Source organism: Diadema antillarum, unplaced genomic scaffold (genome assembly GCF_040938485.1).
Source record: "Diadema antillarum isolate AM-2024a unplaced genomic scaffold, OU_Dant_1.0 seq00001667_RagTag, whole genome shotgun sequence".
NCBI classification, from domain to species: Eukaryota; Metazoa; Echinodermata; class Echinoidea; order Diadematoida; family Diadematidae; genus Diadema; species Diadema antillarum.
This window is the reverse complement of record NW_027272365.1, coordinates 41,252-113,340: the sequence shown is the minus strand read 5'-3', so window position 1 is coordinate 113,340 and position 72,089 is coordinate 41,252. Positions and strand designations below refer to the sequence as shown.

Sequence of the window (72,089 nt, the reverse complement as noted above, 5' to 3'; positions counted from 1 at the left end):
ATCATTTGAGCAGATATTAAACGACATGGGGACAAACACACTCCCTTAAAAGGGCATTGTACCGGGTTTTTTTTAAACTGTTCTTTTAATTCTAAAAGACCCAGCGGTGCAAACAGAATCAAAATTTCATAACGATTTAGTCCGTAATTTCATGTTGAAAATGGAAATTTTTAGGCGAGAATTATGCTAATGAGCTGACGAGCCCGGATGTCGTGATGTCACAGGTGCCAAATGTTTCACTGATTACAAGCCCTCGCATACGCGTGCGTTAAATTGTGCCGAGTAGCAGACGACGCTTAGGCCCAATTGAGCTAGCAGGCGGCACTTGTGTACTGTCCTATCCATGCAGCTGTCTCAAATTTCGCGGAACCAAATCGCACCAAAATTACAGGATATACTTCTTAGCATATTTCAAAATACCGTATTATATTTGAACGAAATCGGTAATCGAGAAGTATCAATATTGACGCCGAATTTCAAGTTGTCACTGAAAAAAAAAACTCACTCTTCGCGAGAGATCTTGGTAAACGCGATATGCACAATCTAGAACTGAAGTTAGCTGACTAGTGCTGTGCGAACGGGGAATTTACGCGGGAACTAAATTAAAAAATGTCATGATTTTAGCTTGACTTTATTTTTCATTCAACTTTATTTTTCATTCAACTTAGCTCAAATGATTTATAAATTGATTTTTTGCTCCCGATTACATGAAAGATTTGTCTCATGATATTAGATGGCTAACTTCAGTCTGTGCGTGCGCAGGCAAGTAGGGCTACTACGCCGCGATCACTCTTGTTTAGTCGTACAGAGCAGATTGTTTTTAGCGACGACAGGAAAGTCGACAACTTCACTTACGCTTCTCAACTTGCGATTTGGTTCCAATTAGCGTGAGCAAGTGGACATGAGTCAAAAAATACTTCTTGTGATTTTGGTGCAATTTGGTTGGGTGAATTTTGAGATATCTACATGGATACGGAAATACTCTAGCACTATGCCTACACCAGCGCTTGGATCGCGAAGCGGTGGCACTGTTTGTATCTACGTGGTCGGGCCACTCTTCCGAGGTATGGGTCCTACTAAAACTAGATCTAAGTTAGTCCTTGGTGTTAATACGACCACCATGAGATTTATGTCGACCACAAAAACATTGAAAATTCGTAAAGCAGATACCTTACCTGCAAAATTCAGCACAGAAACAACGGGGCCTGCAGCACAAGAGCCTCTAGCGGCAACGCTAGACCTTGGAGTCTGAACTTTCGTCTGGACTTTCTTCAAGTTCTGGCAGCAGGGGTATGTATTGCATACTAAACGTTTACGCTGTGCCTATTATTAGAGCTGTGTACGTACAGCTGTCGACGGAGCGGCGAGTAGAATCTTCTCCGTCCTTGACTGCGCACTAGTACTAGTCCTAGTTCTAGTCTAGAGTCTATATGTACTGAGTGCCGTTTTCTTCTAACTAGGCGTAAACCGTGATTGCCGTTGACTATTTTTTTTTTATTTAGATTTTAAGAATCACTCAGTCCTCATCTTCGTTAGATAGTTTGAACTGTGATGTCGAATCATTATCGCTCATCATCAATGCATAGTTAGTGCAACGTTACCTACACACAGTTTTCTATGGGCATATCTGGATTATTCCCCACAAATTTGATCTAAATAAAAAGCTTTTGAAGAGATTCCTTTTAAAAATTAATACATATTGTTTAACATGTTTTTTTCAGCTCCATATTGCAATTTTACTAAATAACAGTTTTTGCAGTACTTCGTGTGAGATTTCATCAGTAAATTGACATGTGTAGAACCTTTCTAGTTCGTTTTGCTAAAGTCGGAGGTTGTCACCTGTGACGTATGCCAAATTGTGTGGATCGTTCCTTGGCTTGCTCGTTTTCATTTTTTTTCAAAAAATCATTACAGGCTTATCCTGGGTTTTAGAATCCTCTCTTTTCAGTTGTAGGCATCAAAAAATGTAGATTAGAATTATCAGACAAGTAGAAAATGTCAGTACAGGTTTCTTTTAAGGAATTAAGTTCTTCTGTGTCTTCCATGTACTCATTCTGGTACCAAGGTCTGCGAATTATCTGCGGTTTGATAGCATGTTGCAGATCAGCTCTTTGAGTCTATTATGTGATTTCATCTCGTAGAGTCTTTTAGGAAGGATGTGTACAGTGGTAGACTGTGTCGTATGCTGCAGAAAAATCAACATAGGGAGCATGAGTGATTTTCCATAGGTCTGATTGGTAGCCATCGGATTTAGGAAAGGGGAATGTAGCTAATAGAGCAAGCAGCTTCAGGGTGATGTTGCCCGTTCCCTCTCCTAGCCTGGCGGTAATGTGTGGTACGATGTTGTCGAAAATGAGGGGCATCCGAATGTTCTCTTCAAAGGTTTCTTGGCAGCGTCGGGCTGTATCAGCCAGACAAGTCTTGGAAGCCCTCTCTCGTCATAGCCGTTGACGCCCTGATGCAATACACCAGGCCAACACCATGGGTTACATTCAGATTCTACTCTCGTTGCCCGCCCATGACTCGGAGAGCTGGCGTGATCTTTGGAGGCACGGCCGTATTCTCCACGAGCCGATACGTTATTAACATTTATATAATTTCAATTTCAAGTTCAATTTCAATTTATTTCCATATTTCTCAACGAAAAAAAAAATACATCAAATATAACAAAATTAAATGAAATACATGGCATCCAGCTGGAGACATACATAAATTTGACTGGCCTCGAGGGAGATACCAGAAGATATTGCCCAAACTGAAAGAATATTGCCCGAGTCGAAGACAAGGGCAATATTCTTTCAGTGCTGGCAATATTTATCTGGCATCTCCCTCAAGGCCAGTCAATATCATAATCATTACCTATCGCCTAGGTAAATTAGGAAAATATGTGAATACGGCTATACACTATGATATAGATCACACCACATTTGACGACCTGTAGATCATCACCAACATGTCGAATATTGCAAAATTGTTCATCAATTTATATCATTCACCTCCAACTTCCAAGATATATGTAGTTGTAACATGCGAACTTCATACATGTGAACATCTTTACATGTTATTTTTGCTTCTGTTTCAATTTGGAGAGTTGTAATAACTGATTGTCACTGTGCAGTTATTGAGCACAAATAATGGACTAGTCATTGTTTGACGTGCAGTGCTGCTGGAAGTGGTCGACCTTGTATGAGTTGATTTATCGGCGTTCTTCTGCGGTGCGTGTAACCGACATACAGCGACGTCCTTGAATGTCTTCGCTTTGTGGTCGACCGGAATGTTTACATGTAGAGTGATTGTCGAGACCCGGATGCTCGTGATAAGCACTAATGTCGCCCGCTGACCTCCACGACCCTGCAAAATACCAACTGCAATTGCTTCGCAAAACTACCTCGTATAGGTAATAATTGGTTATACCCACACTCGTTCGATGTCGCCTTCAAAACCGTCGTTTATTCTAAGGCGGTCCTCATTGGTAATGCGTTGGTATAGCGCAATGGATGATTTTCAGCAAGATTTCTTTTTTTTCATACAGGTTGACCCTAAAGTCAGTTCAGTGCACTATACGTTGCCTGTCATCGTCAAGTTTGTAGAGTGAGTAAACCAATTGCATCACTGCCAAAACTGATGACAGGCTACAAGCGTTTATTCAATAAATTCGTTAACTTCAATACTCAGTCAAATTGTATGAATGTCTCTTTCTAGGAGATGTACTTGCAAGCGTTTCTATTAACTTTTTCCTGACGAATTACCGCTGTTGTTCAGACCTTTTAGGCAAGTTAAGGAACATTTGTGATGCACTACGGGGTTATTGTTTTCATTTTTCTGTAACAAGTATTGCAAAATATCTATGTTTCATGTTATTCGTAATCTGTGACGTATATGTTGTTCAAAGAACAATTGTTATCTGTTTGTATCTCTTGTATGTAACGCTGGTGGAAGGCGCATTTCCACATTCGCATTGTGGACAATAAAACAATTCAATTCAATCCAATTCAATTCAAACTTGGCATAGACCCTCAAGGCTATAAAAACGTCCGTTGAATATGCAAAGAAGTTCAATTTCTTCCCAGATCTGACATGAAGAAGGAGAATATGCTCCTAGATATTTGTCAAATGAGTATAACAACGCGATGGCTCTAGTACTGACCGTTATACTAGCGTTGCCAAATTCCTCCGCATATCGAATGGAGAAATTTTAATGCTGATTGACAAATACTGGGGATCGTAGTGTCAGTTCAATGGGTGCAATTTCCATTCTGATTTTTTTAATTTTAAACTCCCGAAGAATTTCAACTCATTTTTGTCTTGCTTGTGTTTAGTTTGTTCTTTTTCTTCTTACCGCTATCGCATTTCGGTCAAAATTGATTGCCCGAAATATCAATAAGATTAGAAATTGAACCTGAAATCCCATAACAACGAAAGCTTCTAGCAGGGGCAGTCATGCCTCCCCCCCCCCCCCCCCCCCCCCCCAAAAAAAAAAAGAAGAATGCACAGTTGCATTACGAGAAAAATTATGACCTTATACATGCGGAATGAAAATGCATTCATTTTAGAATGTGTTAAAACAAACGGTGCGGTGTGAAGGCGATGATAGCGTCTATACCACTCATGAATACATCAAGGGAATCAGATATAACAATATGATAACTGTTGATGTAACAAGTGAAAGCGACAAAATACAAGCACTTGGACAAAATTCAGTAAGTAGTCGGAAGAGCGCCATCTATGCCACACTCATACAAAATTACACGTGTAGACCTAAACCGTAGTAACTGCATATTTAATTGTAATCAATCGCTTAAAAGATCAATTTCACCCTTTGCATCTTTTTCATTGTCTACTTTTGCACATCTTCTGGTGCACCGTGCGCCATGGGAACTGTGTCGGTACATCTTTTAGTTCTTATTACGCATTATTTTATTCATAGTTGTTTCAGCGAAAAGTTAGTGACTAATATCTTTGTAGATTATGTGTGCATTTTTTATATTTTTGAGTGTTTGTCCTACGGAAAGACGGGAATCTTTTCTCTGGATGTACGCACGACTGTATAATATGAAGAGATGTTTGATTAGTAAGGAAACAAAAATATTAAAAGATATTATTTGTTTATTTATGTTTTTTGATTGTTTAATGAAATCTTATTGCTTAAAAAAAAAATGGAGTTTGGGTAAATAACGCCCACTCAGAAAGAACTAATCAGGGCGGCTATGGACGGACGCGGCCAGCTCCAGCAGGACATGACGGCTGTGATGACGTCATAAAAGATGGAAGACGAGTGGCGCAATTGTTGAAGCACGAGATCGACCGAAGCAGGGCCTTCCTCACTCCTACACATGGACGTATCCCTGTCGTGAGGATGGTGTGCAAGGACCCAGGTAAAGTGGCGGTATACCCATTTCAGGAGAGTAAAGCTATAATATGATTACATGCATTGATTCGGCAAATGAGTAAGTGCAGGTATATAAGAACAACATGTCAGTGAATATTTAGAAAAGCCTGAAAATCCGTTAAAAACTTACTTTGGTTAAAATTTATTTGTTGTTATCTCTGGATAAAATTACCACAACAACATGCGACTCCCCAGTAGGCAACAGTAGAAAGAAAAATATTTTAACCTTTTCATAGATGACTGACGAAATTTAACTGTTATAATTTCCCAGATTAATACGAAGACACTGGCGAGGCTTAAGACGTAATAGAGAAATTACAGCGATCTGTGGGATCTACAATGTTCATATCATTAATTAATTGCAGGTTATAACAAAACAACAAATGTTCATTTTCTCCTTTTTACTTTGAAATGTGCCCTTATTCTGACCAGGAAACGTATTTGATTTTGTAACCTGGTATATACCTTCCTTTTTGTGACACGTTGAAATTTTAGAATACCATACAGTTTATAGATACCTATTAACACCTACAGGAACCAATCACTGAAATATAAGTTGGAACAGAAAGTAGTAAATCAATGACACATATCATGTATGAATATGAAAAGGTAGAAAAATACTACATGCATGTTTAAAACAATATATATATATATATATATATATATATATATATATATAAATTGAAACAAGAAAGGGAAAACTGGCACATTAACCTGTCACATGTCAGGTTAATGTGTGTGTGTGTGGCACACATACACACACTATAGCTTCTGATCACACGAGCAAAGAGAGTTAAGGGTTCGGGACGAACACCGATCTAGTAATCCGGAGGTCTCGGGTTCGAATCCCGATGAAAACCCATTTTCTTTGCTCAAAGTTTTCGCCATATATATATATATATATATATATATATGTATATATATGTAAGATGCTGTATTCATTTAAAGGTAGGGGATACCTTTTACAGACCTCCCAAAATGCAGCAAAACATTAAATATGAACCTCAGGGGACTTGCTTAGGCCACTGCTTAGAAATTTGGAAGTCAACAGTTATCTAAAATTTGAATAATGCACAAAACTCAACTACTCAGTAGTTCTGTGTGTCAGCCACACTTAAGCCTTTTTGTTGCATTCATCTGTATTTGTGATCTATAAACACAAATCTAAAACTACAAGAGCTGATGTAATAACATATAGAGTGTGTGGCAAGAATGTATGTAGAAATGTTTGTAAATGTTGATGAACTTTCTTCACAAAATATACATGATGGACACACATGCAGTACATGGGTCTGCAAAGGTAGCCTAGTAATGTACTGGAATTTACGGTGAGCCCCGAAAACAATTCAATTCAAAATCTAACGGTCAAAAAAATGTACTAAATATTACCTCTCATTTTCAATACTTTATGGGAGTTTCTAAAATGATGCTCTCTTCAACATACCACTGTATTTATACAGCTCTGCATTTAAGGCATGCAAATGGGATTCCCTACCTTTAAATACAACAATTTATGAATAAACACAAGGCATCAATAGATTCATGTAGGTCCTTTGTAATTTATCCTCAGCCTGCCTTTCGTCACCTTGTCCGGAGAATTCGGTTTGCGTGGAAACAGTCTCAAGCTTTCAGTGTATGTATCAATTACTATACTTGCAGGTGCGAATGTTAACTGAAAGGTCAAGTGTACAAGTGGGTGTGGTTGAAACAATGATGTGTAGTGCTCTGCACGTGGAGTAGCAATGTAAAAGCGACATTTTTAGGGCCTAAAGTTATATACAGGTTCTGTAATCGATATTTTCATCACGAATATGGGTACAGTTGTTATCGTCATCATTTAATCACACAGTGTGGAATAAAAGCACCCTCAGTTTAGAGCCTTTTGAAACCAATTCCAACGTTCTATTCAATAATGCTCTAGGTGATAGATCTATGGTTCGAAAGTTAGTGCTCTTATATAATTGCCTTTTTAGTGGATTGTTATAGGGTAGGTTTTAATCTTTGGACATAATGCTGTTTCCACGGTAATACCGCTGAATGCTGTCCATCTGGGACTTTTACACTGAACATGGTGTCCTGACATATAACAAGATTTTCTTAATGACACACACAAAAAAAAAAAATCCTCGTCAAGTTCGTTGGATTCCAGATGATCGAAAGTTATCTTAAATGTTAAGTTGTTATCTATGTAAATAAAATGCCATGCGCTCAAAAATTATTAACTTGAGCACTTAGTTCTGTTCGTGCTATGAAGTCCACGTGTATACTTCGAACCCTCAGCCTTGGACACCGTTCTGTGGGAAATCTTTGTAGTTTGGCAAAGATGATTTTGCATTAAAATTTCAATTCTAAAGATATGTTTTTTACGTGTTTTGTCGATAACGGTGTTATATCACTGAGATTGAATGATACGTCAAGAAGACGTGCAGATTGCAACATATAGTCCATGGGCCAGGCCAGATATTGGTACCATCTGAGGTGGCAATACCTTTTTGGTGTCATTTTGTTTGTCGGGCATAGATATGCTTATCAAGCTATGATAGCATTTCCAAATGAGTAGCTTAGTCATAGTAAATGAATTTTAAACCAATTTGGTTTCGTTGTTATATCCCTGTACTTCTGAATGGAGACCAACCGCTATACAAAGAAGAGCACTGTCTTCTGTATGTTCACAGGTGTTCTGTTGTAAACGCGGTGCGCTTAGTCTTTATTCAAGGCAGCGAAGGGAATATCCAATGGTTATGATGTCCACAGCGCTTAGTCTAATATTCAAGACGGCGAAGGGAAAATCCAAAGCTTATGATACAGTGTATATCCCTTTATCTAAAAACAACAACAACAAAAAAGCAATTTCTCGTGAATTTTAGCGTCTTTTTCAATTATTTATCATTTTCCGGTGAAAACGCTACGCTGAAAACGCTAATACCACGCCAATGTCGCTTTATTTCCATCCAACAATGAAAGATTATGCAAAAACAATGTACCGGTACACTACAGTACATTATAATTAATAATGTTGTAAATGAACAGAGTGATTTTTGTTTAAAACTGATGTATTTGTTGAGAGGGTGGTATAAAACAGTGTAGATAATCCCTTTTATTAGGAACTTTAGATATGATAACGGTACATTGTTCTAGATAAAGACTAAGCGCACCGCGTGACAGTTGTGGACATCATAACCCTTTGGATATTCCCTTCGCTGCCTTGAATAAAGACTAAGCGCACCGCGTTTACAACAGAACACCTGTGGACATACAGAAGGCAGTGCTCGTATTTGTATAGTGGTTAGTTTCGATTCAGAAGTATAGGGATATAAAAACGAGACCAAATTGGTTAAAAATTCATTTATTATGACTAAGCTACTCATTTGGAAATGCTATCATAGCTTGATAAGCGTATTTATGTCCGACAAACAAAATGACACCAAAAAGGTTTTGCCACCTCGGATGGTACCAACAACCCATTTTTCGGCTCTTGGCCCATGGACTAATAGGATCTTTGCCTCGTTAAACGTAATCCTCTCCATGTGTAACTGGTTACATTCCCAAAAGGCGTTCCATCTGAAAACGGTATTGTGCATGCAGAGAAAGACCGTGATGTCCGCCTAATCGGCGGTCGTAACAAACGGGATGGTGCAGTAGAAGTGAAGAGTGGCGCCACTGGTCATGCTGGTTGGTTATCGCTTCCCGCTTTACACTGGGACATATTCCAAGCATCGGTCCTCTGTAGAGAGTTGGGCTATCCAGGCGCCCTTGCTGCCTATTGGCAATTCCACGGTAACTAGGACACAGGTGCCAAAAATTCAAAATGATATTTGTTTCAAACACCATACATTTTCAGACAGTACTTGAGTTGAAGTTTTAAGAATCATTATGTTTTTCAATAAAAGCGGCCATTTTGATTTTCAAAATGGCTGCCAAAATATGCCTATAACTCAATGGTGAAAAGAGTGTATTGTCGCATAACTTACTCTCTGTATATCCACTTTATTAGTACTCTAAGCAACAATCTTTCATATGTATGCAGTTACCAGAGAAGTCTTTTACCACACGATAGAAAAAAAAGCTGGTAGCTTTAAAGAATTTGATAAAAACTGTTAATTACTTTGATAATGATGGATGTAACGTCAGTTACCAAAAACAAGGAATTTTTAAGTTTATTCATCAAAGGAAGTGAGCTGTATGATGTAACTTGGGATTTCTAATGTATGCCCATATGCCTTTATTTTAATACCAGAAATAAGGATACTTGGCATACTGGAGAGTCAAAATGAACACTACAAAATGTGTAACGTCAGTTACCGAAACGTCATACACGAGTATGTAACGTCAGTTACCATGACAGTAATTATAACTGAGGCAATTTTTTTGACTTTTGGCCATTTCAATACATCTGGGAAGCCAACTTACAACAAAGAGCAGCAATCCCTTTCATAGGAAATGATGTCATTACCATGGTATGTCCATGGATATTTTTTTTAAATTTTATTTTATTTCTAAATTCATTTATTCATTCATTTACCATGATTATCTTTTTTTTTTGGGGGGGGGGCTTGAGCTTTCGATTTTTGATTCAGCACAAGTTTAAGGTTAAATCATCTGGAAGTTTAGTTTGCCACATGCAGTATATATGCACTCAAATTAGTACATTCCCAGTCCTACAGGATGATAAAGCTACCAAAGTTTGTAGGCCTAATCAGTGACATGATTGCATGTTAACCACATTTTCTACAAAAAAACAAACAAACAAACAACCTTCTGCACAGCTGTATACCAACAGTTTAACAATCTTCACCAATGTTTGCTTTTGCTGGCATTTTTCTTTTTTTTTCAGGAAGCTTAGCCAAGGTTTCTACCACAAGGCAAATGCACAAACAGATATTTCTTCTCTTGCACTTAAATGTGTGGTGTAGTTAACATGGCTCATCTTGTGTACGTCAGGCATGTACTCATTATTGTTTGAAACTTAACACTGATGTTGCTCAAAGTGAGAGAGGATTCTATAGGGTTTTAAAAAAATTGTTCATACAGTGTTTATTTGTTGATTACTTTATTCTATTCATGCAGGGACATTTTGTAATACAACACATGATAATTATGAACAGGAAGAGTTTTTTATATTGATTTTAGCATTCTTTCGTTGCAAAGTCCGATTTCTTGGTATCTCGAATGGATTTGCAAGTCGTGATATATCAGTGAAAAGGAAAAGAAAAACAGTTAAATTACTTCAAGCTAGGAGTAAAACAATAATGCTCTTTTGACCAAAAAAGCATTTATTTTTCTTCTTCACAGAGAAATATTAAAAGTGCAACACTTTTCATTTAAATCAATTGATGATGGAGATCATCAGGAGTAAAATAAAGAAAAGAAGGAGAAATATATCACAATAGATTTCATACATATTTATGCATATTTATGAGTTGATACATGTTTTTTTTTCCCCATGACCTGGAAGATATTTTGATATTTTTTTTCAAGCACAGAAATATCCATGTTTTGTGTAGTACTACAAGGTATTATGGGTGGAGCACTCTATGTAGATAAAAACTTTCCTGTTCATTAAAAAACAAACAAACAAACAAACAAACAAAAAAGCCCTTAGCCATGTCCATATATTCATACTTGGAACTGCTTAATCTATTAATGGCTCTGTGTAATCATAAATGTTGAATAAAAATTAAATATTCAGACAAATGTCAAGAAATATCCTCTTGTGCATTTACATTATTTTTGCCCAACTGTGCTATTGCATGGGGGGGGGGGTGCCCCCTAAGGGCCCACCCAATATTACTTGTGTCTTCAGATTTTGTTTTAATTTGTTGCTGTAGTTGCCTGGGATTGTCACTGGTACATTGCAGCAGTATAATAACCTGTTAAATAAATTAGTTCTCTGTAAACCCCACGGCAAAGTATGTGTAACGTCAGTTACGTAACGTCAGTTACTGACATGTTTACCTTTAAGTTTTCATAGAACACAAAGAAAATGGACTACTGTTTCATTTCATTGTGTATTTATGACTGATGAACTAAGGTATGACTCCATATCAACCAAATCATTCTGAATGGTCAGAATTATGAAATATCACATAGCTATTCCCAATCATGATTTTGCATGTGTAAACCCTATGGCAAATGTAAGTGTAACGTCAGTTACGTAACGTCAGTTACCGTCATGCCTTCACTGAAATTGGCATGGTGGTAAAAGGAGACAACTAAAGTGCACATTATTTTGCACACCTGTTCCTAAGAACCTAGGTGTATTGCCATATTAAACACATAAAGGCTAAAAGTCAGGGACATGAGATATTTCCATTTACATCTACACCATAATTTCCCATGTCCTTTTTCCGTAACGTCAGTTACCGACACATTTTCACTTGCTATGTGATAAGAAATGCAGTTTGAGAGAAAAACTTTCCACCTATTTCTTCATTCTCATGAACTTATTCATCAATGCTAATTGCAAGCCCAAGGTGCTTTCATTCACAAAACTACAAGGTAAACAATTTCATGAAAATCCTTACGTGTAACGTCAGTTACCGTGGAATTGCCCCTATGCTAAGGAAGGAAGTCAGAATTCTACAACTCACATTTTCGCTGTAGCATCGCTACCGAGTCATTTCCGATGCAATGGTAACGAATCAAGAATGGATGAATGTACCCGAGTCTCATCTTTTGTCGAGGGCTTCGGCGACCAGCTTAGCTCCGATGACGTCCCATGGCTTGCCCATACCTCCTGCTGTACAAGTAGGAATGCCAATATTTTCCCGAATGTCAATTATCGTACACCTAAAATACATGGGTAATTCATAAAAATGTTAAGATTCATGTAGTGTCAGATCACAGCAATGTAATGTATAAGTCAACAAAAATATGCTGAATGTACTTTTGCACTTATGTGTTTGGTAATGAACTTTTGTACTAACCACATAATAGGAGAAAGAGAAACGCAAAGTCTGATATCTTTTAAAATGCTAAATTTCAAACTGAGAGTATTTCATCTCGTTTATTACTTCATTTTTATAATGTCTAAAATAAATAGGCACTACGTCACTATCGACGACATTCATAAACCGGAAAAATAAAAACACTCTACACGTAATTTGATGACAGAGTCATATCATAAAAAGTGGTTGGTGAAAGGGGACGTGCAATCTTTTTCGACACTTCCAAGAGAGAAAAACGATAAGGTTTTCGCTGTGTTGCGTATCGCGAAATCGCACTGTTGAAAGCATTTACTGACAAAAAGGAAAATTACAAACACAGACACACAGCACTTACAATTACACAACACATACAAACACAAAGACAGACAGACAGACACACACACACCCACACACAAACTTTCAACTCTTGTGTAATTACATGTATTTTGAATACCAGACGCTACCCTTTGGCCATCGCCGGGGAAGATAAAACGTACGACCAAGAAGAGCACCATACTCTACCCCGTGGCGTATTGCCACGAGACCCGGAAAAATTGTGTCATATTCATTACCAGGAATGCCTACTGGGATCGCAAGTCAGCATACTGCAATAGACGGAAAATCATAGTAAGCAGACAATGGAACATCCGTATTTCAAGGAGAGAATAATTCATGCATCAAAATGTTTGGCTACGTGTGATGAGTGCATGCGTATTCATTTTGCCAATGTGTAAATGTGATTGTCAGAGAGACAGAGAGAGTGAGAGAGCAAAATGAAGTGAAGACTTACTTTCGAACAAGCTTCTGCCTTATACCAGGAAATCTATTATGATATTAACACAGAAAAAAAATCTCTTGTAGTGTTGTTTGATTGCTGGCACCAAAATCATGGTGTTTCGAAACAAGTTTACATGGAGTGTGTTATGCATATAAAGTGCGAACTTCTATACTAATTTCATTTTTTCGTGGGAAAAAGATGGACGTTTGACGAAAACACTTGTTAGTACTTCATGAAACAGCAGAAGACCTGTAATGCTCGTCACCAGGTCCAAATTCAACACTGCTTTAATTGGCGTTTTACCACATCCCATGTTAATACTGCTTCAGGTAGTATCCATGACACTTGGGTTTTAACTGGTGTTATGCTCTTCTGCTGTGCAGTCATCATAGTGTTGAAATAATACAGTAAAACAAAAAACAAAATAAAAAACTTTACTGACAGGCAGACCAAAGTGATTTTTTTTCTTTGGTTCAGCATTACTTTTTTTTTCCTGCTAAACTGCGATGGATATTATTAAATTTTGTAGATATAGTACACGCTAACACAACAAGTTAACACCCACGCATAATCATAAATCTCTATGTCTCTGTATATTATATGTATACATAATAATATTAATCATAACAGTGCATATATATATATATACATATACATATATATACATATATATTGATATTGATATATCATTGATATTATAATCATCAATTTTATGAATATCATCATTCTTATTTTTGTATAAATAATCGTCATGGTTATATTGTTATTTTAGAAATGTACTTATTGAGCTGCCGTTCTCATTATCTTTCGTATCTCTTTGGTTTTTGTTTTGTTTTTGTTTTGTTTTTGTTTTTTGGTCTACCAACAAAATACAGTTAAATAACTTTTGAAGAAATATTTGATGAACCTCATATATAGCACTTCTCTTTTTACTGCTTTTTGTGCACTGTAGATGGATGCACGCAAGAAGGTGAAGTTCCAAGGGATTATCGTTAGCTCACAGAAGGGGTGCACTAACACCACATTTACACTGTCCTACTCTAGCAACTCGGCCAGAATTCTCCACTCTCTGAAGTCAGCATGTGACCATGACAATACAAAGGTGTGACATTACGTAATGAGCTTATATGTGTATGTGTGACAGTACATCAAAAAACGAACAAAAAGTCGCACCTCTTGATTTTACTTGATGACTCCAAAAAGATGAAACGGGTCAACCAAGGCAATAGCGACTTGTTCATATCTTCTTAAAGAGCTATTCTTTTTTTTTTTAAGTTTGTGATCATAAAATGAATTGGAAAGTGCGTTTTCGGCATTTTTGTACGTCGGTTTTATTTTGTTTTGTTTTTTGGCTCTTTTTTTTTGGGGGGGGGGCTACATTTCTGTAAACAGGTATGTCTTAGAGGCAACTTTTCATTTCTTAAAGACACTTTACACATTCTTCCCTATCGACTCTAACAACTTTTTGAAAGGATAAACCTACTGGTTTGAATGATGGTTTTAGAAAGAATGATGTACCAATAGAGCACTAGGAAGTTTAGCTTAATTTGATATTCCCTTCATTATTGTTGCTGCGGAGATTAAAAACCCTTTTTTATGTCCCATTCATTGCACAGCTAATATGGCTTAAAGATAGACCCCATATACTTAAGAGCCGTTTTCTCAGTGAACGCTTTTTCCAGATTATCGTAATGTGTCTTCTTTTCAATGTCTAGATTAGTTTAGGTTAAGAGAGTCCATTTGAAATGACTTATACACTTGTATATCATTTTAGAATCAGGGTCTGGTCTCTCAGAATCTGCATTTAACTTAAAAACCATGTCTGGCCACCTTTTGTTGGTTTTGTGGTGCAGGGTCATATAAATATATATTATGATCATACATGTATGAAGAAATCAAGTTTGGTGCGGAAAAAGAGAAACAAGACGTTGACTCTCGGTCTGTATGGAACTCTCGCAATATATATATATATATATATATATATATATATATATATACATATATATATATATATATATATATATATATATATATATATAAATGGTATGACCTTTACTTGTCTGAAAGACTCAATTTGATCAGCAAGTTCTCAGTTGCCAAGATAATTGTGCAGAAGGTCATGAGCAAATCTGCTGTATTAGTGTATATTGGCATGTACGCTTGCTTGAGTTCGGCGGCTTCCAATTCTAGGAGAGAAAGGAACTTTATAATATGTAGTTTTATGTATATATATATATATATATATATATATATATATATAGAGAGAGAGAGAGAGAGAGAGAGAGAGAAAAAAAAAATATATGTACATATTATTGTCGCCTAATGCAGATTTTTTTTTTTTGTCGCAAATGTTCCATTTTCAGGTCTTCACAATTTTTGAGGAAAGTGACGACGAAATTTTGTATAGCTTTCCCTACGTCTTGGATCTCCGGTTTCTCTTGATATCCGTGAAACCCACCAACAGCTGTTCTCATATGACGTTTGAACCGTTACCAGGTGAATCAAAATTTGAAGTAAGGTAAACTTGAAAATTTGTTTTCATAATCCCACCAAGAAGACAAAAGAGGACATTGATATCTTAAGAGATAGTACTGCTGTATGATTATCATTTTCCCTTTATTATTTTCCCGCTACTTATTTTTCCATGCTTGTTTGAACTGTCAAAATAGCAAATTGTAGAGAGAAAGAGAGAGAGGATTTGAATATTTGATTTAATTCAATAAACGTACCTGCACATTTATTTTCTATGTAACATTCAGTGGTAACAAAACTTTAACAGATTATATTTACGTACATATTACCCCCTTTCCTGGTTGAAGTGTCGTTTGATCAGACATTTGAGTATATGAATATAAGAACGACACAAGTCCATGGAAGACCATTTCGAGTAAACTAAAAAGAACTTCATATCTTTTTTATTTGTCCGATAATATTCTATTTAACTGTGATGGGAAGGCAACATTGTATATACAAATTAGAACATATATTGCTATGACAATTAACATTTACATTAATTGTGGAGAGGCCATTTTGTGTGGTGGACTTGGGTCGTTCTTTGATTCGTATGGACTTGGGTTGTTCTTTGATTCATATACATGATATTCTGCTATAGAGATGAGAGAAGGATGAGAGAGGGCGCTATTATATGAATGTAAGAATGACCCAAGTCCTTCATTTTTACATTAATATAAGATTTTACTCATTCATTTCAGGTGCTTCCGGGGGTAATTAGGATTTATCATTTATACACAAGATGAGTCCATGCATATGCTACAATTTCCCATGTCAAACTGAATTTGGCCAAAAATTGGACTTGGGTCGTTCTTATATTCAGTTCTTCATTTCTTATGATTATCATGAAATTTATTTCATCCCCATCGTACATGCGAATTAAATATTAATGATGCATTAATAATTTAGCGCATAAAAAATATTTCTACTATAAAGAGGTATTTTTTTTGAAAAATTAAATGCTTCTGATTAGACAGAGTTATACGCTTTGCAAAATGGCAATACTGGAATTAATATGGTTAAATCTTTTTTTATGTATTAGAACGTTCTTTTGATAAAAATTCAACATACAACAAGAATCTAGGAATTCTATGAGTTTCTAAGTGTACCAATTTTCTTTTTTCTGTCAAAAGAAGTTGTGATTTACAACATTTTGCGGAAATGAAACAGAATTGATATGCTCATCCTAACTACAGTTCTTATTGATATACTCTTACTAAGATATTTGGAATTGGAAAAATGTAACATCGTAATAATCGATTGTCTTTAATTTAACGTGAAATAAAAACATCTGGAGAATCATTCGTATGCCATCTGATCATATTCATTCGTAAAGACTTGCTCTTGTTCTTTGTAGACATTCACACTGGCATATGTGATCCTGTATCTCCAAAAAACAAACAAACAAACAAACAAAAATTAAGGGTTGTGACTTTTTTTTTTTTTTGGTTTTGGTTTTGGTTTATGATGCACAGTCACATATAGAGAGTTCTCACGTCACTTTGAAACTTGTTCTGTGTTACATCAACAGTTGAAGACAACCAAGGAAGACAACAAACTTTACTCGGTAAGTGTATTCGGTCCCCTCAGAGATAAACGAAAGCTGTAGACAGTTCGTGGCCTTTGGTTACCTTGGAACATAGTTGTTTCTTGAGCCAAAACAAATTTACATCCAAAGACACACGCTGTATTTACTAATATGGCTTCTGATTTGCGTAATGTACAAAAGTGATTGCATATTTGAAATAAATCCAAGGGATATATATATATATATATTGAAATATACATACATATATACACACACTCAATTCAATTCTTATGAATGTATCATTCTATCATTATCATTTACAAACTTTTAAGAATTCAATTTTCCATTAATAATACTTTTAGTAAAAATCGCAAGAAGACTACATGTACACGTGTACAAAGAAAATTGTTAACAAAAATGGTCTGTAGTGATTAAGATAAACACTCGGTTCAAATGATTATGCAAATCAGGCCTTTGTGATAAAGGAAATTCTCGTTGCAAGCCGTGTTACTCGCAAGCATTGACACAAACTTAGCCCCTTACAATCTCTACTTGTAAAAATCCTTTTCGAAGCAGATAATATAAAAAAAGAAAATGCGTTGTAAATGATACTAGCTGCAATCTTGTCCTCACACTTTCCTTTACTGGTGCTTCTAATGTGCATGTACCCATCTCGTTGCTGTTCCCTCCCATTTTGTTCGGTGCAGAAACAGAGTGCGTCTTTTCCAAAGCCGGTGCACGGTGGTATATACCCTATCACACGCTTTCATATAGTAAGCCGATACCACCCAGTACTACCTGGTGCACTCAAGATTTCAATTTCCAAGTTTCCTTAGCCGGTCAGTACATGATATACGGGTTTCGAATCATGTCCGAGGCTGTGATATCTGCTGCCATCAGCGCCTTCGTCACAGAGGACGTCTACTATGTGACACGTCTTATGCCGGTGAACCCGTCTGGCACAGACGTAAGTACAACAACGGTTGCATTTGTGACAAACAAGTACACTGGCAAGCACAACAACAATTCGAATGAATATCATAGGCCTAAATATGTGACCCTGCATCACAAACCTCCTAATTTTTTTTAAGTCGCCAGACAATGATTTTAAGCTTTAAAACTAGGCATTAAAACAATGTATAGCTCAATCGAAATGGACTCTAGTAGCATAATGTTATCTAAATATTAGAAAGAAAGCACACACTCTGGAAAAATGCGATCATAGAAAAGAGGCTCTGAAAAACAGTGTCTATTCGAGCGCTTAATCTGCACCAAACAGTGCTAGCTGCGCGAGGAATGAAACTAAAAAAATAGAAGACAGTGTGTACATCACCGGAGCATAGCTCCATTGAATGGATTCTCCTAATATATCTAAATATTGGAGAGAAAGCACACACCCTGGAAAAGTGTGAACCGAGAAAACAGGCTCTGAAGGACAGTGTCAATGCAAGCTCTTAATCTTCACCAAACAGTGCTGAGTGTGCGATGAATGGGACCAAAAAAAAAAAAAACAAAAAAAAAAAAACAGGGTGTAAACCACCGGAGCAATAACAATGAAGAGATTCTCAGACTAGGCTGATATAATAAGCTTTGTTACTACATTCTGTTTGAGGTAAAAGACATCATTTACCATTTGCAGATGAAACAAAACACCGGCTGTAGTGCTTCAAAATAGTTTAAAAATATGAGTTTGGCATAGAAACAACCGGAATTGTAAAATTCTAATCAAGATACAAAATGTGAACAATAGATATGATTAAATTATGTGTAGACTAAACCGTCTACAGTTATGGTTTAATGAGAAAAAAACAGTGATTTCTATTTTCGGTTTTATTGCAAAGTTTTATATGATAGAACGTTTTGTGATACAACTGACCTACAAATATGCATCAAAGTGATAACTAAAAAAAAATTAAATCACTGCTCCCAAAGGTAAACTGTATCTTTAATGCCATCTTTCAGAGCAGTAGCCTTATCCCTTCAAAAGTTACTAGACTTGAAAGTGAACAGTATATGCAATTAAGGTTACCAGGCAATGAAAAGGGGCCTCTAAGACACACGCAAAAAAAAAAAGTTGTAGAAAAAAAAAACAGCTGAAAATGCGCTCTCACATTCATTTTATGATCCCAAACTTAAGGATGATATGAACGAAGGGGAGCTCTTTCAGAAAATATGAAAAACCCAATATTGCCTTAGTTGACCGTTTCATCTTTTTGAGTCCTCGTGTGAAATAAGAGGTGCGACTTATTGTTGGTTTTGTGATGCACGGTCTTATTATACAGTGTGAGAAGATTGAACGGCATTCAACGGACGGAGCAAGTTCGGGCATATTCCTAGTTAGTAGCTAGTAACTAGCTAGCTGCGAACCAAACGGTCGGGTCCCGTTTTCGGACACACACACACACACACACACACACACACACACACACACACATTTACGCTTTTTCCAGCCATTAGGGGAAGTACGGAATAAATGCTAGTTTAGAGGACTTTTGATAAAAAGCATAGAAATAGTTTTAATACTTATCTAACACATATATTTTGATCATTATTCTGTATATCGAAATCCTGTTTCGACCCTTTCCAGAATTTTAGACAGTGCCTCGACAAAATATCAGAGAAATAACCCAGCTAACATTTGGACGTTTTATGAACGTTCTTGAAACGATCCAAGTTCGTTATTTGGATGTTTTGTCAAAACGTTTTCAGAACGTCTTTTTGTGGAAGGTTTTCGACGTATTCCAAATGTTTCACATGACGTTATAAAAAATTTTTCTAAACGTTTAAAAGAACAATACAAAACCTTTCACACTTTTTAAGGACATGCAGAAAACTTTTTGGACGTTGTAGACGTCAGAAAACCATTTTAGAATATTCAAAACGTTCTGTCGACGTTCTGCGGTCGTCCAGAAAACCTTTGAAAACCGTCTAGAACGTTCAAAAAACGTTTTAAGAACGTGTAAAAAGTCTTATGACCCTTTCCAGAACGTTTAGACAACCTTTCATATTCGTCTAAACGTCAAGAAAAATTTCTAAGAACGTCTATGTTTATTCTTTGATAGGCCATTAAAAAAGTAAGGTTATGAGATTATGCAGGCACAATCTGGGATATATGTGCCCTAATCCTGATCCTATAAAGAATTCTATCCTAATCTGTTTCTAATGTCCTACTACATATATCTACTATATAGGAATTTGTATCACATTCTTTTATATACCGGAAAAAATGTTGAAATGCATGAAGACATGGTTACTAAAATTAAATCACATATATCTAAATTAGGCCTATTCACAACTGAAAAATATTTCTTCATAGCACAGCTTGAAATTGTGAATAACTGAACAATAACGCAGGTAAAATTTTTAACACAGAAAGTTTGAACCCAGCATAAATACTTCAGATTTCAATGTCTTCTATCTAGTTTTCATATTCTAGATTTTATTATATGAATATTCATACATATGTATGAATATTCATGATAAAGAAACCGATGACGGAGACGTAGCTGGCCAAATGAAAAAAAAAACAAACGTTTTTTTAAATGTTCATTAAAGACAACGTAGACAAAGCAGACGCAATAAAAACGTTTTGTGGATGTTTATAAATGACGAAGAGGTAGCAGACATAATAAAAACGTTTTGTAACGTCCATTGACGTTTTAGAAACGTTTTCAAAAAACCTGTGCTATGCGGTAAATTCTAAGTCCCAACTTTGAACTTTTACGAAGACGCACGGAACCTAAAAAAATTAAGGAAACGTTCTGAAAACGCTACATATTTGCTGGGAAATGCGTTATGAACAGACAGGTCTGCTATGATATCGACGGAACTTTTACGCCGTTGTTCTGTATGCTCAACTTGAAGTCAAAGATGTGTTTAAATTCGATTTACTCACCAATGTAAGAACTCGATGAAACATGCAATGTTGTTTTCTTAGCATACATGCTTTTAAATAGTCTTCCAGTCGTATAATAGCAAAGACAATTTTATTTCCAAATTTTATTTGATGAAATGTATAGTTGATATGTGAAACATTCAGGTGTGAATTTCTTTATTTTTTTCATTCATTTGATATGAAACATCGTTCTGCAGCATCCGTGTTCAGTAAATGATTCACATTCAAAATCAACCTCATGCGAGGTACCCAAAGCAGTCCACCCCTACAGTTACCCAAGGCAAATAAATTTGTTGTTCCAAGTTTACATGCTTTTAAAGAGTTGTTCAGAGGGTAAAATATTTATTTAAAAAAAAAAAAAAAAAACTTGTTTTCATGAAATGTAATGAAATTGATAAGGGAGACCTTTCTCTGAACATCTTATGATAGTGAAGTGCTGAAACAAGGCATTCAAAGGTGTCCACAGTTATGTACCCCACCTCCACGTCCCTGTCCCTCACATGCATCATGCCAGAGCGGACTCAGTTGTTCCAAGAGTACATCATTTTCCTCAGACTTTGTTCTGTTTGAGGTCGCGCTCGCGGGAACACGTAATTTGAAAAGTGTTCCGTACCATGAATTCTTTTTTGCTTTAGATAATGTGTTTTGGATATTTATTTTCTTGCCAAACTACCTCATTACGTTTAGGACATCACCAGGGATCACGAATATGGAATCAAAATTTTGTTGATGAATTTCTACACGTTTCAGACCCTTTCTTTATTTTTCGCGGGCTTGGACAATTCATCGGCCATCTTGGCTTTTGCCAATACAGTAGTCCCACAGCTTTATCTTCTCGTTATTGGGATGTTACCTATGTACCTACACTGCAGTGTTCACACCGCCTCGCAGGCATGGCACCCTAAACTTTGAAAGGTACAACCTTCAAAACCAGACTTGCAGTGATCATGCAGCCTGCAGTAGTAACAGTACCAGTACACGGATTTGAGGTCAGTACTATCCATGTCATTCCTCCTGTTTATCCTGCCATTGTGCATTGAGCCTGGGCAGCCATCTTCGAATTTCCAATAGCATAATAGATCTAGAGCTGTGTAACGTGTTAGAGTCCCACAGACACAGATGCATTCTTTAGGACACAGACAGCATTCAGCGAAACATGTTTAACTCACAGATCTTCGCAGGAGCCTTTCTCCTTCCAATTCTGATAACAAATTTGCTTGTGTCTGAACAATTTTCAACTCCTTTTGCATCAGGAGGAAACCTTGGTGGCAAAACACCCACTTCTGCATTTTCTCTCGTTGGAGATTTTCACTGTCATGGAAGTGTTGCAAATACAAACAGCAAATTTCTTCAAGCTTCATGGGTCACTTCGATACATAGTTTCTCAGTTCCTCATATTAGGTTCAAGCCTGAGCAGAAGAAGAAATCTGTTTACATGTACATAGCCATTCTTCTGATTATCCGATCGCATGATACCGAAACCAATCCAGGACCACGCAAACCAAAATTCCCATGTGGTGTTTGTCAAAAAGCAGTTGGCTGGTCTAACACCAGGACAGCAGTGGCTTGCGATAACTGTGATACCTGGTATCACACTGATTGCATGGGCATGTCATCAGAGTCATATGATCGAGTCAACAAATCCAATGTCACTTGGATATGTAGCAAATGTGATACACCCAACCATAGTCTATTCCTCTTTGATTCATATTTATTTGACTCGGACAACAAATTCAACCTCCTCGATGACTGTAGAAATGATTCAACTCGTATAAATAGCGCGTCAAGTCAAGAGACTTTAGACACAGTGTCAAACCCAGGATCCCCCGTACATCACTCTTCACCAATTAAGAAAAACCTTAGAAGAAAAACCGAACCAAAACCCCTGAAGGTTTTAACAGTAAACCTACAAAGTTTGTGTGCAAAAAGGGAAGCTTTCTGGGAGGCTGTTGAAAGCAGCCAACCAGACATCATCATCGCAAATGAAACATGGCTCAAACCATCAATTCTAAACTCAGAGATAATGCCTCCTGGATTTAACACCCCATTGAGGAAGGATCGCCCTGACGGCTATGGTGGTGTCCTGCTTGCTACAAGAAAGGATCTAACTGATTGTGAAATCAAAGTTGAGTCTACTTGTGAGCTGACAGCCACCAAGATCCAAGTCTGCGGTCAACAACCCTTGATCGTCATATCGTCATACCGGCCTCCCAAGAACGACATGGCTTACGCGCTGGAAATGTGTCAAGCTATCAGAGATGTCATCATCAGCAACCCATCTGCTGTAGCTTGGGTCAGTGGGGACTTCAACCTCCCAGACATCAACTGGTCGACGGGCTCCATCGAGAGTCATCAGTACACAAACGCAATCAACAAGCACTTCCTGTCCACCTTCTCTGATGCTGGGCTCACACAGATCATTGATTTTCCTACACGAGGGGAGAAGACATTAGATCTATTTCTTACCAACAGGCCATCACTGATCACCAAATGTGTACCTTTGCCAGGTGTTAGTGATCATGATATGGTTCTTATTCTCTCTGATACACGTGCAAAGAGACAAAAACCTGTACGCCACAAGATTTTCTTATGGAAAAAGGTTGACATATGCCGCATGAAGTCAGAAGCTCTCACGTTGAGTGAGGATTTTGTTGAGGAAAACTCTTTCCAGACAGATGTTGATACTTTATGGATGAAATTAGCGAATGGACTCCATCAAATTTTGGACACACTAGTCCCGTCTAAGTTTAGCTCAACACGTTTCAGTCAACCATGGATTAATGCCAACATCAAACGCTTATCCAGAAGGAAGAAGCGAGCCTTAAAACAAGCTCGGAAAACTGGAAGATCAGGAGACTGGACAAGATACAAATCCATGAAGAGTATTATGCAGAGGGAGTGTAGAGTGGCTTACAACACATTTATCAGCGACATGCTCAGTGAAGAAGACGGCAAACCTAAAAGATTCTGGTCTTATATAAAAAGCACTAGGTGTGAAAACTCAGGTATTGCACCTCTGCTGAAGGACGGCTTTCTCCAGAATGACGCTCACATTAAGGCCAACCTACTGAATGAACAGTTCTCTTCAGTGTTTACACAAGAGAATATGTCCAACCTTCCTGACCTGGGTGAAAGCCCTCATGCTGCTGTTCCATTTTTCTCAATCAGTCAAGAAGGGGTCAGGAAACTTCTTGCCAACATCAAACCCCACACAGCCTGTGGACCAGACAATTTACCAGCCCGTCTTTTGAAAGAGACTGCAGATGAACTAGCCCCAGCTCTCTGTCTCCTGTTCAATGCAACTCTCCATCAAGGAAAAGTTCCACAGGACTGGAAAACTGCAAATGTTACCCCTGTCTTCAAGAAGGGAGACAAGCACAAGCCGGACAACTATCGCCCGATCTCCCTTACGTCCATCATCTGTAAGACTGTTGAGCACATCATTCACAGCCAGATCATGCGCCATCTTGACACCCATGGCCTACTTGCAGAATCCCAATTTGGCTTCAGGCGCGGTCACTCGTGTGAGTCGCAGCTACTGATTACCGTTCAAGATCTCGCTGCAGGACTCCGAGATAAACAGCAGATCGATGCTGTCTTACTAGATCTCTCCAAGGCTTTCGATCGTGTCCCACACAAGCGGCTCCTACTCAAACTCCACTTCTACGGAATAAGAGGGCAGCTCCTATCCTGGATCCATGACTTCCTCCAAGGGCGCACCCAACGAGTGACAATCGAAGGGGTCAAGAGTGACACTACTACTGTGTCTTCAGGTGTGCCCCAAGGCCCAGTGTTGGGGCCTTTACTTTTTTTGGTATTTATAAACGACCTTCCTGAGTATGTATCATCATCTATACCCCTTTACGCTGATGATGCCCTTATATATCGATCCATTGAGTCACTTCAGGACACTGAAGCACTACATCAAGATCTAGCAAATGTCCAGGAATGGGAGAAAAGGTGGCTCATGTCATTTAATCCCGACAAGTGTGAAGTGCTACGAATTTCCAATAAGCGTAGGAACATCATCGCATCAAACCCATATTTGATCCATGGGACAGCACTCCCTGTCGTGGATGAAGCCAAGTACCTTGGCGTCACTATCCAACGAAATCTCAGCTGGAAATCTCACATAAACAACATTTGTAAGAGGAGTAACCGCACCCTCGGTTTTCTTCGGCGCAACCTAAGGAGATGCCCCCAGGCCATTAAAGAGCAAGCCTACAAAACTTACATCAGGCCAACCCTAGAGTACTCATCCTCAGTATGGGACCCACATACCAAAGAACTCATATCACAGATAGAGACAGTGCAACGACGTGCCGCCCGCTTTGTGTTGTCTGATTACAGACAGCAAAGTAGTGTTGCCCTAATGCTACAGAAACTACAGTGGCAGTCACTCAATGACCGCCGTGCCCACAACAAGGTAATCATGCTATATAGAATCATGAATGGCCTTGTGGCTATCCCCGCAGCCCCACCCTACATATTCCCAGCTTCAGGAGGAACAAGAGGTCACCATCTACAAATCAGACAACATCATTGCAGAATCCTAGCATACCAGCATAGCTTTTTCCCGAGTGTGGTCTGTCTATGGAATGCTCTCCCAACCGAAGCGGTGTCAGCCCCATCCATTGAGGTCTTCAAGCACCGCCTCTCGTCAGTCACCCTCCGTTAAAACAGCAAGATATTTGGTTTTTACTTGCACTTTTATTTTGTCCTCCTCTTTTAATTTGTGTGTGTGTGTGTGTGTGTGTGTGTGTTCACACTGCATTCTGCACTACACGTGTTCCCGTGACCGCGCACCTCACTGCACTCAGTACGACTATACTCTACTAAGAGGGATGTACTTTAATGGAAGAAGAAGACTTTCACTGAGTGCTTCACAAGTATGTCTGCATTTACTGAATCTGCATAGAACAACATGTTCAATAGCATTAGGCAAAGAAAGGTACCTTATTTCTTCTCCTATCTGCATATTCCTGTAACTTATTAATGCATGAACAAGTTTTGCAACATACAATAATGCACGTTAAAAAAAAGCCAAAATGTTACATGAATTCAGTAGGTACGGAAGATCGTGTTAGCAATATCATTTTCTATTTTTTATTTGTAACTGTCTCTATGTTTCATGAGATGTATATACATGAAAGAAAGTTATTATTCAGAGGGGTGAAGGTTCAGATGCGAGTTTCTCCCCTTTGTCTCCCTCTACAAATTAAATTTGTTAAGATCGCAACTGCTGCTCTGTACAAACATGTCGCAAAAAGGAACCAGTGAGACTCGAACCTGTCATCTACTGCTTTCCGGGCACTTCCACCAGGCTGTCCCTGGTTTCAGATTTATATATATATATATATATATATATATATATATATACATATATATATACATTCGTTTAAAACCCGATCTGTCAGACCAATGAAGATATCATAGTAAGACCTCACTTGCGTACCCTCACTTACATACAATCTGGCATATGTTTTTGTTGTATTTTCATCACCTCCTAATTCGTTGACTACCATTATGGAGCTAGTCTTCTTGGAACTATATATCAACACCAATTATCAATTTGTCCACAATAATGGCAGAAATAATGACAACATAAATTATACAAAATATATTACTGTGCGACACGCATGGCAACTCGCAAGTTTCTTATTTGGAAGAGATTTATTAAAAACTACAGCGGGATGCTAATATACTAACTTTATTTCTGCAGCTCCACCTTGTTACAGTGGCGTATCTAGGGGGGGGGGGGGGCAAGGGGGGCACGTGCCCCGGGCGCCACTCCTTGGGGGCGCAAAAACGAAAAAAAAAACCGAAAAAAAAGAAGAAGAAGAAAAAGAAAAAAAAACGAAGAAGAAGAAGAAAAAAAAAAAACTCGCCCGGAAGGAGGGGGGGGGGGGGAGGGGGGAGGGGGGGAGGGAGAATGGGTGGGGGGGGGGGGGGGCAGAAAACCAAATCAAACAAGAAAAAAACAAAACATGATGATGACGCGGACAAAATAACAATGTTTATTGTGTTCACACAAGAATTCCATGTTCTGTCAGCTGAAATACACAAATTTTCGGCTCACTCGCTGCGTTCGCTCGACAAAATTTATATAAATAAAGAAGGTAAGAACAAAACGTGATGATGACGCGGACAAAATGACAATGTCTTTTGTGTTCACACATGTCAATTTATATTTGTGACACTGCACCTCAAAACAAACAAAAAGTCGCCAGACATGAATTTTTAGTCAAGACCATATTCTAAAAGGGGAGACTTTAAGCTTTAAAATGATGTATAACTCAAATCAAATGGACTCTCCTAACCTATCTAAATATTGGAAAGAAAGCACAAACTCAGGAAAAGTATGAACTGAGAAAAGAGGCTCTGAAGTACAGTGTCTATTCAAGCGCTTAATCTTTACCAAACCGTGCTGGCTGTGCGATGAATGGGACGAAAAAAAAGGAAGTAAAACACCAGAGTAACAACAATGAAGAGATTATCAGATTAAACTGAAATTGAGCTTGCCTCATTAACACATTCTGTCCATATTTAATGCCAACTTTCAAAGCAGTAGCACTATCCTTTCAAAAGTTATTAGAGTTGAAAGTGAAGAGTGTGGACAAGGTTTGTCAGAAATGAAAAAAGGATTCTAAAGACACACCTAATCACACTATTCTACCAAAAATGTTCGAGATAAACTGCTAAAAAAACACACCTTCCTGCCTGTTTTACGATATCAAATTTTAGCATAATGTAAAAGAAGACCCCCTCTTTCAGAAAATATGAAAAAGTCAAGTTCGACTACACTGCAAAAACAGCGGTGTTAGATTTAACACCACTGGTGTTGAATCTAACACCGGCCGAACTTCAATAAAGGACCACACCATCTGGTGTTGAAGTAACACCGTCTCTGGTGTTAAAATATCCAACACCCATGGGTGTTAAAGGGTGTAAAAATATACCAACACCAGCCTCGGTGTTTTTTCAACACTTAAGAGAGTGTTAAGAAGTTGACACCATAATGGTGTTCATTTGACATCCCAACACCGGTTATGGTGTAAGTTCAACACCCGTGGTGTTAAAATATACCAACACCAGCTTTGGTGTTGCTTAGATTATTGATAAGTTGACACCACTTTGGTGTTCTTTTGACACCCTTTAACACCAATGACGGTGTAACTTCAACACTATTTGTTGTTAGAATCTATACCCCAACACCTGTCATGGTGTTATTCTAACACTTCAAAGTGTTATAAGTTTGCATTATTTGGTGTTTATTTGACACCACAGAAGTGTTGATTCAACGCTTCAGAGTGAGAAATAAATTCCAAGTGATGCCAACTTATTAACAATTTGAAGTGTCGATACCTCGACATCATTTCACACTCTCCACATTCAATCGCACAAAATAACACAGTAATGTAAGTAGGTGAAAGACAGTCACGTGCTACTAGGTTGATCAAAATATTTAATAAATTCTGTCTGTCTCAACAAAACACAATAATTCTATTACATGTAATGAAAGCCTCATCTCTACAATATAAGTATCAAAATGGAATACCTTTGACCCTTTCAGTTGGTTCTTTGATTATCTATGCAAATGAGATACATTATGGCTATTGTAGGCTAAAACATCAAATTTAAATACTCACTCTGAATACCTTTGGCCTTCTTGGCACTATCAAGTTGAATTTTCAAATGAAATTGATACTAGTATTATATCTTCTTGGCTCTATCATTCAAATGTTCAAATTGAATTACCTACTCGGCTGTATAATTCAAATATTCAATATAGATCATCCAGTCTGGTTGTAAAATGTTAACATAAAAAAAAATAATACTCTTTCTTTTGATCAATGCTATTGCAAGTGACGATACAAGCATGTGAAATTCGGATCATTTAAATATGCAAATGACACACATAAGGCCTTCTTGGGCCAATATTTTCAACTCGAACTGGATGTAATTGATACCCCCTCCTAAAACTTAGAGAGTTAGCTCAATTCACGATATTCTTGTATGCCTTTTGTTGAAAAAAAAAGTACAATGTAACAAAAGTTCTTACCATAGCAAGATTACTCAACAGTGAGATCAGTGTGCGACTCATTTTAAGATTACACTGGTTACATGAGCGAAACCTCAAGTCAAATGCTAGAAAACTGAGGGAGCTTACCCGATTCACAGTATTTTTTGTTTGATTTTCATTTTAAAAGATGGTTGCCATTACATTAGCACTCTGTGCAATATTTCAGGCCAGATGCTCAGAAACTGAGGGAGATTGCATAATCAACTGTTGTGTAAGTTTTTAATTTGAAAATGTCACTGCCATGATAACACTTTCTTTGACCGATACAAAAGATGACATTTGCACATTAGCGCACTACAGTGGTCACGTGCCAAATTTCAAGTCAAATGCCTAAAACATGAGGGAGTTATGAGTCAATCACAATACAGTGTATCTTCGATTGCTTTGTATTAAAAAAAATAATAAGTTAGCATGGCAACGCATTGTTTAACATTGACGAGAAAAGTGTTTTGCACATCTAGAATTTATCTTGTCACAATATATAGGTGTCATATCTCAAGGTTATTGCTAAAAATTGAGAGAGTAAGCTCAATCCACTTGTAGTTTATACGATTCTCATTACAAAATACCATTAACTTGACAACATACTATTTGACAATGATGAAAAATAAAATTTGCACAGGTACATAATACAGTGGTCACATGTGCCAAATTTAAAGTCAAATGCTCAAAATCTGAGGAAGTTAGCTGAATCCACATCGTACTTGTGGATGATTTGTATGAAGATGCTGTTGCCATGGAAACAGATTTATGACCCCCACAAAAAGTGTCTTGCACGATAACATATCATCATAGTGACCATATGTATCAAATTCAAATTTAAATGCTAAAAAAAAAAGAAACTAAGAGAGCAGCGTGATCCACACAATTTTGTATGATTTGTTTAAAAACTGCAATTGCCATGGCAACAGATTTCTGGACAATCAAATTTCAACAGAATTGATTTAAAACTAAGTAGCTTGATCCACATTCTGTATTTGTAATCTTTATGAAAATTTGATGTTACCATGGTAATGCATTACTCCATACTGACACATGTAAACTAGGACATGTAAAAATTACAAGGTCGTTGTTCAATGTCCCCTGGACTACAGGTAATCACCTCCTCATCAAAAACTGTCGACTAATGAAGAGTACTGCTTCATCAACTGTATATCATCAGTCTCTATCTCGGTTCCTCCATAGAACTGGACTTGGAGTATCTTCACAGTTTCATTGTCACAATGATGATTCTTCAAGTGTCTTCTAAAACCATTGAACGAATCAAATTATGTCCATACACAGGCCCCCTGGGCGCAATTTATTGTTTGTCCATCACTCAGTCCATGTTCGTATGGCAAACAGTGAAAAAAAAAAGCAGTTTCAGTGGGAACTCCTAAAGAATGCATCACTTCATTATCTATTTGAAAGTTTAGATCTCGGTTCACGAACTCTGGGTAATTCCAAATGTCCAAAGGTTGATGAGAGGTTTTGCATACCGTAGACAAAACACATATTTAATGTGCTTTGAACAATGTGTCGAAGGCACTCTGAATGATATCACCAGGGCAGGGTAGTACCAAGTGGTCAACAATGAAGTAATACATGGTACACATGTATGTTATCCTTCTGACGTCCTCTGTCAAGCAAGCTGCATCTTCTGATCTTCAAGCAAGCAAGCTGCATCAAGAGCTGCATCTTCTTCTGCTCTCCCTCTTCAAGTGGTGATTAAAACTAGCATCAGGCTGAAAATGTAAGGAAACAATGAAAAACAAACAGACATTGTATGAATCTATTACAAATAAAAACTAGACAAATTTGACTGTGACCTTTATTTCAATTCCATAATGCAATTTGATAGACTCAGTCATACATAGGCTTAACACATTTTATTCACATTTATGATTATTTTAACAGATTTCAAGCTATCACACACACGGAGGGATGGACTACTCAAAACCATAACAATTCAGGCACCATTTCTTGGCAGAGGATAATAAATGGATCTTATTCCATTTTACTTAAAGATCACTATAATTTCACAATTAAAACTCACTTATACCTATTTTTTCTTAAAGAAGCTTTGAAATCTATCACTTTTTTCTTATTCGTGACTGATCAAAAAGCAACTTCAAAATTTTAGCCTACATATGGGGAAGACAATCTTTAAAGTTCAAGGATCGACTTTTAAGCATTCACGAGTAAAGTTCTCGTCGACATCAGGACATAACCCTGACAAAGGCAAGTGCGCAAAAATATTCACAACATCCAAAAAAAAAAGTTAACCTGTGAAACATTGAAAAGCAAGTGATCTTAATAAATTACATAGTCCAACAACACAAAAAAAAACCCAGAAAATTTCCCTTGACCTCGAATTTCTTTTCTAATACAAAAACAGATCATAGAAAGTAGAAAATGCACAATCAATTAAACTCGTACAAAATCAATTTCATTTTCAGAATACAAAAGTACTCTGAGTTCTAATTGCCTGTCCAAAATGACTCATAAAGGCTTGTTCAGATATGATGAGACAAACTCCGGCAACATTTTAGTGCACAAATCAATGCGATATGAGATGGTAAAAAACAAACAAATAAACAGATCAAAATGCAACAAAACAAAACAAAAACACTGAGGCAAGAGGAATATATTTTGCCACACAGTGGCAAGAAGTTATGGTGCAATCAAACTCAAAAGTAAGTGAAGACACAATGTCATGAGTTTATCTTTATCTATTTTTTTTTTTTTAGTCATGTGCATTCATTAACATAATGAAAGTGGCGTGGTTCGGCGCACCATATCTGAACACTAAAAATGTCAGGGGGTTTGTCGCATCATATTTGAACAAACCTTATAGTCATGTAGACTTACCTTTTGAAATCGGATAAGGTAGTCTATAGCCAAAGCCACAGAAATCTTGCACAATCCTTGCGCCCTGGTTCACAGGTGGAAGCAGATAGAGTACAAGAAGGATTTGCAGTTACTTACATTCTATGCTGTGTTGTAAGAAATGCATGTTATATACAATATATTCTACGACTCATTAAAAAGTATCCAGGTATCAACAGAAATTATCAGTGAATTGCACTGCATAATCAGGGAGCATTAAGTAAAACATATGATCCTTCATGTAGGATGAACCCATGGGTTGTTGTGTGGCTTCTATAAAAAAAAAACAAGAAAAAAAAAACTCTTCTTTATTTCATCAGCATCTCCAAAATAACAAAATTACATTACATATTGATTTGTGACTGTGAACTTTTATATTACAATTGAGTTTGGTGAAATCCATTCATCTGCCTTTGAAAAATCAAAGTCACAAGATATTTCCTGCATTTTTTTTTTTCATAATGAAGGGCATCTGACCCTTGATTATTGACCTCATGACCCTCATCGACTCCAGGGAAACGTTTGATAAAATGTATTGTCAGATGGAAAGATTTCAGCTACTTATAAAAGTTGTCACCAATGACAAGTTTTGTGGAACGCCCCCTGGATTTACATAGCCTTACCAAGTTTCATTCACAGATGATTGTTTTCAACTTGCGGCATGATACACAAGACACGATATTGGATGGATAGACATCTAGAACATAAAAAAGGGGCTTTCAAAACTTATAGTATTGTGCATACCTTGACTGCTACCAGGTCTGGTGGTACACTATTTGATGATTGCTCCAAGTCTCATGAATCCACATCAGATTCAGTTTTCCGCATGTGTTCTCCCAGCAAACTCAACAGCTTGACTGTGGTTTCTGAAGGCTTTCCTCTTGCTAGCTTGACAAGACCTTCCACCAAAAACTGGCCACTGCTCAAAAAAGCTTGGCATCGTTGCCTGGGAGGAGTGAGAAGTACTGTTCAACCTGCAAGTGTAAGGACCATGAACATACATAATTATCAAGTGGCTACAAGTCCGCAAACTGTCAAACTGGTGCGCAAGGTGTGATGCACTGGCTTAGGATTCAAAGTACTGAACATCCACATAACTGCACTAGTGTATTTACTGTATACAAGTGCATGAAACAGATTTATCTTGTGTGCATGAAAGATTTGATCAGAACTGCAGAAAACAAAGGGTTTTGTTCAGGTGGCTTCAGATTAATTCAGTCGGTGATTCTATTATATATACCTACTTGAGATATGCTCATAATTTCAAGTTCGTTTTAATTAGCCACGGGGGGGGGGGGGGGATTAATATCCTGCTTCCAGGTATTCGTCATCTTTATGCAGTGTACATTTATGCAAATATTATTTGAGGAGAAATGGAAAAATCAAATGCCATTTTGCAATTGATCTACTCTCATTTTCAAGGTTTTTTTAGATAGATAATAAAAGGTCTTTTTGCAATTCTGTCATTTTCAAGATTCTCAAGTGCACTATTGCCAATATCATTAAGTGTGGCAATAACATAAGTATGGGGAAGAGGCATATTCCAGAAGGGATTTTTTTTTTCAAGAGATTATTTCAACAAATACTACCATCAAAGTAGACGTACATGTATATTCCCTCACCTGAATCATGAAAAAAGTGATGATACATGTATGCCATTTTGACTCATTTGTGAAATTTAGGATCAGTTCTCAGACAGAGAACAACTGCCAGTTATTAATGGGGGCTGTGATTCTGTTTCTCGCTACCCTTGAACTCGCACCTTAATACAATTAGATCTAGTGCACTGTCTTAACATGGACACGGTGGAAATACCGGTTTTACATGCATGTGACGTCATCAACTTTATAAGAGCATATTCTTATATAATGTAAATTTGTAAGCGGTTAGCAAACTCATAAACAGTAGTACTCATATTAGAAACTAGTTAGTAGATTCTAACGTAAGATCCACGCGCAAACACTAGCGTCATATATAGGCCCCTACGTTCCTACGTGTAGCTACTGAAAACATCACGTAACCTGTTGTGATAAACAAAAATCGGGTCGGGAGAACCCCCCCACCCAGCCCCTTTAATCGGGTATTTACGCTGTTTTTAGAGCGATATTTGCTACTAGTACCTAGTACTAATTTAAACCTAGTTCAGTTTGGACCTAGAACAGTTACAGTAGGCCCTACAAAAAATATAGTAGGCCTAGGGGCCTACCAGTATACCTACGAACATGTACAAACCTACGAACATGTACACACAAACATTGTTCGAACTTCGTCTTCGTGCACGTCAGTAGCGGGTCGGGTTCATTGGTTACAAATGATTTGCGCGCTAACAAAGATCCGCACCAGAGCCTCAGAGGTAAGAAAACTACATCAATAACAATACAAAATGCCACGGAACCTTTTATATTTAAAATTTGATGATATTTTTAAAATGCAATTATTGGACAAAGGAACCCTCAGCGAAATTCGGACTCAATGCACCACTGCAGCGCGTTGGTGTTATGGCCTATTATGTATGGCAAACACTATAGGCTACTTAGCTGCGCTACATACTATAGTATTATGTGCGTGCAAAGACAAAGTTGTCTATAATATGCGATGAAATCCGTGAAAATCATGCACATCGTTTATGATAGAAAATAACTGGTACAGGAAATAATTACCTTAAAAGATACTTATCCCTGCTGACAGACTTAGCAAAGTCACCATCATAGATTCAATGTCATTTTTAGCCCCAGACGACATCGAAAACCTGTCTATCGCGATGACAGACGTTGACGACTCCGCGCCACAGCAACAAATTTCAGGCATTGGCATGTGTAACCAATGAGATCATCGGACTGCGAACACGTGATCTTCTCTGGTGGACAACTAACACCGATACGGTGTTATTAGTGAAACCCCCCTTTTCATGACAAAACTATAACACCAGTTGGGTGTCATTTTAACACCGAGAATCTAACACCCAATGAATGAGAGAATGTTGGTGTTAAATTAACACCGAAGGGTGTCAAATTGTGTCAATTTAACACCAAATTTAACACCCACAGTTTGACACCCGGTTGGTGTTACACTTTTAACACCGCATTTTTTGCAGTGTAGGTTGACCCATTTCACTTATTTTCAGTCCTCATGCAAAATCAGTGTGTGCGACTTTATGTTCGTTTTGAGGTGCACGGTCACATTTAGCAGGCAAAATGTTTCACGGAGCAGCGGCTGCAATTTCTTTCGTTCTGAAGCGATCGCCAATTGGATCAGAAGAAGGCGCCAACGGTTTCGAACATACGGGGGGGGGGGGCGGGGCGCAAAAAATCAAGCATGATAAGAACAAAAAGTAATGATGACGCGGAAATATACAAATTTCGGCTCACTCGCTCGTACAATTTAGAGTATTTTTTTCAAGTCCACAGTTTGTTGGTATAAATCGTTATCTATAAGGCCGTCACTATATCTTGATCAGAATTATAAGATTCAATAAGCAAAAATGACAAGAATTCAATGTTTTGTATAAAGCTGAAATACAGAAATTTTCGGTTCGCTCGCTGCGCTCGCTCGCCTAAATTTATCAAAAAAAAAGAGAAGAAGATGAGAACAAAATGTGACGATGACGCGGACAAAATGACAATGTCTTTTGTGTTCACACATGTCATTTCATATTCAGCAGGAAATTTAATGTTACACGGAGCAGCGGCTGCAATTTCATTCGTTCTGAAGCGATCGCCAATTGGATCAAGAGAGGACGCCAACGGTTTCGAGCATGGGGGGGGGGCGCAAAAAAAAAACAAATCAAAAAAGATAAGAACAAAACGTAATGATGACGCGGAAATATACAAATTTCGGCTCACTCGCTCGTACTAATTTAGAGTACTAGTATTATAAGCCCTCATCTATAAGGTCGTCCCTATATCTTGATTGGAATTGTAAGATTTAATAAGCAAAAAATGACATGAATTCCATGTTTTGTAAGCTGAAATACAAAAATTTTCGGCTCGCTCGCTGCGCTCGCTCGCCAAAATTTATCAAAATTCATTACATTTAAATCATCCTCAAAAGACCCCTTTTAAGTGCTTGAAAAAGCATATCATGTGGACTTTGTTTAAAGTCCCTACCGGGATGGGGTTGGGGTTGAACACTTTTTCAGAAATTAGGGGCACAATTTTCGCGCTTGCCCCGGGCGCCGTTTTCCCTAGATACGCCACTGCCTTGTTATCATGGGATAAGATCAGTGTCAATTTGCCTTATCTGTCTTGACTTATCTAGATGTAATAATGTTTGAGAAGGAAAAAATGGATTATGATTTTGACAAACTTTTTGTTCATGAAATTATTACATGGTCTCATCCTATTCTTGATTAAAAAAGAAAATGCGTGTGTATTTGTGTTCTATCAACACAGTTTAACATAGCGGACAGCGATCGTCTGACGCGCTACCACACCATACATCCGCCTGTGAAGGCCAGTGGTCTCTCCTTGAAAGTGACGAGTTACAAACCGGTGCCAAAGTACTGGCTGTGTATGAACATTGCAGTGCACGGTCATCCCATCGTCAAACACCTAGGTTTGTTATATAATAATGATGATGATGATGATAATGATAGCAATAGTAGTAGTAGTATAGTAGTAGTAATGATAATGATAATGATAATGATAATGATAATGATAAATATAATGATAAATATAATGAATAATAATTATGATAGTTACAGTAATTATGATATTAATACATGTAATAAGGTTTAATTTACACAGGATAGCCTTTTCAGTGTTGTCACTACTCTAACCAGAGGGCCCTGCTGTTATCATTACCCAAGCGCTGCCAGGTATAGGCAGCTACCCATTTATTCACCCGGGTCGAGCGGGGCATAGCGGGTAAAAGCATTTTGTCCAAGGACGTAAGCTCTGGACGGCATTCGAAGTCGGGTTCTCCGAACGGGAGTCGGGAGTTTTATCTACTATGCCTAGGCGCCCCCACAACCGTCTGGAAAAAAAACGCAGTGCAGAACCCAGTGTAAAATTTTGGCCTTTCAACAGTGTGAGCATAGAGTCCCACACTGACTTCACATGGTCGGACACACTCCTGTGAACGGAAGCCCAAGGTTCGAGGCTGTGTATTCACAGAGTTACCTGCAAACTGTGTGGATAGTGGATACCCTGTGGATACCCTGTGGATACCATGGACACTCAATACGAACACATACCGTGGACGCTGTATTCTTTCAATCAAGAATGATTCTCCGTAGATTCTTCTACGCTCAGATAGTCTGTGTACTGTAGAGCTGAACCTTGTTTTACAGTCTATCCAATGTTTTTTTAATGTATTTACTCTATTTCGAGAGTGCTGAATCCAAATCTGAATGATCGAATTCATGCATTCTTGAGGGTTTAAAGATATTCAAAATTGCAGCCAATTGGCCGCCATATTAAAATCTTAATGTCTGTATTTCTTTATAAGTAGTGAAAATGTCATAAAATATATATTTTTTTTTCAAGGGTAGGGAATCCGAATCTAGATGATTAAAGTCTGACATTCTTGATGATTTTGAGATACTCAAATGGCCGCAAAATAATGTGAAATTCCCATATATTTCTTTTTAAAATGTGAATAAATTGACAATAAATCGATGGTTTTCCCCTTATTCAAGTGTGCTGCATCCGAATCTGGTTGATGAAAGTCTCGCATCAGTGAGGTTTTTGAGATATTCAAGATTGCCGCCAAAATAGATATCCGAATAGATAGATATATCAAAATAGATATCTTGAACATCTCGAAAACCTCGAGGATTCAAGAGTTGCATCAACAAGATTCGAATTCAGCACCTCCGAAATAGGGTCATTGTCATGTTCGTATTACATTTTATTAATTCACCTTTTATAAGGAAATACTTGGGTATGGAAAAAAATCCTCATTGAAACAAAAGTTAAATCAACCAGATTTGTATTCAGCACCCTCAAAATAGGTTAATCAGTTCGATTTATATCACATGTGGGATTCATACGGAAAGACTTAATATCAAAATTTCAATTTTGGCCTGCATTTTGAATATAAGGAAATGCTTTGAATAAATTTGAATTTATATTTAGCATCCTCAAAATAAATTTGAATTTGTATCCTCAAAATAGGGTAATCAGTTCGATTTATTTCAAATGTGGGATATATACCGAAAAACGATTATCAGAATTTCAACTTTGGTCTGCATTTTGAATATCTCAGATCCACAGGGATACAAGAATTGCGGTATCCATAATTGGATTCAGAATTTGCATCATCCATATTATTTTGGATTTCGCACCCTCAAAATATGGTAGAACTATATTTTCATGTCCAATTTTTCACCATTTACTAGGAAATATATTGGAATATCCGTTTATGTGGCCAATTTGGCGACCATTTTGAATATCTCAAAACCCTCAACGATACAAGAGTTGCATCATCCAGATTCCAAGGCAGCATCCTCGAAATAACGGGAAACCATTCAAAAAAAAAAAAAAAAAAAAAAGGTTGGGTAGAGGGTAAAACAAGGTTAGGCCAAAAATTTGACTGGGGCACCCAAACTAAGTTCTATCAGGAAATGAACAATATTAATGTAAACTTTAGATGCACATTGATGTCATACAATAGAATGGAATAAACAGACTGAACGTAGAGGGAAATGATCAATTCTCTGTTTGCATTGTGAAGCAAAATGGAACTATATAGTCTATACACATACCAATATGCTGGTTCGTCGTGATCTTGTAAGAATATGGAGAACATATCGTTTACAACAACGAGGAAAGTTAGCAGACAAATCAGACGATTATCGATATACTTACTAGCACGATAACTCTTTTGTTCCGTGAATGTCGTTGCAATAATCAAAATATCCATTATGCGGTGTGCATTGCAGAAATATTCACATGTGAGGTGGTTTATTGTATCGCCCAGCATGTATGCCGGAGGATACTTTGGATTCAGGAGCGTTACGTCGTCTCCACCGCTGCCTCCGCCGGCGCCGCGTTACATTCTTGTCTGCACTCCAGCGGCCACGATAACGCCTTGACGGATTTCTTTGAAATTTTTGTATGGAGGCCCATATTGCTAATACATGTGTATCTCTACACCTATAACTTCAAATGATGCTGCCCCCGGTGTGCTGTCTTTTATGGGGTAAAATGTCTTATTTTTGTGTGCGCTCTAAAGGCTACATTTGTGAACGGATTTTGTTCGAATTTTGTAAGGTGGTTTATCATGATGTAATCTACAAGCCTATAGCTTTGGATGTGCTGCCCAAGTGTTCCGTCTTTTGTGGTCAAATAAATATCATGTTGTTGGCGGATGGTTTGTGTGCGCTCCAAAGGCTACATCATTTTGTTAACGTATTTTGTTCAAGTTTGGACAGTAAGTCTACCATGATATTCATTACAAGCCTATAGATTGTGGATTTGCTGCTCCTATAGTATTTCATCTTTTATAGGGTCAAAGATAATGTTGGTGGATGGTTTGTGTGCTATCTATAGGCTACATTTGATAACGGATTTTGTATAAAGGTCTACCGTGATAATATATTTTACAAGCCTGTAGATTTTGGATCTGCTGCCCCCAGTGTTCCGTCTTTCGTAGGGTCGAAGGTCACACTGTTCCTGTCCCTCCCAATCCCTCCCATTTCCCGTCACTACATTCCGTCGCTCGCATCTCCCCCCCCCCCCCAATTTTAAACGCAATCGTGCATCAGGACATACCCCATTTATTTTTTGAAAGTGATCAACTTAAAGGAGGTAGTTGACAGTTCATCTTCAGCGACACACATCGAAAATAGATCATGGGCGTACATCATTGCCCTACATCGACATAAATAAGCACTGAATTGATTCGTAGGTTCGAATCCTGCTCGAGTATGTACGCCCATGATTTTTTATGATGGCTACTACTAAAACACTGATCAATTCAGTGCTTATTTATGTCGATGTAGGGCAATTTGTCAATCAGTTGCAATGAAAACATCTCGACGGAAGAATACCGGGTATCATGAATTTGAATAACAAAGCAGTACCCGCTGCATGCTATAAGGATTAGAACCGACACTTGCTGTCGGGCGAGAGCTCGGTGGTCTAGTGGAGGTGACGCCTGTCCGGTGATCAGGAGGTCGTAGGTTCGAATCCTGCTCGAGTATTTACGCCCATGATTTTTTATGATGGCTACTACTAAAACACTGATCAATTCAGTGCTTATTTATGTCGATGTAGGGCAATTTGTCAATCAGTTGCAATGAAAACATCTCGACGGAAGAATATCATGAATTTGAATAACAAAGCAGTACCCGCTGCATGCTATAAGGATTAGAACCAACACTTGCTGTCGGGCGAGAGCTCGGTGTTCTAGTGGAGGTGACGCCTGTCCGGTGATCAGGAGGTCGTAGGTTCGAATCCTGCTCGAGTATGTACGCCCATGATTTTTTTATGATGGCTACTACTAAAACACTGATCAATTCAGTGCTTATTTATGTCGAAGTAGGGCAATTTGTCAATCAGTTGCAATGAAAACATCTCGACGGAAGAATATCATGAATTTGAATAAGAAAGCAGTACCCGCTGCATGCTATAAGGATTAGAACCAACACTTGCTGTCGGGCGAGAGCTCGGTGGTCTAGTGGAGGTGACGCCTGTCCGGTGATCAGGAGGTCGTAGGTTCGAATCCTGCTCGAGTATGTACGCCCATGATTTTTTATGATGGCTACTACTAAAACACTGATCAATTCAGTGCTTATTTATGTCGATGTAGGGCAATTTGTCAATCAGTTGCAATGAAAACATCTCGACGGAAGAATATCATGAATTTAAATAACAAAGCAGTACCCGCTGCATGCTATAAGGATTAGAACCAACACTTGCTGTCGGGCGAGAGCTCGGTGGTCTAGTGGAGGTGACGCCTGTCCGGTGATCAGGAGGTCGTAGGTTCGAATCCTGCTCGAGTATGTACGCCCATGATTTTTTATGATGGCTACTACTAAAACACTGATCAATTCAGTGCTTATTTATGTCGATGTAGGGCAATTTGTCAATCAGTTGCAATGAAAACATCTCGACGGAAGAATATCATGAATTTGAATAAGAAAGCAGTACCCGCTGCATGATATAAGGATTAGAACCAGCACTTGCTGTCGGGCGAGAGCTCGGTGGTCTAGTGGAGGTGACGCCTGTCCGGTGATCAGGAGGTCGTAGGTTCGAATCCTGCTCGAGTATGTACGCCCATGATTTTTTTATGATGGCTACTACTAAAACACTGATCAATTCAGTGCTTATTTATGTCGATGTAGGGCAATTTGTCAATCAGTTGCAATGAAAACATCTCGACGGAAGAATATCATGAATTTGAATAACAAAGCAGTACCCGCTGCATGCTATAAAGATTAGAACCAACACTTGCTGTCGGGCGACAGCTCGGTGGTCTAGTGGAGGTGACGCCTGTCCGGTGATCAGGAGGTCGTAGGTTCGAATCCTGCTCGAGTATGTACGCCCATGATTGTTTATGATGGCTACTACTAAAACCCTGATCAATTCAGTGCTTATTTATGTCGATGTAGGGCAATTTGTCAATCAGTTGCAATGAAAACATCTCGACGGAAGAATATCATGAATTTGAATAAGAAAGCAGTACCCGCTGCATGCTATAAGGATTAGAACCAACACTTGCTGTCGGGCGAGAGCTCGGTGTTCTAGTGGAGGTGACGCCTGTCCGGTGATCAGGAGGTCGTAGGTTCGAATCCTGCTCGAGTATGTACGCCCATGATTTTTTTATGATGGCTACTACTAAAACACTGATCAATTCAGTGCTTATTTATGTCGAAGTAGGGCAATTTGTCAATCAGTTGCAATGAAAACATCTCGACGGAAGAATATCATGAATTTGAATAACAAAGCAGTACCCGCTGCATGCTATAAGGATTAGAACCAACACTTGCTGTCGGGCGAGAGCTCGGTGGTCTAGTGGAGGTGACGCCTGTCCGGTGATCAGGAGGTCGTAGGTTCGAATCCTGCTCGAGTATGTACGCCCATGATTTTTTATGATGGCTACTACTAAAACCCTGATCAATTCAGTGCTTATTTATGTCGATGTAGGGCAATTTGTCAATCAGTTGCAATGAAAACATCTCGACGGAAGAATATCATGAATTTGAATAAAAAAGCAGTACCCGCTGCATGCTATAAGGATTAGAACCAACACTTGCTTGTCGGGCGAGAGCTCGGTGGTCTAGTGGAGGTGACGCCTGTCCGGTGATCAGGAGGTCGTAGGTTCGAATCCTGCTCGAGTATGTACGCCCATGATTTTTTATGATGGCTACTACTAAAACACTGATCAATTCAGTGCTTATTTATGTCGATGTAGGGCAATTTGTCAATCAGTTGCAATGAAAACATCTCGACGGAAGAATATCATGAATTTGAATAACAAAGCAGTACCCGCTGCATGCTATAAGGATTAGAACCAGCACTTTCTGTCGGGCGAGAGCTCGGTGGTCTAGTGGAGGTGACGCCTGTCCGGTGATCAGGAGGTCGTAGGTTCGAATCCTGCTCGAGTATGTACGCCCATGATTTTTTATGATGGCTACTACTAAAACACTGATCAATTCAGTGCTTATTTATGTCGATGTAGGGCAATTTGTCAATCAGTTGCAATGAAAACATCTCGACGGAAGAATATCATGAATTTTAATAACAAAGCAGTACCCGCTGCATGCTATAAAGATTAGAACCAACACTTGCTGTCGGGCGACAGCTCGGTGGTCTAGTGGAGGTGACGCCTGTCCGGTGATCAGGAGGTCGTAGGTTCGAATCCTGCTCGAGTATGTACGCCCATGATTGTTTATGATGGCTACTACTAAAACCCTGATCAATTCAGTGCTTATTTATGTCGATGTAGGGCAATTTGTCAATCAGTTGCAATGAAAACATCTCGACGGAAGAATATCATGAATTTGAATAACAAAGCAGTACCCGCTGCATGCTATAAGGATTAGAACCAACACTTGCTGTCGGGCGAGAGCTCGGTGGTCTAGTGGAGGTGACGCCTGTCCGGTGATCAGGAGGTCGTAGGTTCGAATCCTGCTCGAGTATGTACGCCCATGATTTTTTATGATGGCTACTACTAAAACACTGATCAATTCAGTGCTTATTTATGTCGAAGTAGGGCAATTTGTCAATCAGTTGCAATGAAAACATCTCGACGGAAGAATATCATGAATTTGAATAAGAAAGCAGTACCCGCTGCATGCTATAAGGATTAGAACCAACACTTGCTGTCGGGCGAGAGCTCGGTGGTCTAGTGGAGGTGACGCCTGTCCGGTGATCAGGAGGTCGTAGGTTCGAATCCTGCTCGAGTATGTACGCCCATGATTTTTTATGATGGCTACTACTAAAACCCTGATCAATTCAGTGCTTATTTATGTCGATGTAGGGCAATTTGTCAATCAGTTGCAATGAAAACATCTCGACGGAAGAATATCATGAATTTGAATAAGAAAGCAGTACCCGCTGCATGCTATAAGGATTAGAACCAACACTTGCTGTCGGGCGAGAGCTCGGTGGTCTAGTGGAGGTGACGCCTGTCCGGTGATCAGGAGGTCGTAGGTTCGAATCCTGCTCGAGTATGTACGCCCATGATTTTTTATGATGGCTACTACTAAAACACTGATCAATTCAGTGCTTATTTATGTCGATGTAGGGCAATTTGTCAATCAGTTGCAATGAAAACATCTCGACGGAAGAATATCATGAATTTGAATAACAAAGCAGTACCCGCTGCATGCTATAAGGATTAGAACCAGCACTTTCTGTCGGGCGAGAGCTCGGTGGTCTAGTGGAGGTGACGCCTGTCCGGTGATCAGGAGGTCGTAGGTTCGAATCCTGCTCGAGTATGTACGCCCATGATTTTTTATGATGGCTACTACTAAAACACTGATCAATTCAGTGCTTATTTATGTCGATGTAGGGCAATTTGTCAATCAGTTGCAATGAAAACATCTCGACGGAAGAATATCATGAATTTGAATAACAAAGCAGTACCCGCTGCATGCTATAAAGATTAGAACCAACACTTGCTGTCGGGCGACAGCTCGGTGGTCTAGTGGAGGTGACGCCTGTCCGGTGATCAGGAGGTCGTAGGTTCGAATCCTGCTCGAGTATGTACGCCCATGATTGTTTATGATGGCTACTACTAAAACCCTGATCAATTCAGTGCTTATTTATGTCGATGTAGGGCAATTTGTCAATCAGTTGCAATGAAAACATCTCGACGGAAGAATATCATGAATTTGAATAACAAAGCAGTACCCGCTGCATGCTATAAGGATTAGAACCAACACTTGCTGTCGGGCGAGAGCTCGGTGGTCTAGTGGAGGTGACGCCTGTCCGGTGATCAGGAGGTCGTAGGTTCGAATCCTGCTCGAGTATGTACGCCCATGATTTTTTATGATGGCTACTACTAAAACACTGATCAATTCAGTGCTTATTTATGTCGAAGTAGGGCAACTTGTCAATCAGTTGCAATGAAAACATCTCGACGGGAGAATATCATGAATTTGAATAAGAAAGCAGTACCCGCTGCATGCTATAAGGATTAGAACCAACACTTGCTGTCGGGCGAGAGCTCGGTGGTCTATTGGAGGTGACGCCTGTCCGGTGATCAGGAGGTCGTAGGTTCGAATCCTGCTCGAGTATGTACGCCCATGATTTTTTATGATGGCTACTACTAAAACACTGATCAATTCAGTGCTTATTTATGTCGATGTAGGGCAATTTGTCAATCAGTTGCAATGAAAACATCTCGACGGAAGAATATCATGAATTTGAATAACAAAGCAGTACCCGCTGCATGCTATAAGGATTAGAACCAGCACTTTCTGTCGGGCGAGAGCTCGGTGGTCTAGTGGAGGTGACGCCTGTCCGGTGATCAGGAGGTCGTAGGTTCGAATCCTGCTCGAGTATGTACGCCCATGATTTTTTATGATGGCTACTACTAAAACACTGATCAATTCAGTGCTTATTTATGTCGATGTAGGGCAATTTGTCAATCAGTTGCAATGAAAACATCTCGACGGAAGAATATCATGAATTTGAATAACAAAGCAGTACCCGCTGCATGCTATAAAGATTAGAACCAACACTTGCTGTCGGGCGACAGCTCGGTGGTCTAGTGGAGGTGACGCCTGTCCGGTGATCAGGAGGTCGTAGGTTCGAATCCTGCTCGAGTATGTACGCCCATGATTGTTTATGATGGCTACTACTAAAACCCTGATCAATTCAGTGCTTATTTATGTCGATGTAGGGCAATTTGTCAATCAGTTGCAATGAAAACATCTCGACGGAAGAATATCATGAATTTGAATAACAAAGCAGTACCCGCTGCATGCTATAAGGATTAGAACCAACACTTGCTGTCGGGCGAGAGCTCGGTGGTCTAGTGGAGGTGACGCCTGTCCGGTGATCAGGAGGTCGTAGGTTCGAATCCTGCTCGAGTATGTACGCCCATGATTTTTTATGATGGCTACTACTAAAACACTGATCAATTCAGTGCTTATTTATGTCGAAGTAGGGCAATTTGTCAATCAGTTGCAATGAAAACATCTCGACGGAAGAATATCATGAATTTGAATAAGAAAGCAGTACCCGCTGCATGCTATAAGGATTAGAACCAACACTTGCTGTCGGGCGAGAGCTCGGTGGTCTAGTGGAGGTGACGCCTGTCCGGTGATCAGGAGGTCGTAGGTTCGAATCCTGCTCGAGTATGTACGCCCATGATTTTTTATGATGGCTACTACTAAAACACTGATCAATTCAGTGCTTATTTATGTCGATGTAGGGCAATTTGTCAATCAGTTGCAATGAAAACATCTCGACGGAAGAATATCATGAATTTGAATAACAAAGCAGTACCCGCTGCATGCTATAAGGATTAGAACCAGCACTTGCTGTCGGGCGAGAGCTCGGTGTTCTAGTGGAGGTGACGCCTGTCCGGTGATCAGGAGGTCGTAGGTTCGAATCCTGCTCGAGTATGTACGCCCATGATTTTTTATGATGGCTACTACTAAAACACTGATCAATTCAGTGCTTATTTATGTCGATGTAGGGCAATTTGTCAATCAGTTGCAATGAAAACATCTCGACGGAAGAATATCATGAATTTGAATAAGAAAGCAGTACCCGCTGCATGCTATAAGGATTAGAACCAACACTTGCTGTCGGGCGAGAGCTCGGTGTTCTAGTGGAGGTGACGCCTGTCCGGTGATCAGGAGGTCGTAGGTTCGAATCCTGCTCGAGTATGTACGCCCATGATTTTTTATGATGGCTACTACTAAAACACTGATCAATTCAGTGCTTATTTATGTCGATGTAGGGCAATTTGCCAATCAGTTGCAAATTTCATGTCCTTTATTATCTAATATGACATTGCGTGTACTTTTGTGTAACCATGTGTAGTTTTGACTTTATGAATTTCTCTCTCCTCCTGTGATCCATTTAGATGCAGTTGTGCTAGACATATAAATATGATATTGCATGTTCTGTTTTGTTACCATGTGCAGTTTTGAGTTCATGAGTTTTTCTCTTTACCTGTGATTTATTCAGAACAAGTTGTGCGAGACATTCCCGAATGTAACAAGTATGTCATCAGTCAGTTAGGAATGTCCAGTGGAAAAATAAATGACGACAGCATCAAAGCCTCGTCATCAGCTTACGGCTCAGCCCCTTATTTTGCCCGGCTAAATTATCCAAATGGCTGGAGACCCAGCAGTGCTGATTCGGCGCCATGGCTGCAGGTATGCGGGAGCCCCTCCTCTGGTCAAATGAGAAAGTTACATCATTGTTTATGGGCGTAAATGGATAAACATGGTGACTATTAGCTACTATCCTTTTGTGTTTATATCTAGCAATTATCTCTTACTGGCAAAAAAAAAAGAGACAGTGTGAGATGACAGAGCTCCATACATTCTCATCTCATGCGATTTGCAAGAATGATGATGTGAGATCTTTTTCATAAACACTTGTAAAACGTGAACAACGTAATGAAGTGTTAATTTTGATGTTTGCTGTCCTTGCTCCACTCTTATCAGTCGACTTTAAGATGGACATATAAATGGGATATAGGTGAAATGTGTAATATTTCAAAATGAATTGGACCTATCAGAGTTTAAATGTATGGAGAGGAAAAGCCCTAATACGAATGCTGCATTTAAGGATTCAGTAATGCATATCAGTTCATAACTTAAAGGGATTGTACAGTTTTGGTTGAGACCTAGTTTCGGGTTTCTAACATTTTTTGGTGAAATAAAGAGAAACCTCTTATGAAGTATGAAAGAACATGTAATTCTATGAGGAATTCAACGTTTATTTGATGAAAATTGGTTTTGGAATGGCTGAGATATCCAAAAAAGAACGATTCTAATAAAGTGTTGGACCCACACTTTATTACGATCACTTTGTTTTACTTTGTTTTTGGATGTTTCAGTCATTCCAAACCCGATTTTCATCAAATAAACTTTGAATTCCTCTTAAAATGGTATGTTTTGTACTATATCATAAGTGCTTTCTTGGTATCTCGCAAAAAGTTCAAAGCCCAATTCTCATCACCACCAGTACTGTACCATCCCTTTAAAGTTGATTTAAATTTTGGCTTAGTAAAAGGACAAGTTCGCAGTGTTTCAGTTCGCATATTTTCACAAATAACTGAAAAAACTTGTCGTGGGATCATCCGAGACGATGATCAAAAAGTCAATGTCGTTTGGAAAAGCCCGAGTTCAAAGTGCTTTCAAAGTGTCGTAGATTAGTTAGAATCTTAATTCAACGACGGCAAGTATATTTTTCGTTCTCTTCCTTGAGCAAGCGGATTTTCTAATTGATAGCACTTATGGCTAATTGATAGCACTTATAGCTAACCGTTAGCACTTATGCTCATTCGTGTGAACAATGGTATATAGATATGAGTGAATTTAGGGCAGTACCTTATCTGCAAACTTTTACAATACACTAAATCTGAGTTTGAGATATATCTCTTTTTCCATCTTGCTCAGATCAAGCTTCCTAAGATGGCTGTAGTCTACGGGTTTGTTGCTACAGTCAGATATGTCGCTACGTTGCACGCAGACGCTTCTTTTCACGTCAAATATGCCGAAAATGAAGACGAGGAGTTGAAGTATGCAATGGACCCTTATTTCAATGACATAGCAGTGAGTAAAGCGGCAATGTCATATCCAAAGATCATAAAGGCGAAAAGGATGTTCTTTCCTTAATTAGTATTTCCTCTTTCTTTTTTTTCGTCGTCCTGTTTGGGTATTTAATCAAACAGCCGATATCGATACAGTTTTGTTTTGGTTTGGTTTTTTTCTGCATCATATTGCGGCCTACTTTTTGAAGTTGTGTGTGTGTGTATGTGTGTGTATGTGTGTGTGTGTGTGCGTGTGCGTGCGTGTGTGTGTGTATGTGTAGGATGTGAGGATAGAAGGAGAGATAAATGGATAAGACGGGTACTGAGCGAGCGTTGGGGGAGAGAATTGCAAAGAGAGGGAGAAATTTCTTCGCATTACTGTATTTGTATGAGTCATACAGATTTCGTGCTGAAGGTTTATGTAATTACAGTGGGCCTAATATCTTGAAGATATGTGGTTTGCACCGTATGCATTTAGGACAATTCATGTATAAACATATCGACCATTCCCTCCCCCTCGTCTTTGAATCCATGTTTACTTAAGACAAACTTGTGCATTCATACCTTATCCGCCAATTCAATAAATTCCCGTTGCCTCTATGTAAGATCATTTTTTACAAAATCGAAATTCTTTTTTTTTCCCGGCTCTTAATTTTGGAAATCTCTAGATGTCAGCATACACGTGTAAGATTTAGAAGTTTTACTTTTGACATTAACATTTGTGTGTGTGTGTGTGTGTGTGTGTGTGTGTGTAAACTCCTATATAAAGCAGGCGCTTCACATTTAGGAATGCTATCGATTTAATTCTTAATTTTTCATTCGCTTATCCTCGTTTCTGCTTTTGTGTATATTTGTGCATGCGGTTGTGCGCATGTTTTTTGTGTCTTTGTTTGTTTGTTTGTTTGTGTAATTTCATTTTTTAAGGCAATTTGCCTAAGTTTCATTACTTCAATACATACTTCAATGTTCACGAGGGGGCTGCAAATTTACAAGCCAAGGTTTTCAGCAGTCCCTTCCATTTCCCACAAATTTTCTTTCATACTATACATTCCACGTTATATGAAGAGTTTGTTCGCAAAAACCGATAAGTCCATTTTTGAAGATTTTGAAGCACGGTCTCTGTCATAAAGTACAAAATAATACCTTTTAAATTATATATTGGTCACTACATATAAAGGTACATTTTTGAAGTTATGGTCTAAAGAAGGGAGAATTTTCTTATTACTCTCTGTATTTTTCTTGACCTTTAATCGCAGATATCTCCATTTGGCAAAAAAGGACTCATCGGTTTTTGCGAACAAACTCTTCATATTTTTGTACTACTCTATTATCACGATAAACAAGCATCTTTGATTTTGTATAACTGTGTTTAAGAAAATATCATTTTGTATTGTACTTTGTTTGAAATGAAATTGATGAAATGAAATATGAAATTCCTCACGCGTATATGCAAATCCTTTGACTGCTTTATAACAGCTGTCGCAACACAGAGTACAATCATAACTATTTCACAAAGTATTGATTGTTTGCCATAAAGCAAATAAGATTACAACATTATAGAAATATACATGACGTTGTGTTGTGACATTCTATTTCTGTTACATTTTTAAATGTCTTCCTTTGTCTAACAGAGATTCCCCAAGAGATCATCTGTGGTTAAGATGGAGGAGGACTTTCCAGTTCCCCTAAGAGCGATAATCGTGCGCATACATGTAATACTGGCAAAACATATTCGCTTTAATGTTGAACTGTACGGCGTATATTCGAATTCTCAGAGCTCTTAGAACGTGAAAGGGTCGTCATCATATTATAAGACAATTCTCTATCAGAATCAGGATTGTAACTATTTTTCATCTATTTCATTTTATTTATCTTCTCACTTTTGTTGGATATAGATAGTAATTCGATCATTAGCTCATGTAATAGTGTTAATCTGCTCATTCTTTATTAAGTCATCCTCCTATATAAAAGTTATTCAAATATCTAATCGTAGTTCTTAAATTGTAAACAAATCTACTCGACGCTGATAAAACTGCTGTAACATCTAGCTGTTTATGTTGTAAGATCTATTAAACATTATTGTTACTGTCTGCAAAGGCCTCTCTTTAATGTGTGTTATATACAAATTTGGTGTTCCCTGTTGGAGTGACTTGCTCTCAACAACATTTGATTAGTCTGTTCTGTTCTTGTATGATTTACCACCGTGTGCGAAATGTGTACTAACATAACCCATTTTGAACCATTTGTTAAACAAAAAAAAAAAAGGTTTACTGGGTGTCAGAATTTTCGAGGTATTTGCTCAATAACTACACTCTTGTAGATGTGCTATCTCTTTTGATAATGTAGTAAATCGTCGTGTTCCTATTCTCACGCACGGACATTTAACTAAGATCAATGAATCATTCATATACGTGTATATATATATATATATATATATATATATCATTATTATTATCATTATCATTATCATTATCATTATCATTAAGAATTCATCAGATAAAGTGTTAATTTGAGAGGAACTAATTCGATGTTGTTAATCAGAGTAAATAAATCGCCTTGCATGCAGTCCGTAAAGAATCAGAAGGGTTGTGTCACTCTTTCCTATTGATTTAAAGAGGGACTGTACGTGTACTAGCGAAGATTCGTTGAGCATTTACTACGTATTTGTGTGGAGAACCATGAATCATATTCAAGGACCTCCTCGCCAAATATGAGCGAAATCTTTGCGTCAATTGTTTTACTTCCTGTTATAAGTATTTATGTGTAATTAGTTGTTGATGGAATATTGCATTTTGAAAGAGAATTGCATTTGTAGCATATGTATATGTAATAATTAGGCTCAATTTTTTCGATAGACTGTTTAATGTAAATGATTATTGTATCGCATTGTTTTGTTTCGTTTGTATATTTACATCAACAATTCAGCCTCTGGGCTGCTATGTATTTTACTTTTGATGAAATAGACCAATATCTATCTATCTATCTATCTATCTATCTATCCTGCATGGTATTACGACAGAAATGTGGGATTAGGTACGAAAGGTAATGACAATTATCTTTATCGTTAAAAAAAAATGGAGAATTTGTGCGTTTTGTCTGCAGAAAATAAGAGATATGGGTGAAATATTTTACTATACTACTGACATTCAAAGTTTCAGTCCAACGGGTATGAAACGCGTAATCCTACTCTGAGGGCTGACAACAGAGGGCGTGGGACAAAATGGATTACGGATTTCTTACGATTACGGTTTTTCAATTTCTTTCTATTACATGCTGTGGCGTGTGAATGACATGATAAGTCGTTTATGTTCTTCGCAGTTTCAAAGACTTGCACTCTGCTAACGATGCCTTTGTATGTAATGTCAGATAAGATTTCCATGGGGTTGAAAAGTATAAAACTTACAATTACATAATTATTCCAATAAACGGATGGAGAGTATAATTGGGGAGGTCATTATCTTCTTGGCATTTGAATTGGGATTTGACAGAAGATTCTTTATTTTCCTCCAGTATTTTAGCCTTTATTGATTTCTTGGGCTTCAAGGATATATTAGAGATCATAGGTCTACTTTTGCAACTTAGACCAGGCATCCACTAGGGCGCGGACAAGACGCGGACAAGACCCGGAATGCAAATTTGGTATTCCGCACTCTTTCGGCAACCTGTCCGCACGTTCCTGAACGTGTCCGCTCACTGTCCTAAACATGTCCGGGCGTTTCCGCACCTTCGGGAGAGAGAGAAAATTTCCGCGTCCAAATTTTGATCGGGACCAAAATTTGGACGCGGAAATGAATTTCCTGACACCTTCGGCAACTTGTCCTGACGATGTCCTGAGGACATCCCGCCTTTCCGGAACCCTTCCGCATCTTCCGCACACGCTCCTGAAAGAATCCCGCGGTGTGGGGGAAGCTTTGCGAATGAAAGCGGAAGACACCTGGGGGGTGTTTCATAAAGCTGTTCGTAACTTTACGAACAAGTTACGAGCGACTGGTGATCAGTTTTTATTTGCTATACTTATCAGAATGTTCATAATTCAGCACAAGAACTGATCACCAGTCGCTTGTAAGTCGTTCGTAACTTTACGAACAGCTTTATGAAACACCCCCAGGAATGTTTTAGGACAACGCGGAGCCAATGCGGATCTATATATGCAAGTGTCCGGAACCGATGCGGACATTTTGTGATCCAGACACGAAAGTGTCGACTCGTTCAGCGAGCGTCATGCCAATAAAACGCAAAACGAGCCAGAAGGGAGGTGAGGCCCCAATGCAAATATCCCCATTTTTTTCAGAAATTATTTTTCATCTGAGTGACTTTCATGGTTGCCATTACCTACTATGGTACAATTTCTTTTATGTTGTTTTCTTATTTTATTTGCGAACAAACTAGGTTGTCCCATGTTACAGCCCAGCTGAAAATTCACAAAAGTATGTGAAGATACACTCAGAAAAAAAAAGCATGTAAACACTTTTTCAAGGTAACATTTCTCATAGAATTTTTTGACTTAATGTTAATATATCATATAAACATGAACAAGTGGTTATTCATACGTAAATGCTCTTCTATAATACAATATATTAGAACAAAAGAAAAATTTAACACAATAAAAAAGCATGAATTCAATTGCAAAAATATACCTATGGTCTCATTACAATGTAATGTCTTTGAAGCCCAAAATAACAATGAAAGCTAAATATAATGGAGGAAAATGAAGAATTTTCTGTCGAATCCAAATTCAAGTGAAATGAGAGAAAAAGCAATATTGACATAGGGTTGTGAATTGATTTCTCAAATTAGCAAAACTTTAAATTATATTTGGTTCTCGAATTTCTCTCTTACATAACTTCTTACATAATTTAACTGAATGAATGAAAGAACTGTATTCTATTCATTTAATCATTATTTGTGCCCTTGCTCTCTATGCCATTTGAAGTTTGAGTTGTCAAAAGAAAATAATCAATTTCCCCTTTAGTTTCCCACTTTGATTTTGTTTGAGGTTATAAAGAGATAAAGACAACGAAATCTTATTTTTGCTATTTCATTCATGTCTTTCATTGTGTTAAACTGGTCTTTTTGTTATCATTGTTATCTGAAAGGGCACTTGCAAAAGAAAGGCAATATGTCAATTTTTCCAATGTTTACTTTTGTGCCTTGGAGGACACAAACGAATTTTTTCCATCTGCAGCGGTTTTCTATATCTATGTATCATATTGTCTGGCATTCTGGCTGTTGTAAATTACGCTGTCTGGCGACCCCAGCATTTTGTCAACATCCACGCGAACTTTCTTTGTGCGCCGACACATGACAGGTGCGCACTACATTCTCCGCCTTTGTCATCGCGCCGAGGTACGCGTATTTCACATTCCAACAGTAGTCGGATTTTCATAAACACACCCCTTGTTTTGCTGTCACGGAAACAAGCTACCAATTAGTGGCGAGCTGTGTATCTTCACCAGCCAATTACCACTCTCAAAGCTCCTGTCCGTGACACGTTTTCTCCGACCACGCTGTTTCATTTTCCACGCTTCCTCCCTTCACGATTAGCTTTCATCCAGAGAGCACGTCCTAAATGAGAATGCAAACATCACACGGCCAATGTCTCTGAACACAGATGAAACTTGTGTGGTCATGCCTATTGCGATCAGGACTCGAATCATTGATTAAAAAAAAAGATCGGATCACCTTAATTTGTCTCTAGTTTCATATTATTTCGGGCTGTGCAATACAACCTACAGGGACACTGTTCACCTCTTCTGGTGCCCTAGTGTATTCTACCACTGATACGGTCGTCTACCACTCCTGCCGGTGGCGCCTTCAGCTCCAAGTCCCGTTAGCCACTCGGTGAGTACTAGTAATCATTAGGTATTACATTGTCAGGCCCACACCATAATACAGTGTACCTACACATCCATGCGTAAGGCTTTGTGTTGTATTGACCTACTAGGTTAATAGTCAATTAAAATACCCTTAATAAAATGGTATGTATAAAAACATTGATTTTCATCAAGATATTCTATGAAAATTATGAACTCGTAAAATAATTGTTTAATTTCTTTCTTTCTTTTTTTTCCCTGCTGGGTGTATATATTAAAGTACACTCTAAGCATCAGCAAATCATTTCAGAAATATTTTACCTGAATGATTTTCGTAGTTGTTATTACCTAATAATTTTATCTTCTCTTCAACAACTCTAAGTTCTTGCATGAGCGTCTCATACTGGCCATATTGAAGTCTCCTTTCTACTGTCAACCATGGTTTTACCCACCATCTGTGACGTCTCCTTCTCCTTCCCTTGAGGGCCAGGACAAGTGCTAACTGAGCATCTCTCTCAGCTTGTATCTGAAGCAATATCGCAAGTTGAATTCCGGCTGGTGCGATCTCCATGACGCCTAGCAGTCAAATGAGGAAAATTTAAAGTCGGCGCGAAATTAATACCTTTCCATTTTCCTGGTATTGTCCGCAGTTTGTCCGCATGTCTAACTTATGTTGTCCGGAAGGCATCCTGATTGTCCGCGTTCATTCCTGGTGTAATCCTAGATGTTTCCGCGCTACCCGACTACGATTAGCATATTCCGAGGTATTTCGCGCTCTTCCGGAGTGATTCCTAGGAATGTCCGCAGTCAGTCCGCGGACAGTCCGCGGACATTCCTAGGAATGTCCCAGGACAAGCCGATTCACACACTTATTCCGCGTCTGACGCGGACAGGATGCGAAATGACAGAATTTGCTTCCACAACCCTTCCTGGGCTTGTCCGCGCCCTAGTGGACGTCCGCCCTTAGTAATGTGTTTACTAGTATTGCATTAAATTTGTCTTTTGTTCCTTTGTAGAGAAATATAAAGATGGTCACTCATACGTAAAACTTTCCCTTTTTATTGACCAAACAAGTCAATAACGAATTAAATCACCTTTCATTTGGTATATATTACACTAATTTCTGACCAAATATTCTACGGGTTTTTGTTTTTTGTTTTTTGCTGAGTTTATATATATATATATATATATATATATGATATATTACTTATATCATATGCAATAGAATCCAACCCTGATTTTTTATAATCACTCGCAACAGATGATAATAAACTGTTTGAAACTTTTGATAATTTTCATGTGAAAAGATTACTGAACATGATGATATTGATAATATATTAGTAAAAATGTAATACTGCAAATTTTTAACCCTCTTTCGCATTGTTCAATTCATTAAGCATTCAAGTAACATGAAAATAGCTAAAGTTTTCCCCAACTTCTACATCGGGCAATGGATATGTGATTTACAACAGGGCTTTATCATTGCTTTTTGAAAAAAAAATTGAGAATATTATTTATACAAGAATAACATTTAGATTTCTTAATAACTGTATTTCATATTCTGATTTTCAGTTTTGGTTTGAATAGAAAAAAAGAGATGCCTTACTAACAATATGCATAAAGTAACTACAGCAACTAATATTTATTATCAATTTTTTTTTAATAATCCTGAACCAAAGGCTTTTGCTACAATTGATACCACCAACTCTTATAAAAAATAATGTCAGTACGCTATGAGAGGAAGGGTCTGGGAATGATTGTATACACAGGGCGTATCAAAAAAAAAAAGCCCCACAACATTACACTTTTGAAAAAAAAAATTGTCTAAATTACATTTCTAACTATTTGGAAGATTTTTTTTTTTCATATTTATGGATGCCCAATAGTCTTATCTAATATCAAGTGCAATCAACAAAACAAATTTTTGTTCACGCTTGGCTGAACACTGACGCTCTTTGTCCAGAGTGTGAAAAATGACTTGCGCCAAATTGAAAGAAGATGGGAGTGCTCCCATTCAAACAAATTGCTCTTTTGCTTAAAGCTTTGAAAATGTTATGATAGTCTGAGATTTTTTGTTAGCTACATCATAATTTCAATGATTTCATTTCTAAATCAATTGGTGAGAATTAGAGTGTGTAATTACTTCAAGATCTGTAAAGCACAGTTTTTCACAATACGCGGACACATTGATACCATATTCCAGTTATTCATTAATGCGGTAGTGGTACCAAATTAATCAACATTCAAATCATTCATCCCATTAATCAATCAATTGATTGACCAATTAATCAATCATTCAATCAATCAATCAACCAACCTATCAATATATCAACCGATATATCAGTCAATCATTGAGTCGTTCAATCGATCAGTGAATCAACCCAATAATCAATTAATCACTTTTCAGTCATTGAAATAATCCATCGGCTGAATGAACAAATAAACTAACAAATAAATCAGTTTTTCAAACATTGATCAGCCTTTAATCCATGGGGGGGGGGGGGGAGGTGATATTCCCTATGTCTATCTGCCACTTTTTATAAAACATGCATACAATTGTGACTGACTGACTGACTGGCTGATTGATTGATTGATTGATTGAATGAATAAATGAATGATTGATTGCTTGCTTGATTGATTGATCGATTGATTGTATTGATTGAATGATCTGAGGATGCTTTAATTTTGTACTTTTCTTCTTGACTGAGTGACTGGCATGTGGGTTCGATATGTCTGTGCATGATTTGTGATAACTGTGCTAAAGAGATCTTGATGTTGTTAATCAACCTTCCATAACACAATGAAATTATTTAAAACAAGACAGAAAATCGCCAGAAAATTCCTAAACTAGCATAACATAATCACAACTATGAGGAAAAGAGCAATTTGCTTGAATGAGAACACTTATTTGGACTACTGGCTGTATTTTCCATCTTCTTTCAATTTGGCGCAAGTTATTTTTCATGCTCTGGACAAAGAGCGTCAGTGTTCAGCCAAGCGTGAACAAAAATTTGTTTTGTTGATTGCACTTGATAGATGAGACTATTTGGTATCCACATATATGGAAAAATCTCCAAATATTTTGAAATGTAATTTAGACAAATTTTTCAAAAGTGTAACATTTTTTTTACAAGCCCTGTATATCTTACAGATAAAACACAATCTGTTTTTGAACCGAAATGAAAACATTTCATCCACGCACAAACTTCCATGTGGAGTACAATAAACAAGTCTTTTTCGCTCATCATTAGTCTTCATGTCCATTAATTGCATACTATATTCTTCATGTGAGCTATTCTTTGATTTGTTTGGTGATAATTCTAATAATCCTAACATAATTTTGTTTCAATCAAACCCCATAAACTTTCATGAAATAATGAATGATTCTTATTAGAAGGTTGGTTTTTTTTTTCCCAAGACATTCCATTGCTATAGAGTTTTAATACTCGAGTTACTCTTGACTGCAATCAGCTTGATTTTCGATAACAAATAATGTCATCATTGTCGTACTTGTTCCAATGCAATTTTTATTTCATAGACAAAGATTCCCACGATTTTAATGATTGTGTCCTCACATAGTGTATATTTTCTTGGAATTGTTCAAGGCTTCCGATACCACTATTCACAATGTCCTCCTTTATCAAGCAATATATCAGTGGAAATACCCTGGAGTGGATCAAGAATACACTTTGCAAATACACTCTAAAAATGCGGGGTTAAAAGTGACCCCGAACGGGGTTGAAAATGACCCCGCATACTTGGTCAACTATGCACTAACCCCGTACGGGGTCACTTTAACCCCGCATTGCGGGGTCACCCAAAATGACCCGGCAGCGGGGTTAAAATCTAACCCCGGCGGGGTTAGAATTCAACCCCGTCGCGGGGTCATTTCTGGATGACCCCGCATGATTGCGGGGTCATTTAAAAAATAACCTCGCATGACTTGCGGGGTCATTAATCCGACCTTTTATGGGAAGCCAAAAATGACGAATTATTTTCACAAATGTCAAATTTTCACATCAAATTTGATAAACAGATTTACATGAAGCTTATTTGTTTTTTCTACCCAGAGCAAAATGTAAAGTACATATCAACATGATACGGCATTCCATGATCATTGTAAAGAAAGAAAAGAAAACGAAAGCGTACATTTAGAGTCTAGCAAGCAGTCTTGAAGAATCATCGATCACTGGCGTAATTTGTATGCTTTGTAGTGATCAATACCAAAATATAAGAATCAGCTCTGCAATGATTCCCTCCTGCTTATGCAGATTTTGGAGAAAGTGGGCGTGTGTCAAAAGATGTTATGATTCTAGATATGACTTGTAATTGTAGATAATGATTATGAATAGATAAGTACATCAGTTTTCCTGGGATTAGAATAACGATTTTAACTTAGTGTAAAATGTAAAAATAATTTCAGTTTTATACAAGTAACACAAAAGCACACAAATCACTGCAAAGTATTCGTTTCTCTCCCAATTTATTTAGCACTACAATTCTATCAGAAGAAATTCAACATTTGATCGTGATCATTTCATTTTATTCTTTGTTACAAGCATGCGTTTGTTTACAGTTGGATTTAAAAAATAAAGCTAACCAATTTACAATTGGACGAAAATCAAAGCAAACCGTTCAATAATAGGGTTCTATAGTGCCCGGGGCCAGAGTTGTCTATTTCTATAGCGAGAGACCGCCGATGTGTGATAAAACTAGAGAGTTAGTCTGAAAGTCTGCTAGTCCTTAGACTTTGATTCGAGAATGATAGGGCCAGGACGTCCAATACTAAGTAACTGAAACTCACTTACGTGATTAGGAGAGTTAAGCTGCGTCTGCGATAGGTTTAAAAAGTACATAGATGAGAAGATGATCCGTTCGATATAGCCTACATTTATAGAAATGTTGATTTATTCCATATTCCAAGTTGGTGGCGTTGATCAGAAGGATGATGGCCTGGAAAGGTGCCACGATGTCAGTGAATTCGTTCCAGCTTGGCTCAGTGAAGAGCTCGATCGGCGGCTAGACTAGATTTACATGTTCCTGATTTCCCTGGGCCTACCTGTTTACGACGACGATGATGACAAGATGTGTCCAGCCCTACCTCGACGATGACCTACATGTAATTTAAATTTCAGGCGCAAAGACAAACATCTCAGCAAAGTTCGATCTCGCGACGAAGAAACACCTACAAGAGCACGATGATTAAAATACACCTTCTGTTGCAACAAATCTAGAAGTAGAACTCTCTTTACTTTAGTTGAAGCTGACGATGTCGATGTCGATAAACAGTAACCGGCGGCGGCTCCAACTATACAGTAGCTTCCGTATCTGTACACTTTCGTCTGAAATGAGAACAGTGTATGGTTTACGTAGGTGTAGGATTCAAAATCAGAATAGGAGCCCAATAGTTCCGTAAAAACAAAGTTGAGTTATCTGCACGTTGTAGTAGAGCGGTTAAACCCTCAAAATCATGAGAATTGTGCAAAATTTGACTAAAGTATGAAACGTTCACCAGTGTTAGTACATACCATAAGATTCATTTTAAGATCAGGAGGTAAGTCTGATTTGACCTCTGATGACCTCCAGAGGTTAATGAACTTTAAATATCAGAATATTGATGTTTGGAGGCATTTGTGAATGATAGGCTTAGATCTTGGTTACGCTGCACTAAATATGCATTTGTACTACAAATCTTCTGATTCCACAGGGTATTGACAGGTTTCTACCTTTGACCTCTGATGACGTTTAGAGGTCAATGACCTCAAAATACCATAATATTGATCTGTGATGTTATTAGTTAATGATAAACATGGTTAAGATGTGCAAAACAAGCATATCTGTTTTGCAATGAAACTGTCTTCATATTCCAAAGAGCAAAGACAGGTTTCTAACTCTGACCTCTGGTGACCTTTTAGAGGTCAATGACCTCAAAATATCATAATATTGATCTGTAGTGTCATTAGTTTATGATAAACATGGTTAAGATGTACAAAACAAGCATACCTGTTTAACAAGAAATTGTCTTTGCATTCCAAAGAGCACAGATAGGGCTCTACCTTTGACCTCTGGTGATCTTTAGAGGATGTACAAAACAAACACAATTGTAGCCAGATGGCTACTAGCACATGTTTATAATAAAGAATAAAATAGAATAGAATAGAATAGGATAGAGAGTAAAAGAAAACAGAACACTGCGGTCGTTTTCCTAGACACCCTGTGAGGTCAATATATGCTCAGTCTTTTCTCCTTCTTGGAGTTTACGAAACCGTTTATCTTCCTTCCAGCTATTTCCTTTCTTTTTTTTTCTTTTTTTTGGTCAAAACCACCTCTTCCAAGAAAATTCTATGGTCATAGGAATTTATGAGTTTGATGTTGGCTACTTTCCGCGCTAGTGGTCAGCACTCTCCATCCAAAAGCCCCGCGCCAAATTACGGGGAATGACGTGATGACATGTTTTTGCCCTCTGATCCCCAAACATAAATGACCCTCTGAGCTGGAAGGTGGCCCTCCTGCCAGAATTTATCCCTCTATTTTAGCATTTATTGTTTAGTGGAGTGGGTCAAACAGGAACTCCATAGACAAATTCAGGGGTAATGACCAAGAACAACGATGACGTTGGTTGCCATAGCCTAAGGACACTAATATTCATTTGGTTTATCATTTTGATATCCAAGAAACAATAAAGTCTTTACCAGTGGTTACAGAGAACAAGTGAATGAAGAAACTAAAAGAGAGTGGGCGAGTTAATCAGAATTAGAGATGAATCATAGAAAATTGAGTTTTCACAGAAACGAAAAGAAAAGAGAAGAGAAGTCTCGCTCTACCACGTCTACATATACCACAACGCCTACGGATATCTTTGTTTCACATTGTTTGTGGGGAAAAGAAAAGAAAAAAGAAGTCAAGCTTCATGAGAGATGTTCAGATCCCGCTAGACACCACAACGCCTACGGATGTCTAGGCTGAAGGTGGGTTTGAATGTATTATAGGGCCGATAGAGCACCAACAGTAAGTGCAGATTAATTGGCACGCTATCTTTTGAAGAGAAACAATACTTTGTTTCACACAAGATGAAAAAGCAGAAAAACAACTGATAATCATCCGCTCATGTAAAATCAAGCAGAAGTTTTTCAAAACATTTCAAGAGGCATCTTGGTGAGTTACAGTCTGTTAAACATGCCAATATACACTCTTAGAAAAAAGGTTCTTTTGAGCACCATTAAATGGTTCTCAGCACTGTCACAATAGCGACACCCTTTTTTTTTTTTTTCTTAGAATGTAGTATGTGAATTGATGTCTGTGTGTTTTCTGTGTGTTTCACACGCAGTGCTGGTAAGTTGCTTCACTGGCACCATTCTTAAAGGTACATTTGTACATATCTGCATTGAAAATGTGCATCACAAACTCATTTGAAATTAAATGAATTGAACTAAATTTCATCTCATCAGTCGAACATTCGTACAAAACCTACATATTAGCAATACATAAGCATATCATACATTATCGTTGACACTGGAAAAAAAAAAGCAAGGATAACACACCCATGCACACACAGTTTCACAAGCATGAATACAAACGTGTACATGAAGAGTTTGTTTGCAAAAACCGATAAGTCCATATTTGCCAAATGGAGATATTTGCGATTAAAGGTCAAGAAAAATAAAGAGAATAATAAGAAATGTTTTGTTTCTTTTGACCATAACTTCAAAAATGTACCTTTATATGCAGTGACCAATATATCATTTGAAAGGTATTATTTTGTATTTTATGACAGAGACCGTTCTTCAAAATCTTCAAAAATGGACTTATCGGATTTTGCAAACAAACTTTCACATGTACATGAAATTCACCAATATTTTTTCATGAAACATCACTCAATAACTGAAAACCATAGAAATTTGCTCTTTCACAAATTCGCAGAAATGTATTTATTTACCTTAACTTTTACAATCTAAAGGTGAGGTTTGTATTTGTCATGTTATAATCTGTCAAATATTCTTAACAAAATGTTTTCATTTGTTCACTAATTTTTTTTCCACAATATGTGTCATTTGTGTACCGAGCAGTTCTTGAAACACCATCACACATCTCTGTACAGATGATATGAAATAGCAAGAGGTGCATCAGGCTTTTGAAATACATAACAAAATTTCTAATTCTCTGTGAAATAATTCCTGCATGGATGAGATACAGTAATTGTGTCAGTCTTAAGATAGGCAGAAGTCAAGTACATTACTTAAGAAGTATGAGGAACTTTTTCCACATATTTGCTAGTTTGTTTGGTGTTGTTGTTTTTTTCTTTTAAAGCATATTTGTCCTAAAAGCAATTACAAAGGGCAGGAAAACAATTCCATTAAACAGGACCTTTGGTATTGTCACAGAAAACATATATGGCCATTTTTACAATCAGTGGTGTAAAACGCAGTATTGGCACTAATTGGTGTATAACTTTCTCATACACTGACAGATATGCATTATTTTTTCTCATAAACTTACCACCCACAGTGTCTACCTTGGGTACCTTAATGAACTTTCCTCTCTTTTTCTTTCAGATGTGGCAGGCACTTACATGCTTGAAATCCAACACTTTTGGTGTACTCACTCTGACATAGTATTTTTGTCAGAGCTAGCATATTAAATTGTTTATTCCTTTTCATTATTTGTGTTGCTGTTGTGATAGACAGGTATCCAACATTAAGAACTATTATGTTTACCAGGTTCTGCTTTGTCTTCTTTAAATACTGAAATTGTCCAAACTTTATGTTTCGGAGGTGACATTTTCCGTTAACAATTAACCCCTCTTTTGAGTTAGCTCTTGTTCACAATTATAAAATTCAACTTTGCTAATTTCCATCAAAACAGAATAGTAATCAATCTGACTTAACTTTGATCCAAAGATTATTTAATTCAAATAACTTATCATTTTTTGGTGAGCGTTTATAAATTTATGTAACTTTTCCGTTAACATTTCTGTCACCTCCGAGACAACAGATTTATGTATTTAATTTTTTTTATTCTTGACATCAGTTTTACATCACACTTGCAAAAATGTAACATATCCCCTCACATTATCTTTGAAGGAAGGTAGTAGAAATATAGCCTGTTGTTTTCATTTCGGAGCAATTTACAATTTTCCGTTAACACTTGTCACCTCCGAAACAATTGTCACCTCCGAAACAACAGGCATATTATATTTGATAATTTCTCGAAGACAAAGCAATTTTGTTTGATTCTGTCCAATTGACAGGAATCTCTTTTGGATGACAATAGTAATATGGCAACAGGAAGTGAGAATATTCTAGGGATTAATAAAAGATTCAATAAAAACTAAAAATTACTGTTTCGGAGGTGACAAAACACTGTTAACAAGATTTTTTTGTTCATTTCTGTTGAAGAGAAACCATATCATGTATACCAATGGTTTCATTTATTTTAGTAACATAAGTCTCAAAGTGGAGAAATCAACTACCACACTCTCACTCTTTTTTTTATTACTAGACTGCACGTTTTAGGGCAAATTTACATTTTTTCACTTTTTTTAACAATGAGAATGCACAAAATACACCCATCTGTTGTATATATAATATTGTAATCAAGATCATTTCTCCTGCTTTAGTAAAGTAAACATATAGATGCTTTCATCTTAGAAGCTTGATTTCCAACAAGCAATTTAGTTGTGAAGATTTACCAATCACAGCTTTCCTTGTAGGTTGCTTTTTCTTGTGTTTCGGAGGTGACATTGTTTGTTAACACCATATTGTTATGTGATAGTGAAAGGCAAGACTTCAGTTCCTTTTCACTATCTATTAACATTTTCTAATACATTTAATATCTACAAAATCATCACAACAGAAGTGACTTTTGTATACATAGCTCACCAGAATTCCCTTGATACCAAAGTAATACATGTGGCAGTTCATGCATGCCCTAGTCCACAATCTTTAAAAAAAAAAGAATGTAAAAAAAAAAATCATCAAATAATCAAACTCCACAAAAAGGCCACATGCCTATAGCTGGTGCACAACTTGTTCTTGAATTCATAGTTGTTGTTTTTCCATGTACAATGTGGTAATCATAAACAAAATTGTGATTTTTTTTTCATATGACAATAATTATTACATTTTCCAAGTTGAACCAACTGTTTATGACATTGTATTTTTAAAGATTATTGAAGTTATGTGACAACTATAGTGAACAGAGGAACAAGTCCCCAGGACTGGAAAGGGAAAGATAAAAAAAAAACAAGATTTGTAGTTCTATTTCAATACTTTTGATGAGTTGATTACCTTGTTTTGTTATTATGTTTTATCTTAGAATTTGGCTTTAAGTACTGGAATTTCAAGGAAAAGAAAATGGTTTCTTAAAGGACAAGTCCACTTTCATATACATGTGGATTGAGTGAATGCAAATGTTCAACAGTAAAACATATCATTGAAAGTTTGGGGGAAATTGGACAATCCATTCAAAAGTTATGGGTTTTTTAAGTATCTGCGCAATCACTGCTGGATGAGAAGACTACGACAGTGTATGATGTCACATGCATACAACGATATAAGGAAAATATAAGTGAATTTCACAAAACTTTACTTTTTGAAAAAAGTGCACATTTCTTCAACTTGCTTCTGATGTATTTTAGGGCAATATTATTCACCCTGCCTTCCAAAAGAGAGAAGTCATGTGTTCTTTTGTTATGCAAGAAAAGTGAAAATACAGAATGTTGAATTTTCTTGATACTTTGTCTACATCCTTGTACACATGTGACATCACAAGCTATAGAAGTCTTCTCATTCAGCTTTGACTGAGCAGAAACTTTAAAAATCCATAACTCTGGAACGGATTGCCTTACTTTCCTCAAACTCTCACTGATGTGTTTTACTAATATTGCTATATTTACGCAACCCTCATGTCTATTGAGGTGAACTTGTCCTTTTCCAGTTTCGGTCCCTTATAGATTTATTTGAGACCAGTTTGTGTCCGGGACCTTCTGTGAAGTTGATGGGGAAAATTACTGAACAAAAACAAATTTTCCCCTCAAGTTCACAGAAAAGCATTATGCTGCTGTCTTCAGCTGGGAAACACAAACTGTTGTCTTAACCAAACTGTAAAAACCTGTTAAAGATTAGTATGAATTACAATCTCAAACAAAATATGAGCTGGTATCCATTATCATGAAAGAGAATAACCAAACAAAATAACAAGTAAGAACTGAAAGAAAGAGCTAATATTTGAAAATTAAAGCCATTAGGAAAGACATGAATGTTCACTAAATAGTTAACACCTGAGAAGTTGGGTTGTCTCTGTGTTGTGTCACCTCAAAAACAATGAAATGTTTTTTCTTATCATATACTTTTTACTCTCAAAAGTGAATGTTAAATATGCATGATTTGCTGGTAATTTTCAATCAATTCAAAATGATATGTAAAATATATTTTAGTAATGTCAACAGTTTAAATGAATCTGGTGTATAGAAAATTTACCCCAGATGAACCAAACACCTTTCACCAGTATTATAACATTTGTATGGTGGCTATCAAGGATGATGAAGAATTCATGAACATCCTTGAATTAATCTATTTATAAAACTATGTGCAAACAAAAACTTACACAAGTCAAATAAGAATGTTTGCTTTTGGTATTCATACTGTATGTCCCCGCCAAAAAATTACAGTGGTACCCTCCGCAACAATAACTTTAAAGATAGTGAATCAATCTAAAATACAATGTAAGGGATTGAAACTATAACTCATTGCCCACACCTTACAAAAAACCCCATTCAATTTGCTTCAGAGGTCAAAGAGAATTGAGGATTTTTGTAGAGCATGTGAGGAATCCCTTCCCTCCAAGTTCTGCATGTGTTTACACATTAATACGTGTATGCAGTTCCAAGAGCATCCAAGTGCTGAGCTTGGAAGAATCAGACTCCTGACATCCTTTATAACAATCCACATTTCTTTGAGATCACTTAACCAAATTGACTGGGGCTTTCTGCAAAATAGAGCTAAGATGTTATAATTTAAGACCCCAAAGTAGAATTTAGGTGATTTAGTCATATTGGGTGCTATCAATGCAAAAGTCTAATTGTAAATTTTTTTTGGGGGGGACATACTATATGAATACATGAACACAATGTTAACATTGAATGTCACCTCCGAAACAAAGTTATTCTTCCCTGGTGTTGTGGAATAAAATATTCTGAGAGTAAAGAAACATTACTGAAATGATCTTACACCCTCATTTTAATTTAAGGTAGAAAATGGAATGCCATGTTTCTTCAGGTTACAATATCTAGCTTATGTCCATCATATTCTTAATGTAAATTAATATTTTAACACAATGTTAACATTGAATGTCACCTCCGAAACGAAGTGATTCTTCCCTGGTGTTGTGGAATAAAATGTTCAGAGAGCAAAGAAACATTACTAAAATGATCTCACACCCTCATCTCAAGGTAAGGTAGAAAATGGAATGCCATGTTTCTTCAGATTACAATATTTAGCTTACATCCTTCGTCCAAATGGAAGGCAAACTACCGGTACCCATGCTAATTAATGAAGTGTAAAAAAAACACTTGTTCTGTGTGGTTTATCTGCTTGAAACAGGAGTTAATTTCTTGTTCTCGAGTTATAATTATTAAAAACATTGATAAAAAGAAGAAGTTTTTGTGTTATTGTCACTTATTCTCAAAATAAGTGAGTGTTAATATTAATGTCACCTCCGAAACATTCTAATATGTTAACTGTCACCTCCGAAACATCCATGTGTGAAAAATCCAAGTTTTAAAGAAATGATTGGAATTTCATTTAACCTACATAGGAAGGTAGCCCTTCTTAAAGACTTGTTGTAGTAAGAGTTTGACCTGGCCTGCCCTCCAATAAATAGTTAAAATCTTAAAAATTACATGTCAATTGGTATTTTTAGCATGAATTTATAAATCTCATGTATTTTTTTTAATTCACTTTATATTCAACCCCCAAATAGTTTTGATTCACAAGCTATATATTATTGTTAACCATATAAACTTTGCATGGTGAAGTTTGACTACAGAATTTTGTCAATATGGTGCAATTCATGAAAGCAAAATTTTGCTTAAAGTTACTTCAGGTGCCAGGGTTTTCCTTAAATTACACCAATAACCCTTCAGCTTTAAGGTCTGAAATGTTATTTTTTCAAAAATTTGAATACTTTCAAACAGGAATCAAACAGAATAATGAAAAAATATTTTGTTTGAAATTTTGACCCTCCGAGTACAAAAGTTACACCACTGATCGTAAAAAAGGCAATATACATTATATTGCTGGTATGATGCTTGGGAGAGGATAAGCTTTACACTTCTCCACTTCACTTCACTACACATTTATAACGTCGAGTACTTGAATTAACTTATCTTTGTTTGTATACGAGTGCCTTTTTTTTTTTGTTCTGCAATTTGAAAGCACCATAGACACATCTATACAACTGCAAATACAAGAAGAGTATCAATTCGGGTTAATCATGACCTCTGACAATTTACAGCATGTCCTACGAAAGCACACACACACACACACACACACACAAAAGAACACATTGTTTTATAATGTGAATGATAATAAGAATCCCAAGGGGAAAAGATCTAGGATACCACACCCACATAGTTTCACAAGCATGAATGAACAAAACTCCTCAACCATGATCTAAAATAACATTGGGAATCAATAAAAATTTACACTTTTTTAAAAGCAGAGCCATAAATTCATTAGAGTAAACTATATACAATGCAGGCCTAAAGCTGAGGTTTGAATTTGCTGTCCTAAAACCTGCCTATGACAATAATATGTTGTTAGCAATTTGGCAACAGTCTTTTAAACACCACCACCACGTACATGTACATGTACATTTTGTATTTCTGCAAAAACAATATAAACTGGTGACAAGAGGTGCATCAGTGCTTTGCAATAAATTACAAAATATTCAATTCTCTACAAAATACGTAATTCCTGCGTGGGTATAAATGCAATAAGTTTTACCAGTCTAGGTGCAAACTTTAAAGGGGAAGGCTAGTAACTGATCAGTGGGAATCAGTTGAAATGCTGGGAAATGATTGTTCCAATCCTTATGGGATTCATTCAAGAGTTCATTGTATATCTATTGTTGTGTGAAAATGATTTGCTTCAGAATGGTCTCATATTCAAGTAATGTGCAGTTTAATGCTTCCAGGTTAGCGTCCCTGGTCAGTGACGGAGCATTAATCTGCACATTACTTGAATATGAGACCGTTCTGAAGCAAATCATTTTCACACAACAATAGATATACAATGAACTCTTGAATGAATCCCATAAGGATTGGAACAATCATCTCCCAGCATTTCCACTGATTCCCACTGATCAGTTACTAGCCTTCCCCTTTAAAAGTGTGCAGAAATCGACCACACAATGACTGGAGAAGTATAAAGAGCATTTTCCGTTTGTGCTTTTAAAGTTTAAAACTATGAATGACTCCACTTCTCAGATTGGCATCCGGTCTGATCTCATTACGTCTACCCCCCCCCCCCCCCCCCCCCCCCCCCCAAAGTACAGTTGATTCAAAGTTGTTAAATGCAAATTATAGTGAAACATTATCACTGGTACATTGTAAGTTGCAAATACTGCATTGGGATCATAACAAAACATAATAATTATGTGACCCTCCATCACACAAACCAACAAAAAGTCGCCAGACATGAATTTTTGGTTGACGGCAGATTCTGAAAGAGCAGCTATGAAATACACTATAGAAGTCAATGCAAACGGACTTACCTACCCTATCTAAATATTTCTAAAAGGTTTTCTCTTGCAGCATCAGTGTTTTCTCTTTAGCTCAGCTCATTCCTGGCTAGTGTGGGTGTCTGGTCGATGCTGTAAACGGGCTGTCCGGGCTAAAATTGTCATTCTGATCGATGTATTCTTTTGGGCACCCAGCTCATTCTTGACTAGCCCAGAGTTCTGTCTGATGCTGTCAACGGGCTATCACGAGCTGTCATTCTGATCGATGTATTGTCTAATAGCCACACAGCTCATTCTCGACTAGCCCACCGGTTCTGGCTGATGCTGTGGATGGGCTATATCGGGCTCTTATTCTGATCGATGAATTCTTGTGGCCTCCCAGCTCATTCTTGGCTAGTGTTAAGCCTACGGTTCTGGCCGATGTTGTCAACGGTCACACGGGCTGTCTCTCTGATCAATGTAGAGTCTACCTTGTTCCCTAAAGGCACCAGCGACCCAAACACGTCCGTACTGGTTATTGTTCCGGCCGGAGTTACTTGTTCCCTGGTTTCTGTGCATGTTGGTGTGTCCACTTCCCTGACATATGAATTGAAAGATACAATAGACCTACACCGCGTTAATAAAACAAAGTCATTGCTATAATTCGATAAACAGAACACAGCATTACATGACGTGACTCCTTAAGAACAAGCTTGAAAACATACTGAAGAGATTTTGACCTAGGCCTACTGGGCTTTAGACAGACCTCTAGTATTGGCTCTAACGTTAACACTAACAACAGTTATAACTTATATAGAACAAATTTCCTTATTGCATGTACCGGTATAGGCCGTACCCCGGGGCGCTCCTTGTACACAGTTATATCTTTGCGTTCGGCGTTCGGGCTGTGTTTCGGAGTTAGTAATAGTAGACTCTACTTAAACGTTACATGCAGGCCTAACTAAGTAATTTAGCCCGGCCCAGTCGCTATAAAACGTGACAGCCATGCTCCGCACGGCGTCTGTTCGGGCTAGCCCATTGCTATGCCAAATTTCTAATTGTAAAGCGTTAACGTTAGGCCTAACATGTTATTGTTAGATCTTGATCAACTGTACCTGTACATTACACAAGATAGCAGCTATACTTAGATCAAATTAGATCTAACATTAGGATCTAACCGTTATCGCCACAGGTTAATCACTGAGCCTGACTGAAAACGAAAACTGAGTGATGAATTTAACTTGATTTTGTACCAACGAATGTCATCTAAAAATGAGATGAAACCACATTAAAACTAAAAATCTTACCTATTCTCCTAAATTGTGATGACTGCCATGGCGAAAATGGAATTGACAGTGACACGTTTCCAGTCCACTTTGACAAAATTAATGTCTAGCTGTTAACGTTACCGGGTGCCGTTCGTTATGGGTGTGATGCATAGACCTGCTGTACGTTATTACTGTGTGTGTCCACACTCGACTCTCGCCGTCTGCTGCTGCATGCATGGTATTGCATTGGCACTCTGCCCGCAGCGTGGTGGTAGGTGTGCATAGCTAGGCAGGCGCTAGGCGCAGGCAGCACAGGGCTACATAGCCGCAGCGCGTGTCGCGGTGGTTACATACACAAGATTCCCATGCGGTGGTGCAACAGTGCAGTACTAGTATGTGTGCGTTTACGCGTACGCATACCTAATCGAGCGCTAAATTGGATGGTGGCAGCTGTCATTTGGCACGCAGCCAAGAGAAGTCATTAGTCTACGATAAAAAACAATATGTACTTTTTATTATAACAGCAGTAGAAGCAAATACAATATTTTTGTACCAATACCACATTTTTGGTGATTCTTACATCTGGCATTCGAATATACAGCAAGGGGAAAAATGAAAGTGGACCTAAAGATATTGTTTGACCTGCAGGAGTACCACAAATAACATTCGGGGACTGGGTCGGGGACTGGGTCGCATACTAGCAAATGGTTACGAACGGAACCATTTCGATTGGGAACCATTTACAGGTGCTCATCGGAACCATTTTGCGAGAACCATCTGATGAGAACCATTTTGGAGCCGACGAGAACCATTTGAGAACCTTTTTTTCTTAGAGTGTACTGTGAAAAACAAATTGAAGGCCACCTGCAATAGGCCACCTGCAATACAGCCTCGCATTTTCCGACATCACAAAAACTTTGATCAACACGTTCCATATATACTCGTGATGGAGAGGGAAAATAATAAACAACAACATTGCAAGATTAATGCATTTCTTCCAAGACAACAGACAGGAACTGATTCCACGTAAAATAATGAACATGTATTTTGATTTTTCCATGCATTTTTCCCATATCATTACACACAATCATTACACACGTATACTTGATATGGTGTTCAGCTCACTGTGTGCAGACTGAGCACGACCCGATAATTCAGAACCTCTGCCTGAGAAAGGATTGTAGCCTATCCCGCGAGTCAAAAAGAAGCTTTCTTATCATCTCGTGCACCCTGTACTCTATGTGCAATGCACTCATCATAGAGACAAGCTTGCCTTCACCCAAACTGTTTAGATATTGTCATTGGAAGATTCTGATGATCGCATACAGTGGCTGTGCACCTATAAGAACGCTGGTCTGACCTCAGGATGTCTATCCAGTTTAGTCGTGGAGGAGATTTGTGTGCCGATCTGTGCAATGTACGTAGGCTCAATCGCGTGCTTCACTGAAGACGCAGATGCTGCCCTGTCTTGAAAGAGATCGAGGGTATAGATCTAGACCAATTTCAGCAGGTTACACTAAATCATCACTTGCTGGCAGAGAGTCTTAACCGGATCATGCAGGTGATATTACCCGCTGCCAGCGTACCCTGATTCACACATTGGATGCAAACCGGATGGCGGCCATTAGTGGAAACAACCAATATTTGGGCATGGGGGCACAACTCTTGGCCAGGCCCAAGTGTTAAGGAGTATCGAGCATAAAGAAGACAATTAGAGTAAATAGTAGTTCCACTCCTATTTGGAATTGAGGTTCCTAAACAGGTCATTGAAAAAATGCCCAAAATTGCCTGACGTAATGACCCAAACTTAATTGGATGACAATAGCAAGTTGCAAGACACAGGGTTGCTTCATGTGGAATGCATGTTATGCCTCACAGTATGTCGCTTTCCAGATGGTCCATGACGTCACTGTATGCTTCAGGACCATGAGTCATTCACCGGAACCATACAGCCCACGAGCTTGACACTGACCAACACAGGCCCGCCAGCTCGAAACTATAGGTAGCATTGCCCATGAGCTTGACACTTAGGCAAACCAGGCCCATAAGAGTCCGACACATGGGGGGAGGGGGAGGTCCACAAAGACCTCAACTGAATGGATTAAGCTTTCTGATGTAATACATATATTAATCTCGTGGGCC

General features: G+C 37.9%; 1 protein-coding gene across 1 annotated transcript; it reads left to right on the top strand.

Moving 5' to 3' along the window:
* Positions 1–18,000: 18,000 nt before the first annotated feature.
* Positions 18,001–49,837, top strand: LOC139711543 (uncharacterized). Its single transcript, XM_071623418.1, has 6 exons — positions 18,001–18,099; positions 23,048–25,453; positions 36,370–36,532; positions 46,573–46,763; positions 48,015–48,136; positions 49,780–49,837. Exons 1-6 carry the CDS (start codon positions 18,001–18,003, stop codon positions 49,835–49,837), a joined length of 3,039 nt encoding a protein of 1,012 aa, XP_071479519.1.
* Positions 49,838–72,089: the final 22,252 nt, after the last annotated feature.

What these genes read in the sequence shown, in the direction of transcription:
- LOC139711543 (XM_071623418.1), top strand. Translation starts at nt 18,001, where the DNA reads ATGTCCGAGGCTGTGATATCTGCTGCCATCAGCGCCTTCGTCACAGAG. An exon ending in TCCCATCGTCAAACACCTAG is followed by an intron (nt 36,533 to 46,572) that starts GTTTGTTATATA and finishes TGATTTATTCAG; the next exon opens with AACAAGTTGTGCGAGACATT. An exon ending in ATTCGGCGCCATGGCTGCAG is followed by an intron (nt 46,764 to 48,014) that starts GTATGCGGGAGC and finishes CATCTTGCTCAG; the next exon opens with ATCAAGCTTCCTAAGATGGC.